We start from the raw sequence: 61,053 nt of genomic DNA, 5'->3' as shown, positions 1-61,053 counted from the left end.
CAAGTGGACTTAATATCAGGCTTTAAAGTTATGTTGCCACTTGCCCGTGCCATAGAGGATTAAGTTAAACATGGGACGAAAGCTTAAAATTCAAATTAAAACTGTGTTAGGTTAATTCAAGAATAATTCGTGACCCATGAACTATGGACTCAATTTTCTTCAATTCTTTAAAATGCTTCGAAATTCGAATTAGATCATCGACAGTGATTTGGTGGACGATTTACGATATTCTGTGAATTCGAAAGTAGGCCCGTACCCAATTCAAACCCAAGTCTTTTCTTAAATTAAAAATTGATCAGAACAAATTGGCCTTCCCCACAGTTTCAAAAACAATGAATATTCGCCGAGCACAAAGATAACGAGGAATCTCACCGCTCGGAAAGTTGCAAGTCTTCGCAAACGTGTGTGGTTTGGTCGGCGGTCTTGACCGTTAACCACCACGTTATGGGTAACGCCGCTCCGTACATTGAAGACCCCATCATCAACTCCTTTCGCCGTTTATTGTCAAAATCAGAGACATCCGTCAAAACCCCTTCCGGCCTCTTATGTTCCTTCCCTCTCATTTCTCTCTATATAATGCAAATTCCTTCTGTCTAGAGTTTTATTTCCCAAACAACTTCCTCCGAGGCCCCCTGAACTTACATTCGCCCCATTCAAACGTAGAGAACAGAATCAAAGAAAAAGAAAAGTCAAGCAGAGCTTCCAGCTTTTCAACTTTTTGGGGTTGAACTTGGAATTACTTCTGAGGTAATCTATGTTGCTTCATTCTCTTTGATTGAAACCCCGTATGAATCCCTCTGGCTATGAGGGCACTTAATAGCTATGGTTGGTAGTTTCTTCCTGTCACTTTATCTTTCACGAGTCATGAAATCTTTCATGTAAAATACAAAACCGTGCGAGGGTCGATGGGGTGTGACAATGTTGCTCTGCTCTGTTCTTGTTTTGTGGGGGTGTCGTAGTTGTGAGTAATTTGTTTCCTATTTCAGTTCTGAACTATAACTGTTTGATTCTATTACGGCCAGGCGGCATGCATTTTCTGCTTCTCTTATATGGCCTCTTTCAGTAGTGCTTTCTATGTCTATAATATATATGTGTGTGTGTGTATGATTTCGCATGATTTGATGATTTAGGTGCTTTGAATCAAGACTTCTGCGTTTCGAACAATTTCTCATCTTTGGTAGTGAAAAAGTAGTTTATAAATTCATTCCTGTCATGCTTCCGATCGGTGCCTGCATTTTTTTTTTTTGGTATTGGAGCAAAATAATAATATTTGATAGCCAAACGAAATAATCACAGGAAAATATCTTCCCTTGTTACTTTTCAAATTACGTGGGGAAAGATGGGTGTGTGAATTGTTTCCATGAAAGTATCATGAACTTTATTGTATTCTTGAGAAGTTTTGTTTGGCTGCTAGGAGTCAGTCACAATCCAAATCACAATGTTCTAGTGTCTGCTCATTTTCTTTCTGTTGTGAATTTGTGTTTGCCTTTGTGTTTATAACTTTATATGACTCATTTCATTTTTACTCTTCGTTGATTATGTTGGACATTTACAGAGCATCTTCTTTATTGTTGTAGCTGGGCTTCACTTCTGTCATTCAAACGCATTTGGTTCATGTTTCGATTGGCAACATAAATTCCAGGCTGATGCATTTCTGATTTTGCTAGTTGCCCTATTTGGATATCTTCTTTCACAGAACGGCTAGTGCCATCCTTGTAGTATGGACTCACAGCGGCCTCTCAGTTATAGTGAGACTGATACTGGACTAAACTAATTTCCGTCACATCCTGCTTTTTCATCAGTACCCAGCAGGCTGCTTGAATCCTTGAAAATTGACTTAGAAGCTCACCTAATTCCTCATTTTCTAATCACTTTGATTCCGATTCTCTTTCAACATTGAGCGACAGCCAGGATAATAAATACAGTTATAGTGAGATCCTTTCTGGTGTGAGCCCTTCTTGTGAACTCTTTTCTGGAAACCAATCACAATTGGTACGATTCAAACCTCATCCATGGATTATCACCAAGATAGACCGCATCAATATTATGGGAGGAGCTCTCTTCTAAATGATGCAAATTGTAGCCAGAAAATCAGACACGTTCTGCTAGAAATGGAGTCAACTCTGGTGGCCCCTAACAATGGTAATAATGCCTCCACGTCAAATAGTCCTCTTACTGAGAATGTTAGTAGCAGGCCAATGACCTCTGGCCATAGAAACAATCCTGGAGTCATGACCAGAGTTTACAAAATTTTCAAAGTCAGCCATTTTTGCTTCTAGTAGTCAGCGCAGTTGGGTGAAGTTGCACATGTAGAGAAACGTCACAAAGCAATAGAGGAAGAATTGGTGCAAGGTTTCCCGCCAAGTAATTTGAGACAGTTGCTGATTGCATGTGCAAAAGCGCTTTCCGAAAACACAACCAGAAAAACTTTGGTCAGTTGATTGAAAGGGCTAGAATTGTGTGTCCATTACCGGGGACCCAATCCAAAGGCTGGTGCTTATTTGGTAGAAGGGCTTGTTGCAAGGAAGGAAGCATCCGGAGAAACATCTATCGTCCCTCAGGTGCAAAGAGCCGGAAGGCAGGACTTGCTCTCCTATATATATGCACATGTTGTACGAAATCTGCCCTTACTTGAAATTCGTTTACATGGCTGCCAATGGAGCCATTGCAGAAGCCTTGCAGAAAATGAGGATCATATTCACATCATAGACTTTCAGATTGCCCAGGGAACTCAATGGGTGACTCTTCTTCAAGCCCTTGCGGCAGACCCAGTGGGCCTCCCTGTGTTAGGATCACAGGGATTGGATATCTGTTTCTAATATGCTCGTGGTGATGGGCTTGAGGCAGTTGGTAAACGGTTGGCCATAATCTCTGAGAAAATTTGGCATCCAGTTGAGTTTCATGCATTGCCAGATTTTAGGTCCTAACGTGACAAGGGACATGCTTGACATCCAGCTGGAGAGGCTTTGGGCTGTGAACTTTCCATTGCAGCTCCATCACACAGCTGATGAAAGTGTTGATGTGAATAACCCAAGGATGGGCTTCTGAGAATGGTAAAATCACTGTCTCCCAAGGTGGTTACATTGGTAGAACAAGAGTCAAACACCAACACGACGCCTTTCTTCAACAGGTTCATGGAAACCCTAGATTACTCCTGGCAATGTTTGAGTCTATGATGTCACGCTCTTGAGAGACAGCAAGGAAAGGATTAACGTGGAGCAACATTGTTTGGCCAGGGATGTTGTGAATGTTATTGCCTGTGAGGGAAGGAAAGGGTAGAACGACATGAACTGTTTGGCAAGTGGAAGTCTAGGTTGACAATGGCAGGTTTTCGGCAATACCCGATGAGCACCTATGTGAATTCTGTTATTCGAACCTTGCTGAGATACTATTCAGAGAATTATACACTAGTGGAGAAGGATGGTGCTATGTTGTTGGGGTGGAAGAGTAGAAATCTGATATCAGCCTCAGCATGGCATTGATCAACTAAGGTTTATGTTGATTTATAGTTCCATGGATCTTTACACACGATTTATTTCTCTCTTTTTGTTAGATAGGTTCATAAAAAGTTTTTATGTTCTTATACTGAAATACTCCGATTTTTGTATACAAAGATTAGGTGCATGTGTTTGTATTTGGAGCTGATGTTTTCATACTGCATAAATAAGTGAAAATTAGAAATTCTTGGCCTATTGCATTCTTATATTCTTCATGACTATGGCAAGCCCAGCTTCCCAACTTTCCGTCTGCAAACCAAGTTCGGCTTTTGCGGTGGAAAAACTTTATTGCCTAAAAGAAAAGGAGAATTTTTAGGCCATAAGATAATCTGATATCAAATTAAATGGCCTTCTGCTCCAACGTCCAACCTAAGGAGTGCTAGACTGTTTTTTGGGGCAATGGACAGATCCTTTGTTGTGAAGTGCATAGGAATTTCGGATTGCATATTTCATTGGCCCATCTCAACATCTCTTCACAAGCACCGTAGTCTAGTACGTGGCTTCTTGTTCATCAGGCTTAAATTACAGGCTTGAGGCTGAAACTCAATTTTCTAACTAGTAATTCTTGGATAAATTAAAATTTGGGTTTGGGTATCTTCTCATAACACTACTGAATGCGAGAATGAAGGCAATAGATTGTAGATGGTATTGTAGACTTGGATTTTCGTTGAAGTGTGTGCCGTCCAGGGTTAGATGTGGACAAAAGAAGAGAGAGATGTCCATCGGATTGGGTTTGGACTTTGGAGCTGGTGGGCTTTTCGTCGGCCCCTTTCAATGTCTCCTCACTGAACACCTGTGAGGTTTTTGCAAATTTGCCATGTTTTAATTATTTGGAGTAAAATATACTGGCCTCTATTTTATAGTTTATTTAATTATAAAAATGTTTCTTATTTTTTAAAACCAACGCAATCTTTCACAAAATCAAGATTATTAATTTTTCTAGCCTTAAGCACATTTGGGCTAAAAATCTTTTTTTTTTTTTTAATACATGCTAGAAAAATCTTTTAAAACACGTAAACAGAAACTTTATAATGATTAGGATATCTCGTTCCACCTTGCCTTTGTCACTTAGGCTGGCCTCAGGTGACTGAATTAAGAATTTAATATATGAGAAATAAATTGTTCACTATAATTTATATTTTATTTACTTTAATTTTTTAATTTTAATATATTTTTAAAATATTTATTGAAATATTATTATGCTTAATTATTTATGATTTTTAAAATTGAAGAGAGAGGAAAGGAAGAAGGGAGTAGACAATTTGATTATTGGGGCGAGCTAATCGTTTGCAGCATTTTTAACATCAATTTCAATTAATCGAATAGTATTTTTCAAGTTTCATCGGAACATTTTTAACAACGTTAAACATTAGATTAAAATATAAGTTTCAAAATAAATGAAAATTTTATATAATTGTAAGTTTTAAGCAAACTATAAAAAGGCAGATGTATTAAAAGGATTGGTGGAGGGAACTAATCTCTCATAATGTGACAAATCAAAGTTCAAATCCTCATTTGGATGAATTCATTAAACATGATTGCAATGACCTCCTTGTATTAATGCATTTTAGACTAGTACTTGCTAACAGATTAAGGCTTATTCTCCCGGATTTGATTCTTCTACATCAAAGTGCATTTATCAAAGGGAGGCTCATCTCAGATAACATCCTCTTGACAGTCGAAATCATTCACTATTTGAAGAAAATAAGGAGAACTCAAACTTGCTGGGTTGCACTCAAAATTGATTTTTTCAAAGCATTTGATAGAGTTGATTGGAATTTCCTACAACAAATTATGCTTATCATGAACTTTCCTTGTGATTGGATTATGATGATTTCTCAATGCTTATCTATAGTCTCTTATTAGATCTTGGTGAATGGGAGTTTGACAGCAAGCTTCAAGCCTTTCAGAGGAATAAGGCAGGGTGATCCATTATCTCCCTACTTGTTCATATTATGTTCAAATGTTCTGTCTTGTATGATAGTGGAGAAGGAAAGAATTGGTTCTTGGAAGGGCATCAAGATTTCTAGAAAGGCAGATCCAGTGTCACATTTGGCATATGCAGATGACACAATACTCTTCTTTCAAGGAAATAAAAGTAACACTCAAGTTGTTAAGGAGGTTCTGAATATTTTCTATCATCATTCAGGCTAGGAAATAAATTTTTCAAAATTCGAGCTTATATTGAGTCCAAATACTCCCCCTACGCTAAAAGAGGAAATTATAGATGCTCTGGGAGTGAGATGTTCAGATAGTATTGAGAAATACTTGGGAATACTTGTTGATGCTGCCTCTGGGAAGAATTCTATATATCATTTTCCTATCAATGCTTTTGACCGAAAACTTAGTTTATGGAAGTCTCAGCTGTTATCCCAAGCTGGTAGAATGACCTTAATCAAATCAGTTGTGTCTTCTACATGCATTTATCAATTGTCTTGCTTTCTTCTAACAAAGAAAATTGCGGGTAAGCTTGATCCAAAATGTGCTGATTTTTTCTGGGGTGTTGCTGAAAATGATAAAAGAAAGCTACATTTGAAAGCCTGGAAAAAACTTTGCAAGAACAAGAAGGAGGGAGGCTTGAGATTTAGATCTTTTTATAATTTCAACTTGGCACTTCTTGCTAAACAATCATAGAGGATAATATCAGCAAATGATTCTTCTCTGATTGGTTTAACCCTCAGAAGGAAATATTTAGAAACTCTGATAAAAGGGGAAAAAGAACTTAAACCGACTTTCTCTTGGATGATGAAGGATGTGGTCAAAGCTTCTCCTGTCGTGTCTAGCAACCTGAAATGGCAGGTTGGCTTAGGGAAGTCCATTCCCTTTGATCATATTAAGTGGTTCCCGATTCATGAAGACAAAAAATGCTTAAACTTGAAGGTGTCAGACCTTAGGTTGCATGATAGTTGTAATCGGAATGTGCAGCTTATTAATTCTTGCCATAACCCACAGCATGCACGGGAGATCCTTTTTACTCCTTTTTCCATTTTTGATGAGGAAGATCGATTAATTTGGATAGGCAGTACCTCCGGAGAATACAAAGTCAAAAAAGGATTTCAAATGATCAATGATGCTTCTGGGGATATCAACCATAGCTATTTGGTTTGGAATTTTATATGGAAATTGCAGCTTCCTCAGAGAACTATTCTTCTGGGCTGGAAAATTCTAAACCATGCTTTGCCTACTTCAGATATCTTGATGGAACATCCTATCAACAGCTCTGGAATTTGTTCTTTCTGCAATGAAGAAGGGGAGTCTCTTAATCATGTTTTTCTCCATTGTCATTGTGCTCGGGCTATTTGGTTTGGTCTTGATCTTGCTCTTAGAACTGATGTGATTCATGACTGCACAGAGTTCATTTTATACTGGTGTCATAAAGCGATTTCTTGCAAAGACTGGATTCAGGTGGTCAAGATGATTTTTATAACTTTGCAGTTTTCTGGGATAGTAGAAATCTGATGAAACACCAGAACAAAAAGCTGTAATCCTACACAGATAATCCATAAAATTCGATGGCTGTTATCAACTTGTGAGTTGGCCTTTTCAATGCAGATATCTCATTCTAATGCAGTTCAAGAAACGAAGAAGGAATGAGAAATATCACATGCAAAAGCCAGAAAAGGATGGTTTTTGTTTGTAGGCATCCAGAGAATTAAGAGTAGAACCAGACAGATATCTTGCTATGCTCAAGTTATAATCTTTCATGATTTTCAATTGGTCATTAAGCGAAGAGATGACAACCTGCTGAAGTTGCAAATAATATGTCTTATGGAGACTATCAAGAACTACATTAAATGGATCACTGACTTGGGAGAATTTGGAGCTCCTGGATTCTCTAATATTACAATGGTTTTTATTAAGAAAAGACAAACTAAATTTTTCATACAATCTGCTGACAAGGATGCTGCTCTAAAAATTATGGCTCATGATATTAATAATCTTCTGTATTATTTTAGTAATGTTTTCTTTGAACTTTTACCTTCTTCAGCTTTAGATGCTTGGAATAGGTCTTTTCTAAGTGCTTAGTCTTCCAGATTTGTTGATCTTGTTTCTCTTAATTAGGTTTCTTTTCTTGTATCTTTGTTTCTTATAATAAAAAAAATTGCATTTTAGACTAAATGACGAGGAAAGTTAGACTAGCTGAAAGATAGTTATAAAGTATTTCACGTACCTACATGATAAATTCATATGGTAAATATCCTCCATCTTTTTTTGTTTATAAATGGTCTATCTTCTATCTTCAAGAAAGATACACGAAAATAATTCCAAATTGTTCGAAGATTCAATTATTTATGATTTAATTTCTTAGGTAAGAAAATTGAAAATTAGGTCAGAAATATTTTGCATGGTCAAGTCAACGCAGCAACGCCGAGGGATTAGCAAAGCTTGGCGGCGATGACAACGGCTCGTACCATGAAGTCATCCTTGTCTACTCAAAAATTTTGTCCACGAACCTCGTGCTTTTTTATAGAATTTCAATAATATTTAGTATTCACAGTTCTTAAATAAAATTATCTACTATGAGTTATTGAAAAAACAATCCCTGTATTTTGCTCGAATTTTAATATATATTTCTATTTTTTTTTTGATGTTATAAGTTTTTATATTTTTAATAAAGACATTAACATGGAACAAATGGTACTAATAATGCTGATACATGTCAATTAATGCCATTAATTTTGTACCTATGTGCCAAGTTGATGCTGACATAAATTTTTTAATAAGCAAAATTAAACAAAAAAAAGTTTACGCCAAATGAAATAAAAAGCTTATCTAAATTTTTAAACGATCAGCAAAATACACAAATTGAAAAAAAGACTTGGTTCTTCATTTTCTAAGGTACAAAAAAGTCTAGGTCAACTTTTTTATTTCATTTGATGTAATCTTTTTTTTTAAATGTTTACTTATTAAAAATCATGTTAACATCATTTTGACACATAAGCACAAATTTAATAGTTTTAATTGACATGTTAGTATTATTAACACTATTTCTACTATGTTAACATTTCTCTGAAAATGAAAGGATGAATACTGCAGATGAAAAAAAGTGTAGAGATTTGAAATACCAAAAAAAAGTATAAAGATTTATACCAAATCCTAACAAAATGCAAAGACATGTTTTCTTTGAATTATAAAATAAATATATATATATATATATATATTGAATGAAAATGATAAAATATTGATAGATATTACATGTGTTGATTGGCCCACTAAGAAAAACGTCTAATAATGCAACAACGTACAACTTGAACGGTCCAATTTTTCTTTCCTTTAGCCATGGGTTGATATAATGAGCTGCTTATGAAATTGAATCGTTAACCCGCACACGCGCGCGCGCGCGCGCAATGGAACATCAAATCATCTTTAGTTATTAAGTTAATACGCTTACATTTATCATTGCTTTCACATTATCTTGCGAAAATTTTTAATCTCTCTCTCTCTCTATATATTCGTTATTAAAATATATTAAAAACTACTCAAATATCTCATCCTATAAACAAATAAAAACAAAGTTTCAATGAAAAAATAGAAACGACTTCTTTTGTATGTACAGCGGTCTAATACTCACGCTTACCTAACCCCAAAGGAAAGTCCGAAAGTGGATTCAATGAATGAAATCCTCTATATAAATGAATTGAATACATATCAAGCTCTTAATTTCTATCAAAGCCACATTTCAAAATACGAAGCCATGTCTGTTGCGGCATCTCATCATGACAACACGAGAAGATGTGTCAACTATGCTCCTACCATCTGGGGAAACGAGTTTCTTCAATTTGCTTCAAAATCTGTGGTATTTAATATACACATACACACACCATTATATGCATATGCAACCTAATGATCGAATACCTGGCTAGTTTATTTATTTATTTTGTTTTTTTTTTTTGGAATTGAACATGTCTTAAAATTAATTAATTACTGTCTGTTCAGTGTTCATTGAATTAAACCAGATTGTGGCGTGTGAGGATTACATGTGTGTTTGTGATTTGATTTTTCAGGAAGTTGATGACAAGGTGGAACATAAAGTGAATAAAGAGAAAATAAAGATGTTCATATCTTCCAACCATCAGAGTCGTCTACAAATGCTAAACTTCATTGACTTGGTCCAACGTTTGGGAGTCTCTTACCATTTCGAACATGAAATTGAAGACGCATTGGCAAAGCTTCACAGCATTTATACCAGAAATAACAGCCTTATCACGCATCGGGATGGGGATGATAATCTTCACTCTCTTGCTTTACTCTTTCGATTGCTGAGGCAACATGGATATCCCATTTCATCATCTGGTATATGTTATTCAAATTTAATTCGCTCGTCAATATTATTTTGCCTTGTCTAATATCAGATCAAGAGCTTTTCTCTTCTCAAGAGCTTACACTAATTCGTGTGTATATGAAACAGATGTATTTGAGAGATTCAAAGACGACAAGGGCGAGTTTAACAACGAAAATGTTAGCAAGGATGTGAGAGGAATGTTAGCCTTGTATGAAGCTGCACAATTAGAGGTTCACGGAGAAAACATACTTGATGAAGCTCTTCATTTCACTTACACTCGCCTTAAATCCTTGACTGATGACACCCAACTGAGCCCTTGTCTCAATGCACAAGACAGCCACCGCTTAAGTCAGCCTCTTCACAAGAGATTGAGTAGGATAGAAGCAAGGCATTACATGTCTTTAGTCTACCAGCAGCAAGATCCTTCCCAAAATTACTTAATGCTGCTCAACTTTGCAAAGTTAGATTTCAATATGCTGCAGAAACTGCATCAGAAAGAACTTGGCAATATCACCAAGTGAGAAGCGCTATAATCTTAAATAGTATATTAATGTCGACCCACAGGATAAATATAATTAACAGTAAAAGCTCTTTTTTATTTGAATTACACAGGTGGTGGAAAGAATCAGAGTTGACAAGAAAGGTGCCTTATGCTAGAGATAGGTTGGTGGAGTCCTTCTTTTGGCCATTAGCCATGTCCTATGAGCCTCAATTCAGCACTGCAAGAATGATAACCGGCAAAATGGTTGCTATTATCTGTCTTCTTGATGATACCTATGACGCCTATGGCACCCTTGAAGAACTCGAGCTCTTCACCGAGGCCATTCACAGGTTTAATGTTTAATCACAGATTATACGTAGCTGGGGCCATTATATTACCAATCCTGTCACTGAAATCACGAATTTTACGACTTAAATTAATTCCTCGTTTTATCTGATTATCCAGATGGGACGTAAGTCCTATTAAATCTCTTCCAGAGTGCATGAAAGTGGTGTTTGAAGCAGTAGTGGAGGTGTGCAATGAAATGGAGACGGTGACTGCAAAACAAGGAACGTCAAATCTTGTGATGCCGCATGTGAAACAAGCTGTAAAGGCGATACTTTATAATATAACTTATAATTTCAAATGATACTTCATTCGAGTTTAACTTTGCTACTTACATATATTCTGTTTGTAGTTTTTCAACTTGGCTAAGGCGTACTTGATGGAAGCAAGATGGTGCTATGAAGGCTACATTCCAAGATATGAGGAGTACAAGGATAACGGAGTTGTGTCTTCTACTTACCCACTTCAGATAACTTCATTCCTGGTCCTTGGAAACCTTGCAACGAAAGAGGTTCTTGAATGGATTGCCACCGATCTGACAATTGTTAGGGCTAGCTCAATTATCGGCAGACTCATGGATGATATGGCCTCTCATAAGGTACAGCTTAAGACACCTTGCATGCACATGAATTCAACGTAACCTAAATATAATCAATTTTGATGTTTCTAATGAAACAAGAAAACGAAACTGTTGGTTCTATATATCCTTACATTTTAGAGTATTATTATATTAATTGGTAGAGACGATGCGAGAAGTTTTATGGTTTTGCATGGATATATAATGTGTGTGTGTGTGTAGTTTGAGCAGGAGAGAGAGCATGTTGCTTCAGGAGTGGAGTGTTGCATGAAGCAGTTTGGAGTTTCAGAAGAAGAGGCTTATAAAATTCTCAGCAATGACGTCAGAAATTGCTGGAAGGATATTAATGAAGAGTGTTTGAATAATCCACATGACGTCCCAAAATCTGTGCTTGATATTGCTGTCAATTTTGCTCGAGTGTCTGAAGTTGCCTATGAAAACCTGCGAGACAGATTCACTAATGGCGAGTCCCTCAAACATTATGTAGACCAACTCCTTCTGGATCCCATACCCATTGAACCGTGACGTAGCTTTATATATTTTTAAGTTAAGGTTTAAATTTGCTCTTGTATTTATTTTTTAAGAGTACTGGACATTTTATATTCTTATGTGGGATAATTTTACTCTTGAACTATTTTTCAGAGGAGCAAAAACTCTCTTTCATTAATCAGCCGTTAATTTTTCCGTTTTCAGCTGATTTGGCATGTACGTGGAGCCCATGCATAGTAATATGTAAGATGTAGCATGTCCTTTTATGTTAATTTACCTCTGAATTCTTTTTTTTAGGAGCGTTAAGCACTTTAAAATTTTTTTCTTGGAGAGTTGGACCTTTTAAAATAAAATTAAATAAATATTGTTAAAGTATTAAGTATTTTAATATTTAATAATTTAAATATTATTATTAAATCAGGTAGTGTAATGTTTCAAATAGTAATATTTAAAACATTAAATATTAAAATACTTAATATTTTAATAATATTTATTAAATTTTATTTTAACAAGACTTCAGGATGCATAGCGCTCCGAGAAAAATACTTTAAGGTGTTTAATGCTTACAAAAAAATAATTTAAGGATAAATTAATACCAAAAGATATAGTCATGTCACCAGTGACGGACCTACATATTGTTGAGGGGGGCAATTGTTGGGAAAATTACAAAGAGAGGTAGGGGTTTTAAAAATTTACCCCCATTGTTCCTATGATTTTAAACCCATTAAACCCAAACTAAAATGTATTTCAGTTCAAAAATATTTAGGTCTTTCATATTTCACTTAAGCCTAATAATTTTTAATTTTTAATTTATTATATTTAAATTTAGATTACTTTTATAGGAATATAATTTTTATTTTTATTTTTATTTTTAATATTTTACAAATCTAAAGTCAAACTAAATAATAAATAACCTTAATAAAAATAAAATCTGAAATTTTAAAACATACAAAAACTAAAATAAGACTAAAAGACAGGAAGATAGAGAGACTCTTTGCTAGAAAATAGAATTTGAGACAAGAAACAGAGTGAATGGTGTGAGAATGAGGTTAAGTGTGAGAAAATAATTAAAGGTAGCAATGATATTGCCTGTTGTCACAATAATTGTAAAAAGAGTTTTTTTTTGTTAAGCTTGTGAAAAATCGGTTGCATAATCGAATGAAAAACCTATAATTTAATAGTATTGATAATAAGCTGATCATTCAACAGTTTCAAAACATGAAGCCACATAGAGAAAACTTGTAAAGTATGTAAATATTTATTCTATATATTAAATTTTTTTTCTTAATTATTTTTACATTTTATATAATTTATGCCCCCATTCAGGATCTTGTGTTTGCCATTGAATGTCACTATACGTGAGTTTAAGGCACATGCCACATCAACAGAAAATGAAAAAATTAATAGTTAATTAACAAAAAAAAATTTCTTTTAAAAAATAATTTAAAAATAAAATTATTTCATTTAAAAATATATAGTGCTCAATGTTTTTAAAAAATAAATATATGAATAAATTTAAACCTTAACTTTATATTTTAATTTGTTGTTGTCAAGTTTGACGGCGATATGGATTGTGGAATATTTATAGCTACTTCATAGGTTATCGAATGATGCCGTTACTTTTATCGTTGTGTTTGTTTATCTGTTTTGAGGCATGGACAAAAGTGATTACGTTAGAGGATCTTATCTTATATGCTAGCTACAGCAGGCGTTGATTTCCATGGTTTCTTTTTTGGACCGACTCTGTTGTCCAATGCTAAACAATAAACATACCCGTCAACTTTGGCTAGGAGGCAATAGCATTAATAAGCACGTGTCATTAAAGGGAAAAAAAATGATTTTTGCATATATATAACATACTTCTTTCCTTAAAAAATATAAAATATTTTTAATCGAATCTTATCTCTCAATAATTAGTTATTTATTTTTTAATTAATCCTATCTTTTTATATTTACCCCTATTAAACATCCTACAGTAAATATAAAGTCATTATTAATAGAGATATTTTTAAAATAATAATGATTACACATCAAAAGATTAAAAATATTTTATATTTTTAAATAGAGGGAGTATGTTGTAAAATTTAGAGCACACAATAAATGAGTACGTATGAGAAGTTGCGTACATAGTTAAAAATATAGATTAAAAATGGAAGTATTTATCCTTTTACATGCCACAATAAATTGAACTTTAAAAAACACTGATCTGAGAATAAAAAAAAAGCACAATAAATAAATAAAAAAAGTATTTAGTCCTCGGCTTATAACTTGGCTTCAGGCCCTCTCCTGGGGACACACATTCATGTCTTACATATTATCCTATTATTTTATTTAAATATTTTCATAATAGTGGTTCATTACTGAAAAATATTTTAAAATATTTTATATTTTTTAAGAAATTAAGATTTTAAATTATATTTAATTTATTTTATTAGTATTTTTTTTAAGATCAAAAAAATTGGAGCGAATGGATTGGATTGAGTATGACTAAGTGTGTGTTTGGTTTTCAGTTTGTCAAAAGTCAGTTTGATGAAAGTTTATTTGACAAAAATCAGTTGAGTGAAAGTCAGTTGTTGTAATGAAATTTTTGTTTGGATATTTTTTTTCAAAAGTCAGTTTGACAAACTGAAAGTTGTTTGGATTAATAAAAATTTATTCTTTTAAAATGTACTTTTTAATATAAAATGACCAAAAAGGACATTAATTTATGATAATTTATAATTTTTATTATATAAATATAATATATTAGCAATGTTTAAAAATGTGAAACAAATTTAAAATAACATAAAATTTAAAATGTTAAACAATAAGAAAAAATATAAAATTTAATTTTGAAAAAAATTATGTTATGAAATTTAATATATTAGCAATAGTCACTCTTTGCTTGCTCTTGCCGTACATAAGCTCTATCAAAGGCAATAAAAAACCATACAAGGCCGCCGCCGCCGACGTTAACACGAACCCCAGCACGTATTGCTTGGTGGACTCGCCTCAGGGGCGATCTCCAGATGAATGAAGAGCCAGCATACCAGCTCCAGTAATGAGCAAGACGACAGCATTTATGGAGAAAAGGGTGAACTTTTTCCTGACGAGAAGGAAGGCAAAGGCGGCGGTGAAAGCTAGCTGGGTGGCGATGATTAGAGCAGACGTGGAGATGGGGAGGCGAGCTGAGCTACAAGCATAGAGGTAATCATCGAGGCTAGACAGAACACTGATGACGAAGGCTGAAAGGAACAAGCTCGTGTCGATGAAGATGAAGGGCTTGGCTTGTCGGGAGAGGCGGCTGCGAATGAAAGAGATGAATAGGGGAAGGAGGCAGACAAGGAATCCGCCGGTTTTGAGCCAGCTGGAGAGCCAGACGCGTTTGCCGCTGTGGAGGAAGTAGAGGCAACTTATGAGAGGGCCGCCGCTGGTGCCTAGACGCTGGAGATAAGGAGCTCGGGATCTGTGACTAGATGGCGGAGGAGAGACGGAGGAGAGAAGGAGGAGCAGCGACAGAGCGACGGACGAGAGACCAGTGAGAAAGGGACGAGCGAGCGAGAGAATATGCAGAATGAAAGTGAGGCCACTGTCGGTGCACGTGAAGAAGGAGAAGATGAGGGCATCATGGTCTTTTGCAATATTAGGTACCAATCATTAATGCTCAATATTTCTCATCTGCGTTTGAAAAGCTCCCAAAAGTTGCTTTTTATTTTTTCAGTTTCATACCCATTTAAAAGCCCTTTTAAAAAGCACATTTTATCTCAAAAATATATTCCAAACAACATCCCACATCTCAAAAGTTAAAATTCACATTTGGAATGTGAAAAGTAAGTTTACCAAACGCACCCTAAAGCGAAGAGAAATTTGGCGGAACCTGGGACTACGAATCTCAGCGTTACACATCGTGTCATGATAAATTGTGCAAATAGCATCCAAAATATTAAGCTTTTGAAATATATATAAAAACTCTTTGTAATTTTTAAATTTCAAACATCTAAAATTTTATTGTCAAGTTAAAGAAGATGGCTGTTATTTTTAAGAGTTAAAATGAGTATTATATTAACATTTGACTGGACTCCACAAATATAAGAGTAACTATCATTTTTTTTGATTTAACAGCAATGTTTTAGGCATTTAAAATTTAAAAATTGAGGAGAGTTTTTACATATTTAAAGAAATTTAAAATCTAAAATATTATTCGCGTAATAATTTAAAGTTTAAAATATTCATTAACCTTTATTTTCTTCATTTAAAAATGTTAAACTGTTAAACTTTATTGACTTGATCCAATGTTTTTTTTCGTAATTAATTTCCAACCAGCGACCGCCCTGGCAAAATATTTACTCAAGTTAAATATTAATCATTTTTCTAAAAATAATTCCAAATATTTATAAAATTATATTAGAGGAAAACATTTACTGAAATTAAATACTAAATAGCCAGGCATGTGAGTTTTATTTTTATTAATTTTAATTTATTTATTTCTGTTATAGAGTAGGGAAACAATTTAAAATTTTATTTTTGAAATGACTACTTTCTCTATTCTTAAACTATTAAAGTTTAATATTATAACAATATATATATATATATATATATAATATTTTAGTTAAACAAACTTTTGACGAGGATGAGTCAAACTTTTTAAGGGAATGAATGAATTTTTTGTTTTGAAAGATGGGGGCAATTGTAATTTTTTAAAAGAGGAAGAGAAAATATTTAGAGTCATTATGGGCTTATTTGGTAACATATTTGTGAACAATTTTTTTTTTCAAAATAAAAAATAAAAAAATTGTTTGGTAATATGTTTTTAGAAAGTGTTTTGGAGAACAAAAAATTAAATATTATTTTAGAGAATAGAAAAAATAAAAATATCTTTTAGGTGTTCTCTTATTTTTGTTCTGAAAAACAAAAGAGAATATAAAAAATTAGGAGCGTTCGACTTGAACCCATCTCAATTGACCTGATTTCGTCCTAATCATATCGAGACAGGTCTTGTCTTGACCCGAAAATAATTGGGACGAGGCTTTACGAGACAGGATAAAAAAAAATTTGAGACCGAACAGGACACAGGATTACCATCGGGATGTCCCGCCCCATCCCAAATATTATATATATTATTTTTATTTTAAATATATTAATTATATTAATATAATTTAAACTTATATTAATTATATCAATTATAATTTCAATATTTGCAATTCTTATTTAAAACTAAAGTTTTTTTATGTTGATAATTTTAATGACATGGAGTAAACATAACGATATCTTTCTTTATAATATATTAATTATATTAATGTAATTTCTTATATCTATCTGTTTAATAACTTTTATTTATAAAGTAAGAAATTATTTTATTTTCAGAAGAGTAATTAGCTTAATACATTTTCACTAAAGTAGAAAAATAATAATTTAATGTTGTACTTGACTTGCCTATTGTTGCTACTCTTATAGCATAAAGATCACCTGTATTTGCCATTATAATGTGTAGTTTTAATTAATATAATTCAATAATTGACTTTAAATTGTTGTGATTTATGTACTTATATTGTTTTGATTTTAAACTTAATAAACTATATAATTTAAAATTTTAATAAATGTTATTTTCTAGATTTGTCTTCGATATTATCTCATTTATTGGGACGGCGGGATATCCCTATCTTGTCCCGATCCCATCCTGACTCTTAACAGGACTGGACGACTTTTAGGATGGGATGGGACACGAGATTAAAATTCAATCTCGATTATTTTTTTGGGATAGAACACGAGATGAGGGTGTCTCGGTCCCGTCCCGTCCTGACTTCTAACGAGATTGGATGACTTTCGGGACGGGACGGGACAGGGACAAAATTCAATCCCGATTATTTTTTCGAGATGGGACACAAGACGGGGATGTTTCGGTCCCGTCCTGTCCTATGAACATCCTTAAAAAAAATAACTATTTTTATTATTTTTTTAGTTCTTAAAATATGTTCTACAAAACACTATTTTTTAGAATAATAAAAAAATAAGAAAAAATATAACTTCAGATTTTTACACTTTGCTTGAATTTTGCTATATATCTCTGCACTTTTTTTTTGATATTCTAGGTCTCTATACTTTTATTTTTTAGTATTTTAGATCCTTATAACACCACTTATGAAGGGACCTAGAGCTAATCAGATTAGTGGTATCAATGTTGCCTATTTCTTCACTTTGTAGGAGAGGTTGTAGGATCAAACCCTTCTTTTGTTTGAATGAATAAGAAAAAATAAAAAGAAAAGAAAATGAGCAAATTTATAATGACTATATATCCTTATATCAAAGCATATCATATTTCATATAATTGTTTTCCCAAAAATAAATTGAAGGAAAAATCACATTAAAATTAGCTTCATCAGAATATTTAAAATGAATTGATTTATTAAAAATAAATTTTTCGTATCATTATATTTTAAAACCAAAAAATTTAGTATAAATTTATTATTTGTATATCTAAAATATTAAATGGGGACAATTAATTTAAATTAAACACACTCCATCTGTACGGCAAGTGTAGCTCTGGTGAGATACTTGCGCTGTGTCGAAGAAGAAGAGGAAGGGCACGGGGTATGCATGGTTTTGTACAGGGAGAGAGAGGTGGACAATGGCCGCCGCAGTAACAACGTGAAATATTGAAAACGAAAAACTAGAAGAAAGAAAGAAGGGTACACACGTATAACAACAAATTTCTTCCTAAAATCTCTCCACACCGAGAGAAGATTTGAAAATAAAATGTGATGCATCCGCACGTTATTTTCTCTCATATTTTTCTTTCTCCTCACTTCTCCTTCCTTATTAAAATAGGATAAAATTTGTTTTCTTCTTTATTTTTCCCTCACATTTTTAGTAGCCCCAAGCAATTTCATAATACCAAATAAGTCTCTTAATTTTTAAGTGACATTTTGTTATTATTCCAAATGATATGGGGACATGCAACTCTGCATCTTAATTTTACAATTTTATTGTAGTAAATTTGTAATTTATTTTTTTAATTTGAAAAAAATATAATTTGCAAATTTGACACCCAATTTTACAACTTCAATCCATTAAATTTGTAATTTATTTTTTAAATTTTAAAAAAGAACATAGATGTTAATATTTAAAATTTAAAAGTAATAAAGTCATTATTTTAACAATCCTAAAAATTTGTAAATTTGACTCTTAATTTTACAACTTTAAACTAATAAATGGCAACTTTTTTTTAAATTTTAATTACATATTTAACTTAAGCATATTTTATTTAATTTTTGTCGGGGAAAAAAAACAGATGGGACTTTTCTTGAATTCTGAAATTGATTAAGATTTAAATTGAATTAATTGTTTCTTTGAAATTTAGCGCCCTTCTCCCCATCTAAAAACGAGTTATTAGTGTGCTGTACCTACTGAATTGAATTGATCATCACAGCAGCTTCACTATGCATATTCAGTAGGTTCATCACATAATGACACTTGTCCAGCTGGACACGTGTCGTTCTATAAAAAATGCAAATTGTTTGTTTCAGCTCCTCACCCTCATCAGATGTGAGTAGAATTTATTGGACCATACAATTTCCTGCATTGACAACCATGTATATTATTTAATTTCAATTATTAGATTTTAATCAGATTTCGAATTAATTTATATAATTATTGATCGTTATACCCGTGCGCGATGCACATGTATTAACTCTCATTGGTAATAGTACAAAAATAAGCTCAGGTTTGGATGACATTAGGATAAATATTTGTACATTATGATGTCAAAAAAGTCATTTAAAACCTTAATCTTTTGAAAAAATAATATATCTTTTCAATTATACTCTTATTAAATATTTTTTTATAAGTGCCTTATAATGACAATTAAAATTTTAATAATTATTTTTTTAAAAAATATAATAGATGAAGTAGGGATTTAATTAAAAAATAATTATAAAAATTATTAACATTTTATATTTTAAATTAAATAAACTTTTAAAAAATATTTTATATCGTGATTTGAAGGGAATATTTTTTAGTATTGGTTTAATATTGACCGCTCATTTTTCTATTGAGTCCCAAGCCAACCTTTTTCTATCATAAAATATTTATAATCTTTTGTATTTTATTTACTATATAATAATTAAAAAATTACTATAAAAAAATAGGTCGGTAGAGCTACAGCAACCATTCCACGCTATTTACAATAGAGAATAGATTTATATAATTATTAATCGTTTCTAGCAAATGCCACTGTTTTGTTTTGTTTTGTTTTTGTTTTCCGTTTAGATTCATGTGATTGTTGGGTTAGGGTCAGTTGCGTTGTTTCTCATTACCCTAAGCCCTTAAAGTTTTGCATGAAATACATTTTTGACAAAAATACAAAAAAAGTTGTTAAGCTATGTATCCTGGAAAAGTCCTCCGTACGATAGAAATAAAATAATCATTTTCCTGCCGCAACGTCATCTTTTATACAAAACTATGTTAACAAAGTTTATTAAATATATTTTATAATTTTATTTTTTAAAAATAAGAATGCAAATTTCATAAATACCTCTTCATTTAATGCTCCAGCCACTTGTAAGACAACATAATAAGAAGGGTAATTTTCAAAAAACATCTTCATTAAAACCTCATTTTTGTCAAAATACCCTATATTTTGAGATCTTGAATGTAAATTAGGATGGAGGGAGAATTAAGTAGGCCTTGAAGAATGAAGATAAATGGTAGATTCCTTCCAATTAAGTAGGGACATACTTCTTCTGTTTTTGAATGTAAGAGAAAATAATTAAGTCATATAGTTTAAAAAAATTAGTTAATTATAATAATTATATTGAAAAATTTAAAGAATGTTCAAAATTATCCTGTAAGTAATGAAGCAAATATGTCTGGAGAAAATAAACACTAACTTTATGCAAGACAATTTAAAAAAAAATTAATAAATGCTTCTTAAAATTTATAATTTTACTTATAAATAAAAAACATGATAATTTTTTTTATATTTGAAAATGGAGTAGTGCACAATAATTAAAATTTAAACTTCTAATCACTTGCTTAAATCGCAAAGCCCTTACCACAATGTTTTGATTGGAGCAGTGCATATTTTCAGTTGTAGAGTGTATGTAAGAACTTTGGATTGGGTTTGGAGCTGTTGGGTATTTCATCGGCCCATCCCAATGCGTGGTGGACATCTTGTTCATTGTAAAAGTATACGAGGTATACCCTATTTGAATCAAAATGTCATTTTTAAAACAAAATATGATAAAAAATTTCCTCTCTCTGTCTTGCATTCCTCACACACATACACGCACAAGTGCACTACCAAGTAAAGTATCAAATTTTAAAAACTTCATTTATGTTTGTTTTGAATTTTTTAGTATAGTTTTTAATTAGGATTATTAAGATAGTTTTTTTATTTTATTAAAATATTAGGTTTGTTTTGGTGTTGACTACTAGAAAAATGTAAATTAGTGAGGGATCGCCTATTCTGTTATAAAATACCAAATTAGTGAGAAATGTTAATTTCATAGTTTGACTTAAAATTAGCGAGAAAAATAATAAGGGACTGTGAATCTCTTTTTAAAATAAGAGAATTAATGAAAAAAATAGTGAAAAACTACCAATTTTTCTCTTAAATAAGACAATTAGCGAGAAAAATAGTGAGAAATTGTGAATCTCTCTCTAACAGAGAATTAGAGAGAAATTTTGCAATGAATTTTATCCCTAACTAATTACTGAAAAAAAAACTTTTGACAATGACTTTTAATTATATATTTAATTATTTTTATTTAAAAATAAAAATTAAATTTAAAAATTAACTAAAATATTCATAATAAAATTATTTAATATTTTATTTATTTTAAGTTGATTTTCATTAATAAAATAATATTTTATTAAAAATATAATATAAAGAATAATTTAAATAAAACATAAATATTTTTAACATATTAATAATTGAAAATAAAATTTAATATATATGTGTGTGTGTATTTTTATAATATATTATTTGATATATTTATGTAGTTAAATAATATATATTTAATTTCTCATATAATGACTGCAAGTGCCTTTCAGTTTAACTGGCAAAAAAAGAAAGCATGAGGCTTGAAAGATATGAGATCAAGGTTTAAGTCTTAAATTTGGCATAAACATAATGAATATATGACATGGTAAGGAGCAAGTGACATGGTGCAAGGTGGACAATGACATGTTATGAATTGTCACACATGTGGCAAGTAATAGGGCACGAGATGGTAGGTGATGTAGAGGTTGACAAGGCATGAGATTGTTGGTGGCATGTCATAATTTGACACACACATAGCGAGTAATATGGCATCATTGTTTTTAAATATATGCATATTTAGCGAGGGACTAATCCGTAGCTAAATGAATTTTGAATAGTTTTAGCGAGGGATTCAATCCCTTGCTAATCTAGAGAGGGACAAAATTCCTCGCTAAAATTCAATTTAGCTAGGGAAAATGACATTTAACTAGAGATTTATCCCTCACTAAATTTTATTTTTCTAGTAGTATTAGGTATATATGGCTTGCTATGCCAATCAATTTAAACAAAGAAAGAGGAAGGCTTTTTTTCACCAATATACTATAAATAATAAAAGAAACTACCTAAATGTTGCATCGTGAAAAATATTTATCAAAGTACTATACTGAACATCATTCAGACCAAGAACGAGTTTGTAATTGTGAATAAGTTGTTCAGCCTAAGAACAATTTTTTAGTCATAAATTATTTTTTTTATTCAATGAAAAGTGAAATTGTTCAAGGCAAGAATGATTTCAACTTTTTTCATTGCATGTCATAATATTCATTGTCAATTGCGATACTCTCTTACTTTTCTTTATTGATATCATCATCCCCTTTCACCTCTCTCAAACCTACTCAATTTAAATTTTATTACATGCCACTCTCATCAGTATTCCTTTTCAACCCACCCATTCCTACTTAGTTTGGATCTATCATGCCTTTATTTGATAATCTCGCACTATATTTGGCTGAATACAATACTTTTACTTTTGAATTACATCATTTATGACTTGTAATCATTGAAGATTATGAGAAATATTTTGGAAAAAAAGCCATGATTTAATAATAGCACCTTCACCTGCACATTAAAGCAATTTGGCTCCTTATGTAGTAGCAAATTCTAGTTTAGCATGTGTGATAGGAAGTGGGGTTTGATGACACGTATTGCAAAATGGGGAAATGGGAAAATTGATTGAAGTATATCACCGTGGCTATTGAGAAGTAGATTGTTGTACTTAAATTTAAAATTTATCATGGCTTAGATATGAGAATGGAGAAAGAGTTGAAATGGGTGAGGAAGATAGAAGTGCTACAAAAATCACTACAGAGGAGGAGCTGGAGGTGGAAGGTTGAAGATCGAAAGATCAAAGAAAAACAAAAGAAAATTAAAATTTGATTCAAGAACACCTACATGCATCCAAGGTCACCAACGATCGTTGCTAGAAGGGTAAGGTTCAACTGTCATCAATCCAGTTGCAGTAGCCATCGTCATCATCGTTACCAATTTAGTCCTTTATCATGCCGCCATTGATAGACATGGTAGGTGATAAAGCTGGGTCAAACACGAAAGAAGAGATATTGAGGGTAAAAATGAGACAATAAGCAAGGAATTGGGGGGGAAGTGAGTTCTTTAGGCCCAATGATGGAACTCCTTTCCACCATTTTTTATGGAACCTAGTTCAATGAGGAAGTAAGATCATGCTTACCAAACATTTTAATTTTTTGATTTCACTTCCACTTCCACTTCTCCAACTCTAGTTCCACTCTACCAAAAAGGTCATAATTTTCTTAGTGTGGTCAATCACAAGCCATGGCCCTTAGTTGTAATTATAGTTTTTGATATTCGGTAAAAATTTTAGGGATAATCAAACTTTTGGGCCCTCAAGTTTGTCTCAATTATTGATTTAATCTCTTAAGTTTAATTTTTATCAATTTGATCCCTTAGGTTTTCTTGAATTATCATGTGAGTCCTTTAAATTTTAAAACACAATTTGACTTTTAGAAAATCTAATGTGTAAAATAGATTGATTATTTGACACACATAAGTAGCTAAATAAGAACAAATTAACTCTCAAATAAGTTTAACTTTTACTAGTATAATTCTTTACAATGTATTTTGTTCCCTTATTTTTTAAAATTTTAGAGTCTATCTTTCTCTACCTAAATAATTATACTCATTTTCATTAATTTATATGGCTTCCATCAATATCCAATTATCCAAATCAACAAATTTTAACAATGCAACCTAATTTTTTAACAATAAAAATCAAATTAATAATCGAAGTAAATTTAAGAGACTCAATTAATAAAAATTAAACTTGAGAGACTAAATTGATAAATAAGACAAACTTCAAGGACTAAAAGTTATATTATCTCAAAATTTTGTTTAACTTTATTCTTTTTCTTTCTACCTTTAAATTTCATGCTTTAATTACTATTGTTAATTGAAGTAGCCTTACTCCATGATTTTTGAGTTATATGTTTTATCTAAGATTTTGCTTACTCTAATCAATTGATATAGTAACATACAAATAATTTGGCCTGACTTAAGTAATTATGCATGCTTTGTTTTTGGTGTGGGTTACATAGAAATAGTTGTGAGGTTGTGGGTTAAGTGAGATTTTAATTATTACTCTATAACTTAATTTTCTATTTAATCCTTGAATGATAATTTGGAAAAATATATAATAAAACTAGAATAATAAAGTTAAATAAATGTAATTTATGTTATAGATAAGAAAGATTAAGTCTAAGTGATTAGATTGTGATTAATTGCGCTGCTTGTGCTTGTTAATTTTTTAAGTTGAACTTGCTTTAATGATTTAATTTTAAATTAGTTTTTAATTAATTTTGTCATAAAAAAATTCCCCATCCATTTAGCTTTTTATAATCTTAATTCGAATAGTTAATCTCTTAACTCTTAAAGAGATGACCTCGATTGTGCTTTGCTGTAACATATAGTTTTTATTAATTTTAGTGAGATTTGACAGTAGCATCAATATTGACATTTGCCTATAAACTTGTTTTTTTTTAATTTGTTCACGAAATCTAGTTTAAGTATATATCATCAATTATATATACTCTTTCTGTTCAAAAATATAAATTTTTTTTTGAGGAGTTGAATGTTTAAAAATGTAAGACATTTTTAGTTTTTCAAGGTGTAATCATCATTTTTTTTCAAAAGTGCCTCTATTGATAATGATTTTATATTTATTGTGGGGTATTTAATAGCGGTAAATATAAAAAGATAGGGTTAATTTAAAAGTAAATAATTATTTTATTGAGAGGTAAGATTCGATTAAAAATAACTTATATTTTTTAATAGAAGGAGTAACCTTTAAATCTTATATCTTATACGATGACCCTTTTTTTTTTTGAAAAATTTTCATTGACATAGAGGATCATTTCGAACAGCTAAACTTTTTTTCATGTATTGTTTATAATTTATTAGAACATTTTAAACAACTTATTGCCCAATTACAGTTTCTAACTATGAGTAAAAGTTCAAAAATATAATTACTTTCATTAAAAAAAATTGAGTCCACACTGCCTTTATTTTTTTAACCCCTACAAAATTAAAATACATTTTAATTTTTAAATTGAATTTAAATTTTAAAATATATGTTTATATTTTAATATAAAGATTTTTATTATTTATTTTTAATTTTTGAACATTATAAATCATATTTTAAAAAACTATGAACTATTATAATTGAAAATTTTAATATTCACAAATTTTTAAAAAATAAAAAAATAAAAATGGGTTTATGCGCCTAGCCTTAAACCATTTGAGCAAGGATTGAATTTTAAAAAATGATAGATTTCAAAATAATTAAACTTATAAACTCTAACCCTTAAGGATTGAGCTTATATGGGCTCCATCTATTCTGTCCATTTTACATCTCTACTAGTGTCAGATAAATTTGTCGTTTTTTTTTTTCCTTGTAAGCACACGAACCTATTAATATCTATGTGGGGATCGGGGATCGTCCATTGGTTGGATTTTGAGTGCGAGATAACGTGCAGGGTCGTACGGACTGGCTGATGACCATGGAAACCTTTTTGTTTTTTGAAAGATAACAACAAATCATGAAATCTACGTAGGTTTAAGGTTTAACCGGGTCCATCCTCGTAGCTCCACACACATTAAAGGGAAAACAACTGACACCTGTTTATTTAAAAATAAAAATACTGACACTGAGCTAATCATTAAAATTGTACATAAATCTCACATAATATATTTAAATATTATAAGATAAAATATTAAAGAAAAATGATAATTAAAATTGCCAATCAACCTCTATGTTATTTAAGTCGGTCATGTGGGGCCTCAAAAGAATTCTCAATTTTTTGCCTGGATATTTGGCACAAAATTGTGATTCTTAGCCTGTCAGTGCTGCACATCGCCACGTGTCATAACATGAATCGCTAAACTAAACAAAAGGTCAGATTGTTGGTCAAAAAACAACAAAAGGGTCAGGTTTTTGCAAAAAAAAAAAAAAGGTCAGATTTTATTGAGTATACTAATAAATTCGTAGCCGCAAAAATTTAGAAACACCCTTAGCCTGAGCCTATTTTAAGAACGTGATGAACATGCGGGAAAGGCAGGGGCCCAGCCCATGGTGTTATATATATATATATATATATATATATTTTTTTTTTTTTTTCTTGTATAGGTTGTAGGAAGAAGGCTTGAGATTTAAAACAAAATTATTTATGAGATATAATATAGTGTTATTTATTTATTTTCACATAATTTTTTTAAGCGTTTTGGACCACAAAATCAAATATTAAAATTTTGCGATCAAATAATTTTAATATTTTACTTTCATCAATAGATGATATAGCTATTTTATTTAATTTATTTTATAACATGATTGATTATAAATAAAATTTAAGTAATTTTAGTTTTAAAATTTTTTTTCAAAATAATGCTAAAAAAGAAAATAATTATTGATTATGAAAGGCTATAAGCAAACATTTTACAAGCATAAGGCGATAGCTTAATAGCCAACATTATAGGCAGCCATGCCTTTATTGTTAAAATGGAAGTTAATTTTAATTAACTCACATAATTTTTTTAAAAATAGTTAAATTAATAATTTTATTTGAAATTACAAATTTTGATTAAATATAATAGAATCATTTCGAACAGCTAGACTTTTTTTATATTCTGTTTATAATTTATTAGAACATTATATAGAATTTGTTGCCCAATTAAATTTTCTGACTATGAGATTATTTAAAAATTTATTGACAATAAATATTAAAATTTAAAAAATATAATTAATTTCATAAAAAATATAATTTCTGACCATGGGTTATTTTAATAAAATCCACAAATGTGGCGAGTTTGGTTCTAATTGAAATGAAGAGATCATCGAACCCAACAGGAGGGAGGGGGCGCGCGCAAGGGTTGTTGAATGGTTTGAACAATTATGGAGACAAGATTCTTGTTTCCAATTTTGTGGATGAAAAATAATCACGTGATGATGAGTGCTTCTTCGGTAATTTTTTATGCCAAATTTAACTACTTATATTAAGAAAGGGTCCCTTATCATTAAACTTTCTAACAACTAACTTGGAATTTCAATTAGTATTTTTTAGTGATTAACGTTGAAAATTGGATGACAAGAGACAAAAATATTCTTTTATCATTTCTCACTCATCATTAATTGTAACTAAGGCTAAAAGAATAAAAATAATATATATTTCTTATGAGAATAATGATTTTATTAAAATATAAATTATTGTTAAAAGATGTTTAAATTTTGGAATGGAGGGAGTATGGTTGTTAAAATATATATATATATATATATATGAGATAAGAATAAAGTTAAAAACTTATTTAATTTTTAAATAGAGTTAATGAGTTTTGAAATTTATCTTATTTTTGGTGAAATATATTAAAAATGACTTATAATTATACTATATGAATATATATAACTAATATAATATAAATATTTTAACACATTCTTATTCAATTTTTAAAATGTATAATTAATATAAATGTGTGTTTTCATTTTTTTTAAGTTGTGATGCCGTTCAATATTTCATGGCATACAAATTATCCATTATCATTTTGTAATAAACATTTTTAGTATTATAAACCGTCAATGCGATAAACTTTTGTGAGAAAAAGCATTTTTCATCTTCTTGTGCAAACTTGGCCCTAATTTTTAGAGAAAGGGGAGGGGGGTTGGGGGGGGGGACAGGTGTCCTTAACATTGAAAGAGGTAAATTTTTATGAAAGAGCACAACTTTGCAATAATATGAGCTTAGTGAGCTTAGTGCAGGCGTGCATTTATATATGTAGAAACCTTTTTAAAAATTTTGAGAATAGGGAGATATTACATACTTAATAGATATAAAATGGAAGTGGAACTTCTCAGGTCGAATTCAAGCTCTCTCACACTTAGACAATTTAACATAAGAATGAAAACCCATATATTCAACAATGAAGAGATGAGAACCATGAAAACGACGGCAACATGGCTAACGAACATCAACCCATGGCATTTCAACAATGGAGAACAGAGGGGAAAGTCTGAAAATAATAAGTCATGGTGATCAGGAGAGTTTCGAGTGAAAGGGGAGTGATTTTCTTGGAGGAAGGGAAAGTTTATAAAAATTCAAGACGTTATAGATTTCGATTCTAGAAGTAGCTGAAAAAATTTAAAAAATATCTATATAGTGATTATTTTAAAATAAATGTTATATAGTCTTTATAATATACAACGATTATTCTTAAATAGCCAAGTCCAGTATATAGTCATAGAGTTAAAAAAAATAGAAAATAATTAGTCTATATAAAGATTATTTAAAATAATTTCTATAAAGTTGTAAAAACTATTTAGCAGTTTTTTTTCAAACAATTGCTGTATATATTTTAGGAAAAAAATTTAAAGAAATTGAAGATTATATAATAATTTTTTTTTGGTAACTGCTATGTAGATATAGAGATCATATAAGGTTATTTAATGCAATCGTTATATAGTTTCTCAACTCTAATTTTGCCTCAATTGTATAACGGTATTTTAAATAATCTTTGTATACAAAGTGTATATGCTATTTTTTAAATAGTGTCCCTAAGCATGCATGTTAAAAAAAGCAATATGCCTCAATTATTGGGTTGAACGATAATGGACACGAGAATCAATATTCTTGATTCCGTGGACGAAAACAAGACAAAGTTTAAAAGTTTTTTTTTTTATTCTTAACATAACGTCAAGTTGTTAGAGTAATTGATTTTATTTTTCAAATTTACCATTTTTATTTATTAATTGTTCTTAATTTGTTTCTTTTGTTTTTCGTGAGTTTTAGTTTATTTTCATCTCCTAAAAAAAATTCCAAGACAAACTTTTCGATTTTTGAAAATATAAAAATTTGGATAAATATTTTTAAAGAGACCGACAAGGGAGGGAGCTCATAATGAAAACTTACGCCTGGTTAGATTTTGTTTTGAAAAAATGTTTTTTATTTTTAAAAATAAAAAATTTTGGATAAATATTTTTAAAGTTGTTCTTTTTTTTAAATGAAATTATTTTAGAGTTGTTGTTATTTTTTTAAAAGTACACTATATTTTATTATTAAAAATTATTCTTTATTATGACCCATCACTATCATAAGCCACCATCAATGATCATTATCAGCTACTTTTTTGGTGATGAAATTATTTTTAAATTAATATTAATAAATAGATTTTTTTGGTTTTGTCACGAAAAATGATGATGAAAATTGTATTAAAACATAGAATTTTAAAATAGAAGAAGCCAAACACAAGATCGAACAAGCCTTTAATTACACAACTTTTTAATAGTGAGAATTGGACCTGAGGTTCCTATATCACAGAAATTCGCACCTAATATTTAATATATTCTACATTGATTCTATGGACCCAAAGGCCCTATATGCAGATATTTTTTTAGTGAAAAGATTCATTTATCCCTCATTTAAAATGTATAAATTTCTTAATTACATGTACAACAGAATGCTTGTATATAACATAATAAACTCTATATATTAATAACAAAATGTTCGCTTGTTATATATGCAATTCACGTAGTTTAATTGAACAATAATGTATAATTTTTTTAAGTGTATGAAAAGTAAAAAAAAAAAAGAATTTCCTATATGTGTATGTGAAAAGTTTATTAAAAATGATAAGAATGAAAAAGACTTAAAATAAGAGTCGGTGGCTGAAAATGTATTTCCTAGATGTGTATGAAAGAAGAAGAAGAAAAAAAGGGGTCCTCATCATCACGTGTGAGCTATCAGCTATATTTCATAGATCTCATATAACTTTAATTCTCTCCATTGAGTTATCAGCGACAAGCCAAGTTTCGTCCCTCACAGCCACAGATTCATCATTGAGGATTAATCACTGTAAGCTTATCATGATTGTTTTAATTATTAGAACAATGAAGACCACAAATGTTCCTAACCTCTCATCACTTCATGTCGAACTTAACAATTTTTTTAATTTTAAGTTTTAAATCTAACTGTGTGCATTTATTTTTTATGCAGTTTGAGAATAGGTCATATAATACATGCATCGATCGATTGGCAAGATTTTTTATCACTATTATCAAAATCGAATCGAACCAGCCGATCCAACTGATTGAACCTGTTATAGGTCCGATTCGATTACACCTGAAAACAACTTTTCCTGAAAATCGCTCATGAATTGGTAGAACTGACTGCAAACAGACCAAAACCAGTAAAACTGACAAAAAATCGATTGAACCGACCATGTTACTTTTATATTTTTATTTTTAATTCATATTTTTAAAATATAATTTATATATATCTATACCCAATAAGCATGATAAAATGAAAAAATATGTACGAATTATGTATATTTTAAAGTTATAGATTATAAATTATGAAATAATTATATATATTTTGGATGAAAATGATGTCATAAATTATAAATTATCTTGTTTAAAATTTACATATTCATTTTTCTTACCATATATGATTTTTTTTTCTATTTTAAATATATAATTTTTAAAATATATCAATTTATTTATAACCAATTGAACCCCAATTTAGACCACGGTTCGACCATTGAACTGTGAACCTATAACTCAATCGGTTCAATGACTGATTCGGTTTTCATAAAATTGGTTTTTATAATATACATACATCACGTGTGGTTACACTCTTGCACCTGTGCCCACACACTTATATTTATCTAATTACATTTATAAGTCACTTTTAATATGTTTAATTGAAGGTAAGAAAAACTTTAAAATTTAAAAATAAACATTCACTTTGTCTAAAATATAAATAAATTTTCAACCTTGCCACTGTTAATATATATGCTTTAATATTGTATTTTTTTATCAATATTTAATGGATGGTAAAAATTTGTGATAAAAATTTAACGATGTAGCTTATAAATAAGATAAAGAATATTGTATATATAAATATATTTCTCACACGCATGCACTTCCTCTGAATCATAATATAAATAATTGCTAACTAACTTACGTTTCTAAAAAAAATTAGTTAATATTTTAGTTTCCTAAAAATATTCACATATTTTCATTTATAGCATTGAGTGGAATATTTAAACTACCTTTATTAATTACATTAATTTCATTAAAATAAGGGTATAAATGTCAAACAAATATAAAATTTATCTAATATTTATATTTTGGATCAATGGGTGCTTTTAAAAAACGACTCATATTATGATTTGAAGAGAGCATCTCTTAACCACACTCAATAGTCCCTCCTACGTACATATACATTAACTTAAGACGATGCGCACACAACAACCATGTCAAGTGGTAACACGGTTATTATGATAGTAATACGAATAAATTTGAACAAAAGAATACTTAATATGTGTAGGAGATTTTTGTTGTTGTTGTTTTTTATAAACACACGTAGCTATTAATACGCATGACTGCAGGGGATCATACTACTACCTTCTTATATATGAAAGAAACTACGATATTTTTTTTATTTATTAGCACAATTACAAGTTTTGATAAACATTTATCATATTTTTCTTAAATTGTTCCTCATGAAGTTAATGTTTATTTTCATCAGACAAATTTATTTAATTAATTATAGGAATAATTTAGTCTAGTTTTTAAATTTTTAAACATAATTATTACACTTAATTAACTTTTCAAAACTATATGAGTTAGTTATTTTCTCTTACTTCCTCCGGATCACAACATAATATATCTTCTAAAAGATTTATTTAGTTCAAAATATAGGATATTGATTAACTTTTATAATTTTTTAATTATACTTCTATTTTATTTATTACTCTTTTTTTTAAATGATGCATTAAAATTTTAATTAATGGTACATTTTGGGCAAGATTTACATACTTATCCTTATATATTTAATATATTTTTATTCAATTAAATCAAGACTTGTAAATTTTAATATGTGAAGAATATTAATAATAAAAATTTATTATAGAATAAATAATCTATAATATACACATATGTATTAATTTAATTGAAAATAAACATATTAAATATATAAAGGTAAGTATATAAATTTTTTTAATTTTAATTATTATTATTAAAGTATTTACATAAGATATTTAATGAGGATAAAATTGGATAGATATAATTTTTTTAAAAGAATTAAAATTTCAACCAATATTTTTTTCAAAATTATAAATCAGTTATTAATATTTTATATCTTAATATGGAGGGAGCATATTTTAAGATCTGGAGGGAGAGACAACGACCGGGTTGTACGGACTGGTTGATGGTCGTGGAATTCTTTCTCTTCAAAAAGACAACAAATCTAGGAATCTAGGAAGATTTAACCGTAATGCCGTTGAGATGGAGCGAGTTTTTTAAAAAATACTGAAAATTAGACTCGTTATTAATTAGTTAAGTCATCGATTCAAAGGTTAATGCTTAAAATTATAATTGAATTATAATCAAATTGATAATAAATAAAGCATGCATTTTATTAAATTGATTAAAATACTAGTTCAATAATTCAAGTGTTTTTCCCCCTCTCAAACACCACGCGTGTTTAAAAAGCACTATTTCTTTGACACACACATTTGTGTGCCGTTGATGTTTCATTGCTTTGTAACAAAATATTTATTTTTAATTAGTAAATCATACTATCAAATACCATGTTTGAAATGGATTAAAATTCATATAATTTATTCTGAAATAATACTCTTTTCCTTCCATTTTATAAGATATTATTCAAAATGATATGGTATCACAAAATGTTTTAAAAAAAAGATTTCATCAATAATAATTATTTTAATATTGCCTCTCATTATTTTATTACTTAAATAAATTTTATTTCCTCTCCCTCTCATTAATGGGAAGTATTTTTAAAAATTTACAAAAAATTATAAATATTTATAAATTTAATTGATATATATAATTTATAAAAAGTACTCCCTCCATTCAAGAATGTAAACCATTTTTTGAGAAGTTAAATGGTAAAAAATATAAGGCATTTTTAATCTTTTGAGTATTTTATAAATTGAGAAGGAGAGAGCAGTGTTTTTAAAACTGGATCGGATCATATGGTCGGACCGTTGATCGATTCGAATTCTAGTGTAATTCATATGAGAAAATCATTTTAGGGTTGAGTCGGGTTGGGCTGTTTCAAACCGGTGGTGGGATTGGGAATTGAAATCAAGTTGGGAACCGGATCCAGTTTTTAAAAATTGGACTGTTCAAAAAAATTTTTTTATCAATTTTTTTAAAAAATGACTAATTTTTTAATTATTTGATATTATGTTGTATCATATGGCTTGTTTAGTCATGATAAACTTAAAATATTTAATTTTTTAAAGTTAAGTAGCAATTTCATATTTATTTCTTATATTTAAATTATTATATACATATATAATTTTTTAATTTAATTATTACATTACCGGTTTAGCCATTGACCTAACTTGGTTAAACCATACAAACTATGAACTACTGACTGTTTCGGTTCAATATCCAGTCCAGTTCTAAAATATTAAGAAAGAGTGATGCTTTTTATTGACGTGTGGTAAGATTATAGAACAAGTGCAAAAGGCAATAATATTGTTGTTATACTCCCTCCGTCCGCACTTTTAAAGAAGTTTTTTTGCCTCAAAATATAAAATATTTGAGTATATTAAAGTTTTATTAAATACATTAATTTTAATATTACCCTTTCTTTTTTTATAATTAATTTTCATCCTTTTTCTTTTCAATATATTAAATAATAAATATTTTTGAAAGATTATATTTTTATTTTAAAAAGATAAGATTGTTATGTGTATTTAATGAAGTTTATTGATATGTGAGATTTTGTCTAAAAGTTTTTTATAATTTGAGATAGAGAGAGTAATACTTATTGATATTGGTACAGCTTATTGTAGGAGAATTATATATGAATCTTGCGTAATATATTTAAATATCATAAGATGATAACTTAACAAAAAATAATTAAAATTGTTAATGAAAGCATGTTATGTTGGCCTCAAAGTAATTCTTAATTTTTTGGCTGGATATCTGGCACAAATTGTGATTGTTACTTGTCGTCCACTCAGTGCTGCACATCACACGTGTCATGACATGAATCGATAAACTAAACAACAGGTTAGATTTTTGAGTTTTCTGATAAATTCGCAGCCGCAAAAAATTATAAAATATCCTTAGCCTCCGCCAATTTTAAGAACGTGATGAACATGCGGAAAAGGCGGGGGCCCTGCCCATGGCGTCACACACGCACACATATACAGGCCTGTTTAAAACGTATTTTAAGAACAGTTTTTTATTTTTTAATAAAAAAATAAAAAAATTTATTTAATAATGTATTTTTAAAAATATTTTTTTAAAAAATAAAATATTATTTTAAAGAATAAAAAATAAAAATAATTTTTAAATGTTTTGTGATTATTGTTTTGAAGAATAAGGGAGAATGATAAAAATATTTATTTTTATTATTTTTTATTCTCATAACATGTTTTATAGAATATCAGTTTTCAGAACAATAAAATAAAAATAGTTTTAAAACAGCTCCATACATTTCTTTGGAAGGGTTGTCTGAAGAACTCTTGAAATCTAAGATAAAATTATTTAAAAAGTTTAATATAATATTATTTATCTATCTTCATACCACTTTTTTTTTCCCATTATAGAAGTAGATATTAAAATTTTGTAATCAAGTAATTTTAATATTTTACTTTTATCAATAGATAATCTAGTTAATTCATTTAATTTATTTTATAATATGATTGATTTTAAATAAAATCTAAGAAATTTTAATTTTGATTTTTTTAAAAAAATAAAGTTAAACAAGAAAATAATGATTGGTCATATAGGCTATAAGCAAACATGTTTTAGGCCTAAGACACTATCCTTAATGGCCTAACATTATACCGAGCCATGCCTTTATTGTTAAAATGTAAGTAAATTTTAATCAACTCACATAATTTTTAAAAAATTAATTAAATATAATAATTATGTTTGACATTAAAAAATTTAGATTAAGTTACTTCATAACTTATAAAACAAGTTTGTTTCTTGAAAATAAATTTTCATTTTAAAAAGGGCATTTTGAAAAAAATATAATATATAGTATTTCATGAATTTTATAATTTTATTATAACAAAAAATAAATTATATGATACTTCCTCCGTTAAAAAATATATTTTTTGAGAAGCTAGATGTTAAAAAATATAAAATATTTTTAATTTTTTGAAATGTAATCATTGACTTTTTTTCAAAAGTGCCCCATTGATGATGGCTTTATATTTATTGTATGATATTTAATAGAGCTAAACATGAAAAGATAGGATTAGTTTAAAAATAGGTAATAATTTTATTAAAGAGTAAAATTAATTAAAAATATTTTATATTTTTAAATGGAAAGAGTAGTTTTTTTCTATGTTAAAAGACAGAGAGAGTATGTATATATATATATATGTGTGTGTGTGAATACTGTATAGAGTAAGGTAATGGATAGGCTTCGAACTAGGCAATGGTTTCGCATGTAAAGTCTCAATAATTCAGTGTACATCTCAGCATATACTGTGTTATATATCTATATGTTACTTTATTGAGGTAGTTTAAAAAAGAAAGAGGCTTATGTTTTTTTTGTATAATAAACCTTAATTATTTTCATTTGTATGGGCTCCTCATTAAGAAGGAGAAAGTATTACGTAATACCTATTTTTATATATTTGGCCGTTTGTTTTACTAAATTGTTATAATAATATTTATATTAGGAAGTTTGTAAATGTGATTATAAAATTAATAGTCGCATGCATATGAATTTTTTTTTATTTGTATATGAAATCCAGTTTAGGTATATATAATCAATTATATATAATTTTTAGATCTTATATCTTATACAGTGACTTTTTTTTTGAAAAATTTGCGTTGACATGTATAGGATCAGTTCGAACAGCTAAATTTTTTTATATGTTGTTTATAATTTATTAGAACATCTTAAACGATTTGTTGCGCAATTACAGTTTCTGACTATGAGTAAAAGTTAAAAAATATAATTACTTTCATGAAAAAATTGCCCCCCTCTTTTCTTTTTATTTTCTGCTGGGTGGCCCCATGTCTCTTTCGGGCCCATGAAAAGATCAGTGTGGTTCTAATAAAACCCATAAATGTGGCTTTTCTGGTTCTAATTGAAACGCAGAGATCATCGAACCGTTGTGTAGTCTGTAGGTTAAAAAATTTAAAAATAATAAGTCTATATAACGATTATTCAAAGTAATTGCTATAACATTGTAGAAATTATTTAGCAGTTTTTTTTAAACAAATGCTATATAGATTCTAGGAAAAGAATTAAAAAAATTAAAGATTATATAACAGCTTTTCTTGATAACCGCTCTATAGATAAAGAGACCATATAACAGTTATTTAATATAGGATAAATGTGGAAATTTAATTATCAACCATTGTTTGAGGACTATTAAGTAACCCATGCTTTCAAGATAACAGACGTTTTGTCAATGTGCGACCCACTCGGAAGGTGTAGGTGGCTGTACCACAGACCCCTCGCGTGGACCACTTGAACAGTTGACTGTTCAACCTCGTCTTGCATGGCATGTGGTCTGCGGCGTTGGGAGGAGAAGCCTCAATGGTTTGAAAAATGTTGGGCTTATATTAAAGACCAGAGGGAGTAGCTGAGTCTTGAGAATATACATACTAGTTAAAATAATTGGTTTGAAAGTCAAAATAAATTATCATTTCGAATTAGTCATTTTCTAAATTTAATTTAGTAATGATGTCATGTTTTTTATATAGTTATTTGATTGGGTTAGTTTTGAGCATAATCAGGCTCAATTGGGGATAACTATCTCAAAAATATGAACCAAAATCTCATGCTTAAATGATAATATCCCTCCTTGACTAATACCAAACGCTTGTTGGTGTAATGATGTCATGTTAATTATTGCAATTCTCACAGTAGTGTTCAACTAGTCCGATATAGCGATAAAAGATTTCTATAAATACCAACACAATCCAACGTTGTTCTCCCATGAAAAAGAAGAGGGATACAGAATGGCTTCTGTTGCTGCTTCGACATTAGTAATTGCTGTTCCTTCTTCAAAAAAACATGCCAATGAGTCCCACATTAAAAGGAACCGCGCAGATTTTCACCCTTCTATTTGGACCGATCATTTCCTTCAATTAGCCTCTCACTCTTCTTTACTCTTCTATCATCATATATCTTCCTGCTTTAATTATTCTTCCTTCTTCTGCTTTCTTCCTTTTTTAGCATACTGTCATTACCTATATCTCAGAAGTTATATACTTAAAGCCAAGTTATTTGAATTCGATCATTATTATTATATCACAGTTTCTAGCTTCACCCAATGTATTATATGCTCAGTATAGTGAACCTTTGAGCTTTTCCGATTTTAGCTCAGTTTTTTCCTGAAGTATTCTTATAAGTTCTTATCCGTTAATTTTTTTTTTACATCATATTTGATTTTTTTTTTTTTTGACCTTAACATACTGATCCGTGTATATAGGAAGCTGATGTTGAAACGGTGCAGCACATTGAAGCACTGAAAGAGGAAGTGAGGAAGATGCTTGTTCCTACCAATGAAAAGCCCTCCATTTCTAAAGTTGAATTGATTGATTCAATTCAACGCTTGGGCTTGGGACACCATTTTGAAAGTGAGATTGAACAAGTGTTGCAACAAACTCACCGCCACTACGTTCAAAACGGTCAACTCAATCTTGATGCAGACCTACGCCTCCTTGCTTTGCTTTTCAGATTATTGAGACAAGATGGGTATTTCATTTCACCTGGTATATACATATATTCTGCCATAACCTTATAATCAGTAAAAGTACATTAAATTCTTACCCATTTGTGAATATATGTCTGTAAACCAGATGTGTTTAACAAGTTTAAAGATGAACAAGGAAACTTTAGTGGGAGAATTAGGAACGATGTGGAAGGAATGCTGAATTTGTACGAAGCTGCTCATCTGAGTATTCACGGAGAAGACACCTTAGACGAAGCAATCACTTTCACTTCCACTCAGCTTCAGGCTATCAGTAACACTGTTGAATCCAACACTTTTGTTGGTGAACAAGTCCATAATAGCTTAAGGCAATCTCTCCACAGGGGATTGCCACGGTTAGAGGCTCGAAAGTATATTTCTATCTATCACTTACATCCTTCTTACAATGAAGTCTTGCTAACCTTAGCAAAATTGGATTTCAATGCCCTTCAAAAGTTACACCAAAAAGAAGTTGAAGATATTTGTAAGTAAGTACCCTCAATCCTTAAATTTTCTAAATGAATTACATTTTGTAGTTGATTGTAATTTGAAGGTTTTCTACTTGTTATAACTCGATTGATCAAGTGCTCTACTATACATAGAGAAGAAGAAGCATTATGGGGTGTGGTAGGCCGAATCAAGACTCTCTCTTAGTGTTCCCCCTCCTGCCCTCACATGGTGGAGGCGGGGCCCACTTTTTCTTAAAAAAAAAAATGTAAAAAAACTGGGCACCCCCTCCGTGTGAGGGCAGAAGGGGGAGCATTAGGAGAGAGCCTCCCTTGTGAAGGGCTCATGTTTCTTTGACCTCTGTTCCACATGTTTCTTTATTGTTGAATGTATAGAGCCCAGACATGTTATATATAGAGTTGGTGTATCTGGAAATTCATTGATATTAGTCAAAATGTAAATTAATCTAAAAGTAGCCTTGTCTCCACCGTTACTCTTCGCTTGTTTGTTATCCCATCATTTTTAGGTGATCGCTTTCTCTTTCTAACAATAATAACTGTTTCAAATATAGAAGGCCATTGAGGTTAACTTACCTTGTTGTTGTAACTATAATGACTCTTGGTGGATAGGTGGTGGAACAGCTTGGATGTGCCAAGGAATCTATCATATGCAAGAGACAGGGTTGTGGAATGTTACTTTTGGATTCTTTCGGTTTATTTTGAGCCTCAATACTCTCTAGGCAGATTGATACTCACCAAAGTGATGGCTGTTTTTTCCCTTATTGATGATACTTACGATGCTTATGGAACCATCGATGAGCTAACCATTTTCACTGACGCACTTGAGAGGTATATATACGTACATATCACACTCAAAACTTACGCTTTTTTCTTCTCTTGTAATAGTTTTGATGTTTTCTGATTCAAAGTATATATGAACTAATCAATAATCGCTTTATAAGATGGGATATTTGCTGCTTGGATGATCTCCCAGAATACATGAAGTTACCTTATGAGGCACTATGGAATGTTTATGATGAAATGGATCAATACATGAAGAAGGAAGGCAGAGAATACAGTCTTAACTACGCAGTATCTGAAGTACGTGACTATATAAAGATTTGCCTTTTATTTATGTTCTTTTATGCTTTTGGACTTACACATACTGGTTTCATATTCTGAATTTTCCATTTGTGGTTCATGTTGCTATCATTTCTATTTTTCATTTATTTCCTATCCAACACTTACTTTTTTTTAGACAAATTAATTCCCAACATTTACTTATTTTTTGCTTTCGTGGATTCTATATAAGATTTTGTTTTCAGCACACCCATTTAAAAAAAAAGAAGCTCTAACATATACCTTGCGAAAAAAAGATTAAGAGGTTTGGCAAGCTTGTAGTTTTACATCAAAAGGTGAAATGTTATAGAGTAATATGCACAGAATTTAATTAACAGACTCGGGTATTATTGATCGCAATCTGTACGTAGTCATTATGTATGAAAAACTCAAAGGTGCAAATTTGCATTAGTAATTGTGATGACCAAATTTCTATTAAGATGGAAAACAAACAATCAATATTTTCAGAATTGGATCAGATATTGAATCAAAAAGGTTAACGTTTCACGGTTTGCATGGTTCAATCAAGTTGGACTAATGGTTGAACCGATGACGTAATAATTACTCCCTCCGTCCCTATATATAAGTTATCTTTTAAAAACTTATTTTTGTCCCCAAATATAAGGAGTGTCAATGATATTTTTAAATAATTAGATAATTTTATCCTTGTCTTGAAAAATGAAATAGATCATTAATTGTATGTTTTTCCTACCACCATCATAATATTAATAATGATATTATTAGGGGTAAAACTGAAAAATCATTGTGTTTTCATGTGAGTTTAACTAAATAACAAACTGTTATCGGCATGTGAGATTTGATTAAAAACTCCTTATATATAGGGACAGAGGGAGTAAATTTAAAAATTTATATATGTATATACTAATCTAAATATGAGAAATAAATATGAGATTGCTGCTTAATTTAAAAATAAAATTAAATATTTTAAGTTTATCATGACTTAACAAGTCGTATGATACAACATAACATTAAATAATTAAAAAAATTAGTCATTTTCTAAAAAACTTGATAAAAAAAAAAGAAAAGGCTATTTTTTTAAATAGTCTGATTTTTAAAAATCGGATCCAGTTCCCGATCTGACTACTGGTTTAAACTTGCCCAATTCGACCCAACTCTCCAGACGATTTTTTTAGCTTGACCGGTTGACTGCTGGCCATCCAGTTTGCTCTAAGTTTTTAATCATTTCAAACAATGTTAAAAATTTTTCCAGAAAGTAATAAAGAAAAGCTCTTACACACACATAAAAAAGAAGCAAAAGCGGTTATTCATGAAGGCACATGTTGATGGCAGATAAAGAACGTGGTGCGAGCTTTCATGAGAGAGGCCGAATGGTTCAATGAAAACTACATACCAACAACAGAACAGTACCTCAGCACAGCAATGATAACTTGTGCATTTTCAATGCTCTCAACAATTTCTTACTTCGGCTTGGGACATCTTGCCACGGAGGACACGTTCAAATGGGTCACAAGTGAGCCTAAACTCGTAAAAGCTTCTTCACTCATTTGCAGGGCTATGGACGACATTGTCTCTAGCGAGGTATACTTACATATATCAACATATGTTTCACTTTTGTTTTCTTTCTTTCTTAGGCACATATATAATTAAAAGGCTTAATGAGCAATTTCATCTTTAAATTATAAGTTCAGTGGTATTTGAAATTCTAAATTCATTTTCAATACAATGTTCTCTTCAACTTTTAAAAATGATGCAATGTGGCTCCTACCATTAACAAAAGTTAACTTTGATTATTAGTTTACTAAAAATTATATTTCAAAAAATAATATCAAAAATTGCAGATAATGATCCAAAATTAAAGAAAAAGACCAAGTAAATTTTTTTGGTTATTTTCTGTAATTTTTTGATCAAATAATGATTAAAATTAATATTTGTTAATAATAGAGGTAACAATATTACATCGTTTTCAAAAGTTAAAAAATATTTTATCAAAAACAAGTTTAGAGTTTTATCACTTTTGGACTTTAGGGGTAAATTTACTATTTAATAACCCTCATTAAAATTAAGATCATCCTTTAGTAATTTTTAAGCGTTTTGTATGTATACGTTCACAGTTTGAGCAGAAACGAGGGCACGTTGCTTCGGCCCTGGATTGCTACATGAAAGAACATGGGGTGTCAAGAGAAGAAGCCATTGATGAGTTCCGAAAGGTTATAAATAACACGTGGAAGGATATGAATGAAGAATTCCTGAGACCTTTCAAAGTGGCGAGGCCTTGTTTGTTGCCAGTTCTAAACCTTGCTCGTGTCATGGACGCCCTTTACAAAGAAGATAATTACACTCATGCTCAAGGAATCATGAAGGATTCCATTACAGCTTTACTCGTTGATCCTGTGCCAATATTATGAGCAATGTAATATATATATATATATATATATAAAACCTCGTTTCCTTGAAGTTTGTTCTGATATATTTAGTATCCTTTGTCCTTACACATGAGTCCAAGCAGAAGGATAATGAATAATAAAATTAAAAGTTTAAGAACAATTTCACATTTAAACTATATGCTTAAGAGATTCTAACTCATTTTTAATATAATGTTTTCCTTTAACTTTTGACAAATGCAATGTCACCTCATCGTTAACAAAAGTTAATTTTAACTTATAGTTGAAAAAAAATACAAAAACAACATGAAAAGCTATAAAAAAAAGGACCAAGAAAATAACATAAAAAGATCAAAATTACAGACAAGGAATTAAAAAGTTATAAAAAATGACCAAATTATGAAAAATGATCATTTCTGGATCATTTTCTATAATTTTTTAATAAGCTAAAAGTTAAAATTAATATTTATTAATGGTAGAGACAATATTATATCATTTTGAAATGATAAACTTATAGTTTAGGGATAAATTTATTATTTAACACTAATTATAATTTTTCTAAGAGTGGAAGGAATTAGATCCGTAAATTATGTTCACTTGTATGTTTCTCATTGTCCAATTTTTTTTAATTAATTAGCCTAAACGTTTTTCTTAACTCCAACATTTTTTTTTTCCAAGTGCAAGTCCATCGCTTTTCCCTCCTAACAAAGTGGTCGAAAAGGTGACACATTGCTAATCTATAAAGCACCTATATACTTCAAAAACAGAGATGTATCTGCATATGATATAGGACCCCACTAATTTAATTACATACTTTTAATTATTGAAATTTTCTTGAGAGACCAATTTGGAGACAACTCCATCCATTTTCAAGTGGGCTGGTTACCTAATTTTCCCAAATGGTTTGCCCAGAATTTAAAACTTATTATATGTTATTTCAGCAGTCACATTCTCAATTTGTGAAATTATATTTTTACACTTTTATTTTTTCATAACTAAAGTACTAAATTCACACGTAATTAATTATGAACTCTAGATGAACTACCAATGAATATCAAGTTACCCCCTTGGAAATGGGTTGAATGACACTAGGAAACAAATATCCTTCCTAAGTGAGTTATCTAGTTTTCTAAGCAGTTTATTTAGAATTGATTGTACACGATTGTAGTAATCTCATTCAAAACTTGTAGAATTAATTTGAACATTCTGTGTTCTCACAATTGAAAAAGTACTAAAATCACATAGAATCAACTATGAGTTTCAAGTACTTGTGAATATTGATGTTGTTTCTTCTTGTGTCTTCAATAATCGGAGATTTGTAACTGTAATTAATGACTTAATAGGGTCTATTAATTGTCATTTTTTTCGTATTCTTAACTTCAATTAGTTTAGTTTTATTAACTTAACCCTTGTTTTGGTTAACTTAATCATGCATCGATTATTCTTAATAGTTGTGCCATTTGATTTAAAAGGATGAAAACGACAGTCAATTGAGATTTGAGTGGGTATTGTTTTGGGTGCTTCTTATAAGTACCATATCATAGTATTCCAGATTGTTTAAATCTATTTTGCATGATCTAGATTTTAAATTTATAGTTCTCAACTTATTAAAATAAAATGTTATTTTTTGACAAGGTGATATATAATTTTTAAGTGTTTTTGCCCTTGTTATTTACCTATATAATATGAAAAGAGATAGATCTTCTGATCAAGTGATTGACACAATGAAATAAAAAATTTAAAAACTCATTGAGTGATTTTAATGAAAAAAATAAATTTAGTTTTTTGTGTATGTAAACAAAACTTTGTATTTATGAACTCATTGATAATCATAATAGATTTGTACCGGTCTACTGATTCGTTTTAAATTCAAAGTATTGTTTTTTCTCATTAATATTTCCAAAAGAAAAATAGTTTGCAAGGCAATACAAAAAATTATATTTGTTGGGCTAGAAATGACAATAAGGTGTGTTCCAAATTTTCAGCATGGCCCCAAATTCGTAGACTGTGTTTGACGGATGCACACAATATCATATGTGGGCCCACTTCGTTGACAAGTGAAAAATGTAATGGCCCCACTTCAGCCTTTTATCCTGGTGTATGCTAACTCCAGTAGAAATGCAATACCAAAAAAAGAAAAAAAAGAAAAGAAAAATGACGAAAGTAGGACGCCTAATGACGGGGCCGAGAATGGGAGAGTCTGCCCCAAATGAGCTCAGACTAAATCTCATTTATTATTTTTTTAAAAAAATTAAATTTGAAATTATAGTATCACATATTCATTATCTAAAATATAAATTAGTGTTCTAAAATTCAAAATAAATAATATAAATATCAACTTTAAAGTATGGATAAAAATTTGAAAATTTATATTTAATTTAAGACTTTAAAATATCTCAGTTTTTTAGAATTAAAATAAATATGAGCTTAAACCATTAGTTCAAATTTGAGCATGTTTTTTCAAGAGCTAAACAAGTCAGCTTTACAAGTCATTTCATACAAAATGCATCAGTTTTCAAAACCCGAGCCCAAAAAAAAAAAAAAGTTTAAATGGGAAGTTTGAAAGGCTCAACTTATATTCTCCATTCTACCCAATGGCATTTGTTGTTAAAAAGAAAAAAAGAAAAAAAAGAAGGATAATGCAAGTGTGATTTATTTATATATTTTTTTGCTTTCAGCTAAAGTTGGCCTCCCCACCACTATCAAGTATGATTTTATATATATATATATATATATATATATAGTTTTCCTCCGTGAATCAGTATAAAATAAAATGAGAAAAATATCATGATGTGTTGTCATCTCTTTTATTTTGTTTACACGCGCTAGCGACCCACCATTTGTAATCGAAATTATGATAAACGAGTGTAGATTGAAAATGGCTTATAATATTAAACAGACATATTCTTTTAGGTCTCTATTATTACAAGGCCCTTATAACAACTTTATTGAAATCAAAAAATAATAGTTAAATTATTAAATATATTTTAAAATATTTTTTTAATTTTATCCTTATTAAAAATAAGAAAATAAATATATGAGCCATAAAATTAAATTTATAATATGAATAAAATTGAAAACTGATTATAAATAATCCTCAATGACTCCATGTGCCTGGTATTAAGGATAAAAAAATCATTCTAAAAAATATCCTATAATAAATACAGGAGAGAGTATATAATATTTATATACATAACAGTCAGATATTATTGAGTGTAGAATGAATTTATAGCCATATAAACGTGAAAAATCCTTAGCCTTAGACTAATTTATGAACGTTAAAAAAATGGAGGTAGAATATTCAAAAAATAAAAAACCAGACACGTAATTAGATGATTCCAATCAAACTTGTGTATAATAAGCTGCATGAATTTGAATTATTAACCTATATATATATATATATATAATGCAAGTGGAATATCAAATCATCTTGTTCACATGGCCATTGCTTTAACATATAGCACCAAAAAAAAGTGGACAAACTTGGTATAAATATTTTTTTTATTAAATGGTAAATTTATTCTAAAAGTTTCACCAAATATAACTGATATCTTTAACTTTTAACTAGCACAATGTTGTTATAAAAATTAAAAAATGTTTGCACTGTCGTTCTATATTAAGGCTTGACCATTAAAGAAATAATTTTGACTAGAATTAAAGAAAAATTTTGCCTCAAAATTTTTTCTGCAAGAACAATTAGTATATTAAATTTTAATGAATTTTCCCTCCTTTCTCCTCTCCTTCCCCAACCAAACATAAACTAAAATATACAAGAAATGCCGACTAATACTACTACTATAATTTGAGTGCTCCAATCTCTCTTTCATTAAGTGATCAAACCATGTGTGGATAAATTGAATCATTAACCTATATATATATATTATATATATATATATATATATAATATGCAAGTGGAACATCAAATCATCTTAAATTATTCAGTTAATACGTTCACATATATCATTGCTTTCACATGTATCCCCAAAGGATGGGGGCCTGCAACTAAAAAATTTCATCTCAAAGACAATAATACACATTTTGTGAAATGTTTTAATATATATTAGTTATTTTTAAATATATTAAAAATACTCTCAAACCAAACATAATAAATTATATAAATATTGTTTGGATTTTATTAAAATTGCATATTTTAAAATCAAAATTAAGAGAATCTCACTGTATTAATTCTTAATAGTTTGGATGCATTATAAAACTCAAAATTCTCATCCTATAAACAAATAAAAACAAAGTTTCAGTTAAAAAAAAAAAATAGAATCGTGACTTCTTTGCAGGTACGATGGTCTACCTAATTCCGCAGAAAAGCGTTAAAATATAATAATAGGAAGAAAACATCCCACTTGTAGGCTACCTTTCCGTTAAGGAAGCTTACAAAAATATTTAAATAACAAAAAAGCCTATTTCTTTTTAAAATAATATTTTGCAAATTTCTTATTAATTCCCCTCACTTCAAAGAACTCTCCTTTAGAGAGGTAAAGTATTGATAGGCTTCCAACAAGATAGGATCAAGTTGTTAGAATTCGTCTTTTAAAATCCAAGTGGCATATTTATCTGAACGACCCTTCCAATGAATCAAGTAGCAGCGAAGGGGTCCCTCAGGGGTAAGGACAAGTTAATCATCCATAATGGTCTCGATTTCTTCAATTAATGGTGAGACAGATAATGACAGTGGGATTGACACATGAGAAGTTCGAGTACTTGCAGAATCATCAAAAAGCAAAGGGAGAGGCTCAAAAGTTTCTCAATAAGGCATAAGATTCTTCACATTAAAAACTAGACTTATGATCATATCAAGAGTTAATTCTAAAAGATAAGTATTGAGTATTAATTTCTTATATATGAGAAAAGGTCTGGAAGCTCAAGTATGCAACTTTTCAAAAATCAGTTTAGGATAACATTATGGACAAATTCAAGCCATAGCATAATCACTTACATTAAAGCTTTGAGATCAGCAATGAGTATTAGTAGATAACTTATACTTATCATTACTCATTGCTAATTTGCACTTAATTTTAGCATGAAATTTATGAAGGTAATTGGCAAAAATTCTACAAATTCAGAAGTGCAAAATGTTAAAGTGAATGGTATTCGATCAATAGGCTATTTAAGATTAAAACCTTAAACAATATGGAAAAAAATATGCTTGTGGAACTATTCATCGAATTATTATATGCAAGCTAGATAGTGGTTAAACCTAAATTCCAATTCTTTAGCTTGTTTTTGACTAAACTTCTAAGCAAATTACCAATACTATGGCTAGTAACTTTAGTTTGCCTATCTATGTGGAGGTGAAAAGTAGCTAACAAACTTAACATCCCTATCAGATACGATAATAGTAGGTAACCCATACAGACACACACTCTTCTTAAAGAACAACTTTGCTAAATGAGAAGTGTCTGTAGTCTTGCTACAAAGAATAAAATGAGCCATCTTGGAGAATTTGTTTGCAACAACCAATACAAAATCATAACCTTTATCTGTTCGAGGCAATCCTAAGACAAAGTCCATACTCAAGTATTTCCAAGGTGCTTTAAGGATTGGCAAAGAAGTGTACCATTTGGTATTTTATCTCCTTGCTTTAGATGTTTGACAAGTTTGACACTGAGATACTATTCAAGCCACATCACGCTTAAGTGATGCCAATAGAATCTATCATCAACTAATGCCACAATCTTATTAACCTTGAAATAACCAGCTAAACCTCTAGCATGTAATTCATGTATAAGAAAATCTCGCATAGAAGCAAATGGGATGCACAGCTTGCTTTCAAGAAAGAGATGATCGTCTTTAAAGATGAAATCAACACAATCGTGATGATTACCACTATTAACTTCATGGTATATTACCCTAAAATTAGGACATGCCGCATATTCATCCTTTAAGTTGTTAAAGCCAATGCACGAACACTCATAGTATGTAGCAAGTTAATCCAGCGACTTAGAGCATCAACTACTTTGTTTTCAATTCCCAAGTGATGCTTGACAACAAAAGCAAACCCTTAAATATAATCAACCTACTTATCATGTTTAGAACTTAGGTGTTGTTAAGAGTTGATAAATCTAAGTGCCTGATCATTGAAATAAAGAACAAAATGCTATAAAAAACGTTAATATTTTCAATACTCTGGGGATCTCACAATTGCATAAAACTCCTTATCATAAGTGGAGTAGTTTTGCTTAGCAGCATTGAGATTTTCATTATAGAAAGCCATAGGGTGACTTTCTTAGTTCAAAACATCACCAATTTTTGTCCTAGATGCTTCACAAGCAACCTCAAAACAATTTGTAAAATCTAAAAAAGACAAGACTAGAGCTTCAAAAAGCTTTTTCTTAATATCTTGAAAAGCTAATGATATTGCAAAGGTTCACTTGAACTTCTGTTGTTTCAAATAATCATTCATAGAAGCCATAATGGTACTAAAATTTCTAATGAATCATTTGTAGAAAGAAGCAAGACTATAGAAACTTTGTATTTCATGAAGAAATTGTTTCTTAGGCTATTCTTGAATGGCACGGACTTTGTCGGGGTCAGTTGCTAAACCCCTTTCAGAAACCATGAAGCTCAGGAAGATGGCTTGATTTTGAAGAAATGAGCACTCAGGCAAATTAACATAAACCTTTTCCTAATGCAAGGTGAGAAAAATTAACTTAAGGTGGTCCAAGTATTTAGCTTTAGATTTTTTTAAGACTAATATATCATCAAAATATATCACCGAGAATTTTCCCAACTATGCATAAAGAAGGTGAGTCATTGCTCTCATGAACGTGCTTAGTGTATTTGACAATCCAAATGGCATGACAAGCCATTCAAATAACCTATCTTTCATCTTAAAAGTAGTCTTTTACTCATCTCTTAGTCTAATCCTGATATAATGATAATTACTTTGAAGATCAATCTTTGATAATTTGGATGCCAAGTCAAGTATGTTATCAAGTTTAGGAATGTGACACCTATACTTGATGGTAATCTTATTGATGGCTCTGGTGTCTATACACATTCTTCAAGAACTATCTTTTTTAGGAGTCAAAAAAGTAGGTACTACATAAGGACTCATACTATGTTGGATATAACCCCTTTTCAACAATCTATTAACATCTTCATTAAGCTCTTTCCTATTTTTAAGGTTCATTCTATAGTGTGGTAGATTAGAAAGTTGTGAACCTAGAATGAAATCAATTACATGTTGGATATCTCTTATTTGTGGTAATTCAGATGGAAACTCATTCGAGTGACATCTTGAAATTGCTTTAAGAGTTATTGTACTTCTTTAGGCATTTTTTGAAATAGTAGTAATTTAATTTATTGTGATATCTTAGACACTAGAATAAGCACAATTTTACTTTCTCTAATTTCTCATACAAATTGTTTTTCTATCAAAAGACACAATCTTTAGGTTTTAGGTTTTGTGCCTTTTGATTTGCTTTAGTATCTACCATTATTGTTAGGCTTAGTAGGACGTAATAAGATTGTCTTATGATCATTCTTAAAGGTATAGGTATTCTCACGATCATTATTGATGACATTATAGTCATAAAGCCACGATTGACTAAGCAAAATGTGAGCAACATCCATTAGGAGAACATTACAAAGATTCTTTACTTTATAGTCACCTAATTGAAGAGGAACGCGGCATTATTGGGTAACTCATGCAACATGAAAAGGTTCTAGGTGATATTCTTTCTTGAGGTTGAGTCAAGCAACTCCTCGACTAGAAATGACATTTCTAAAAGTCCTACCATCAATCACTAATTTGCGAGCTTCCTCCCCCCATTTCACAAAAGTACGAAAAATACTTGTCTGTTTTCATGAATCTCTAAGTAGAGGAATTGATAGAATGCATCGCATAACTCTAACTAGACATGTCTCATATCCATGTTTATTAATAATGATATCCTCATTAATATCTGAAGGACACTCATCTAGATTCGCAACTACATCGACATTAGCAACGTTCTTTTCGTGCTCACAATGTGAGTGAATAACTAGAGCACTCAGTGGGCATTTTGAGGCAATACCCTTCGAGTGACAGTGGAAATACTCAATAAGAGAGTTACTAGGGTAGGAAGCCTCGCTAGGCTTATAGATATTACTCTTGACCTAGTTGCTTGACTTAGCGTAGAGAACGGGTTAGGCTTATATGTAGGTGCTTTAGAAGGTCACCTTGTCACATTAGAACTTTATGTTTGTCAAAAATGATTGCTCTGCGTGTCGGTAAGCTTGACAAAAGAGTATTGCAACAAAGACTCTACTTCCAATGTCTTATGGTAAACTTCCTTAAGAGACTCTAGGGAGTTTAGTTTGAGTTCCTTTTGTATATAGGGTTTGAGTCCATTGATAAACATGGTAATTATATGCCATTCTTCATCATGCATGTCACTTCTAATCATAAGATCATCCAAATGAGACATATACTTAGAAGTAGTGGAGGGTCAAGGAGGCAAACAAAGAGGGAGTAAGAGAGAGCTTTCAGGGAATCATAATATTCAAGTGTTTATTTATCCAAGTCTGCTTCAAAATACAAAAGGGCAACCTATTTATAAGCTTAATTAAGGTTTTCTCCTTATGAAAAAAAACCATCTTATCCACTTGTTTATATACTAATAGGAATGAAGAAAACATCCCACTTGTGGGTTACCTTCCCATATAGGAAGCTAACAAAAATATTTAAATAACAAAAGCCTATTTCTTTCTAAAATAATATTTTCTAAATTTCTTATCAATATGAAACAGATGTATTTGAGAGATTTAAGGATGACAAGGGAGAGTTTAATAATGAAAATGTGAGCAAGGACGTGAGAGGAATGTTAGCCTTGAATGAAGCTGCACAATTAGAGGTTCATGGAGAAAACATACTTGATGAAGCTCTTCATTTTACTTACACTTGCCTTAAATCCTTCACTAATGACACCCAATTGAGACCTTGTCTCACTGCATAAGACAACCACCAGTTAAGTCAGCCTCTTCACAAGAGATTGAGTAGGATATAAGGCGAGTGTACTTTTAACACAATTTATGAAGGGGCAAAATTGTACTTTTAACACAGTTTTACATGACATGAGGGACATTGTTCTCATTATTCATAGGTAAAAGAATTTAAGAGAAAAATTATAATTTTATTATTCTTTTTTATACAAATAATTTTATTATTCTTTATCAATTAAAATATTATTTTATATTAAACAGATGAAAAAATATCTAAAAGTTATCATTCATAACAATCATATAAATAAAAAATTATCTTTTAACACAAGAATACTACACACCATTGATAACAAAAAAAGCAAGTATAAAACTAATACAAAAATATTTAAAATTTTATATAATAATAATAATATTTTTTTAGCTATCAATACCTTAACTATCCAAAAAAGTATAAAAAAATTGATTATAAATAATTTTACAATATAATATTTTGTTTAATTAAAAATATTCATGGACACTCAACACGTGATTCCATCCTTCATCCTAGCAAGGATGAGCAAGAGCCTTGAGTATTAGGAGGTAGTCTATCTTGCATAAATATCAAAGAAATTATTATTACTTTACTCAATCCAAATATAAAATAAATTAAATTTTGTAAGTAATAAAAGAACACACTACAAGTGTGTTCTGTTTGGTTTGGTCCCTCTGTGGCAATGTTCTTTAGTTTCTTCTTATATATTTGAATTGTGTTAAATTTTGCCCCTCCTTAAATTGTGTCAAAGAATAATAAAAATATTGTTTCATATCTTGTATCATGTGCATTGCATTAATTTAACATGGCAATAACTATAATAATAATATAACAATTAATTAATAGTGGGGGCTTTAAAAAATAAAATTAAAAGTTAGGAGGTTAATTTTAAATTATTAAAGGTGAAAAAAGTCATATGTAACTGTTTCAAAATTTATAAAAGTTTTATATATTTTAACTTTTTAAAAAACGCCAATGAAGCAATAGTATTCGATGATAAATTTAAGGAGCTTATATATATATATATATATGCACATATATATTGGATTACATCAAATTTATTAATTAATGGGAAAAAGCATGTCAAGCAAATTCATTTTTTTTTTATTTTGGATTACGTCAAGTTTCACCGTGCATATATAAAAAAGTTAATGATAACTAAGTCTCAAGAAGACTAATTTGCTTAACCTTACTTTTCATTTGCATGGGAAGAAAAGTTGAGAGAAAAGAAAAAGAGGAGAAAAAATGAAGAGAGGAAAAAATTGAAAAAAAAATATTATCCCTTCTTTTGTTTGAATGAATAGAAGAAAATAGAAAGAAAAGAAAATGAGCAAATATATAATGGCTATAATTTCCTTATGTCAAAACATATCATATTTCATACAATTATTTTCCCAAAAATAAATCGAAGGAAAAATCATATTAAAATTAACTTCATCAGAATATTTAAAATCAATTTATTTATTAAAAATACATTTTTCTAATTATTATATTTTAAAGCCAAAAATTTTAGTATAAATTTATTATTTTTATATCTAAAATATTAAATGGGGACAATTAATTTAAATTAAACACACTCCATCTGTACGGGTAAGTGTAGCTCTGGTGAGATACTTGCTATGAGTCGAAGAAGAGGAACTGCACGGAGTATGCATGGTTTTGTACAGGGAGAGAGAGGTGGACGATGACTGCTGCAGTCACAATGTGAAATATTGAAAACGAAAAACTAGAAGAAAGAAAGAAGGGTACATACGTAACAACAAATTTCTTCCTAAAATCTCTCCACACCGAGAGAAGATTTGAAAATAAAATGTGATGCATCCACACGTTATTTCCTCTCATATTTTTCTTTCTTCTCACTTTTCCTTCTTTATTAAAACAGGGTAAAATTTGTTTTCTTCTTTATTTTTCTCCCACATTTTTTCTTCATCTAAATAAAGTATTAGTCTCAAACAATTTCAATCCAAAAGCTACGTCTCCTTTCGTTGAGAAAAGCACACTTGCATAAAATTCCACTATCTCATCGCTTCTCTAATATTGTGCGAGCTTTCTTTTCACATATAATACGTCGGAGTATTCTTAATTTTTTAATTATAAAAATTTTTCTTCTATTTTTAAAATCTATATAAAATTTTATTAAAATAAAAATTGCATAACAAAGACATTCCCTGTATTCTTCGAGATTTAATTTTCATTCATTCAACTATTAATTAGGCATTAAATTACATATTTGAGACCAAAATGACCCCTTTTAACGCAAGTATTTTTTAAAAATCATTCGGGTTATCAAAAATAATTTTTAGGTGCCTAATTTTTAAAAATTTTTAAAATCATATTTAACATTTTTTTGGTTATGTAAACTTATTTATATAATTTTTTAAAATTTGAATAAGTAAGTTGGCTAAAATATCATTTGAAATATGTATGCATAAAAAATTTAATGTGTTAGGAATTTAATATCACGTTGAATAAATTAATCCATATAATTTGTGTTTATTTTTTAAAAACTCATTAACTATAATATATATATATATATATATTTTAAAATTTCACCTCACTTTATTAGATGATAATAGTGGGGATGGTTGATATTTTCAACAGCCACGTGTATATTCAGCTAATACTTGCGCTCTGACTAAATTGCCTCCTGGTAAGCGTCCGATTGGGTGTAAGTGGGTGTACCAAAAGAAATAAAAAGCAAATGGTGATCTTGAGCGTTGCAAAGTTCGTTTAGTTGCAAAGGATTATACCCAAACTGAGGGAATTGATTATTTTGATGCATGTTCTCCTGTGGCCAAACTTACTATTGTTCGTTTGATTCTTGCCCTTGCTGCTGCTAAAAATTGGCATTTACAACCATTAGATGTTAACAATGATTTTCTACATGGTGATCTTCATGTGGAAGTTTATATGGTTTTACCTCAAGGTTTTACTTCTAATCCAAGAACTGTTTGCAAGCTTCAGAAATCACTTCTATGGCTTGAAACAAGCTAGTCGACAATGGTTTGCAAAATTGTCCATTTCTTTGGTTGATTCTGGTTATACTCAGTCTTTGGCTGGCTGATTATTCTAGGTTTGTTCGTTGCAAGGATGCTTCTTTCACTCTGCTTTTAGTCTATGTCGATGATGTCATTCTGGCAGGAAATGATACGGCTGAGATCCATCGAATCAAAGTCTTTTTAGATGCTAAGTTCAAAATCAAGGATCTGGGTCCTCTCAAATATTTTCTCGGGCTTGAGATTGCTCGTTCCAATGCTGGTTTATCTGTTTGTCAGCGCAAGTTTGCTCTGGACATTTTGTCTGATTGTCGTGTTCTTGCTGCCCGACTAGTTTCTACTCCCATGGATCGTTCAACCAAGTTGTCTCAAGATTCTGGTTCTTCTCTTGAAGATCCCTCTGTTTACCGGCGTCTCGTGGGGCGTCTACTTTATCTCACAACCACACGTCCTGATCTTTCTTATGCTGTTTCACAGCTCAGCCAGTTCATTTCTGCTCCTCGTACTACACATTTACAGGCTGCATATCGTGTTCTTGGGTATCTCAAGAGTTGTCCTGGTCGTGGTTTATTCTTTCATGCTCATTCTGATTTTAAGCTTAAAGCCTTTTGTGACTCTGATTGGGCTGGTTATCCAGATGCACGTCGTTCTATAACAGGTTTTTGTGTTTACCTCGATCAAGCTTTGATTGCTTGGCGTTCCAAGAAGCAACACATAGTCTCTCGTTCATCCTCTGAAGCTGAGTACCGTGCTCTTGCAGCTGTCACTTGTGAAGTTCAGTGGCTCTTTTACTTACTCATTGATCTTTAAATCCCACATCCTTCCCCTGCTAGTGTTTTTCGTGACAGCCAATCCGCCATTCATATTGCGTCCAATCCCACGAACGAGCTGGACTGTCACTTAGTTCGAGAGAAAATTCCATCTGGTTTGGTTCATCTACTTCCCATTCATATACATCCAATCAGGTTGCTGATATTCATACCAAACCCCTTGGTGCTGGACCTTTCAACTCGTGTTTGACCAAGCTGATGGGCATGATAGATATACATGCTCCAGCTTGCGGGGGGTATTAGATGATAATAGTGAGGATGGTTGATATTTTCAACAGCCACGTGTATATTCAGCTAGGCCAGTTTTCTAATTTATCAATATTTTATTGTACTAAACTGTTTACTTTTCCTGTATATATATTGACTCATTCAATGAATAAAGCAGGTCATTTTTCTGCCATATTACCCACTGTGATACACTTCAGTATTTACAAATAAATTAAAGGTCACTTTTACTCTCGAAATGCTTAGGGACACTTAATATCAATCTTGAACTCACTTTGGGCCATTTCTCCTTTAAACGTTACAAAATCTAACTACGGGTGTCGTCCTGCCATTAAGGCATTGACGCACCATTAGATGGATTTTAATTTAAGTTGGTGAGTCACCACGTATGTGTACATGTGTCATCTCTCGATGTCTTGTTATTAGAAAAGGGATCTCATAATTATAAAAAATTACCACTAAAATTATAAAAAAGTTATTCTTTTTTCTTATAAGATCATTTTTTATAATTTTTGATCAACTAATAATTAAAGTTAATATTTATTAATGTAAGGGCCATAATGCACCGTTTTGAAAACTAATCATTAACCTTGACTCAAAATTTATTAAGTTTTAAATTTTGCCCCTCTTAAATACACATTTTTAATATACATGTTTTAATAATATATTTTTTCTCACTAATATTTAATAAAGGCAAAAAAGGAAAAAGATAAAAATCTCACTCTGTCTCATAAATAGGATAGATTATATAAATATATTCCTCACACATGCGGGGGAGCTTAACCACACACAGTGTTGCTCCTACATTAATTTAATTTAAGATGACACTCCTTTGATTCTATTTATAAAGGCAAAGAAAGAAGATTAATTTTAATTTATTTATAGGATGTTTCACTATTTTTTATCTTCCTCTTTACCTTTATGTCTTATTAAATGTTAAAAAAAATTATTAAAAATAGTTCTTTTTGTATTTTATTAGGGGTAAAGGTGAAAGATTATTAAATTTTAAAACAGAATTAATGAGGTTTAAGTTTTTCTTAATTTTAATGAAACATAATAAAAGTGATTTATAAATAAAATCAAAAGAAATACACACAACCATGTAATGATGTAAAGAGGTAATGTGATTAGTATGTTAATAATATGAAAAAATTTGTCCAAAAGAATAATTAATATTACCCCATTGATAGAGATGGAAGAAGAACACTTGTATCCCATCAAGATCGGGCCTGGAGCTTTAAAAGTTTCCATAACAGTATGAAGTTTTTGTGTCCATAACAACTCAGCCTCAGACAACTTCGAGAAACTTCTAACAGTATGAAGTTGCGGTACATAATCAACACTGTTGGAGAACAACATGTGATAGAAGTGTTTTGCTATCATTTTCAAGCAAGTCTGATCATTAACCCATTGGCCTTCATCATTCTTTAGAGCTGCAATTCTATTCTTCTTGTGTGTAAGGGTATGAAGCATGGAAAAATATACTTTTTTTATCTCCATCACATCTAGACTTCTAAAACCAAATCAACTCCTCTGGGCACAGGTTTTATTATAATCATTCCATAATTCCTTCTCAATTCGAACCAGGTATTGACTATCCCTAGAAGATCTTGCTTTATATTAGCCCCTTCAATGCGTTTTAGGATTTTTTTTCCTTCTTCTGAACAATATTACCCGCTCCCTCCTTGTTCCAAACATCAGCTGTCCTAGTAACCTTCTCCAGACCAGCACACCAATCTCCTTCATCCTAAGCATCCCTGACCACAACAGTAAATTTGTGTTCTAAAGACCATGCTGCTTGACATTTAAATTGTGGCTGATAACGCTGGCCATGGGAATCATTCTTCAATTTCATCAAAACAGGTTTGTGATTTGAACCAAATCTACAAAGATGATAAACTTTAGCATATGGATAAGTAAGGCTCCAATCAATTGTTAAATTTAGTATCTCAATTCATATGAACAAATAATATTAAGCAAAGTAATATGTGCATACTTGAAGAATCCCTGACTGATTGTGATATTTTAATTACCTCGAGTATAGATAGATGCACAACTCACAAGACCATGGTAGTTTTGTAGAGAGTTTAGAGATAATAGAGAAAGTGAAAATTGTCATGTGTTTGTGGGAGACTAATCAGCTTATACATACCAGATCAGTAACCGCTATAATTAATTAATTATATTTTATTATCTTTGACTTAGTCAGTCAAGAGATAGAGAATAATTGACGGCTACAGGGTTGTAAGTTAGGCCTTTGCCCATTGGGCTCACTTGTATGGTCCACTTATCACAGTCCACACAAGATTTTAAAAACCAATCAGTTTGGATTTATTAATTAATATAAATTCATAAATAAATATTCCAACAATCTCTCACTTAGATTGCATTAATTAAGCAAGTTGTATAAACAAGTCACAAATAAAATTAAAAAAAAAAAAGAAATTTTACAAAATCACTGGATCCTATGAGAAAATAAGTGATATGTCTCATAATCTGAATTGAACAAAATATGAAATTTTTTGTTCCAAACACAGTTCAGTAAGATAACAACATAAGATCACTGATTTTCATGGAAAAACAAGTGACATGTATAGCGTACCACAACAAAATCATTGAATCCTATAGAGATACAAATGATGTAGATGCATCTAACTAAACTGAACATAGAATGGGTCTTCTGACCATAACTCAATAAAGATATGACATAAAGTCACTTAATCATATAAGTAAACAAGTGACACAAGGTGCTCTAACACAAATCATTGAATCCCATAGGGAGACAAATGATATAAAGCACCGCAACATCTCTAAATTTAGATTGAAACTCAGTAGAGAAACAATACAAGATCAATGAATCCTAAGAGAAAACAAGTGATACAAGATGCATAAACTTGAATCATTGAATCTTATGGAAAAACAAATGATATAAAGCATCTTATTGTTTCTGAAACAAGAACTCAGCATAATAGAAAAATAGCCTTAAACCATCAAATCCCCTTAAAAGAATACAACTCAAACTCCCACTAAACTAAGGCTATCTAGAGATCAATAAAACCCACAAAGATAAGCCTTTAGTCATATAAATGCATAAGCATATATTCACCACAAAAGTGAACTAGATAAGTCCTAGTGTCTATAATCTTCTCCAACAAAATCTTCGAGAGAAGTTTAAGGTAGACAAAATATCACATTAATAATTTGAGGAATAACAAAATGCATGTCTAATAATACTATCCTCAACTATATAACCTAATAAAAGGATTTACAACAAGTGATATATATATATATATATATATTCCACATTCTAAATTAAGGTAGCTATGAGAGTATATAATACACTTATTTTTACAAGACAGCTCCTCTCTGTATTTTGGAATATATAGGATGCACATTCTAAATTCTCATAGTCACAAATTTAAAAGAAGATTAAATTTTTTTTAACAACCAACATTATGTGTCATATACTTTTCAGCATACAAGAATTTTTTAAAATAATCTTAGTATTTTCTTGCTAGGATTTTGCAAATATTTACTAAGGGGTATACGAAGCAAAATCTAGATCAAAGACTAATGCATATTTTAGCATCCTCAAATTCATTCATAGTGGAAGCGTACAAAATATTTATATGCAAATTTTAAATCCTCCTCAACATTAGTTTTGAGGATGTGAAAACTTAAACAATCTTACACCCCTTAAACTAGTATCAAACTAGGAATGTGCATTAGATCTTTAAACACTTGATTAAAATAGGTTGCTTGAGACAAATCAAGGTTACAATTAGACATATTAAAATAAATATTAATTCTTGAATAAAATATGTCAGACAGAAAATTTTATATCAAGGTGGTACAACCACAAGTATGTTGTCTCATTTACTTGATCACTGGCTGTTAGCATGGAGCATAAAGAGCAAAAGACTGCTTTTCCCAAATATTCACAAATTTGAAGTACTCTAAGTAAAATTAAAGGGAGCTAATAGCCTCATCAAAACTTTAGATATCACTACCTAAAGACTTACTAATTCCCAGAGGTGATTTTAGATAGTTGCACATTAAATGTTCCTAACTAAATTCTACAAAGCCATCTTATTAAGGCATTTCAATCCCTTCCTTCAAGTCTCTATTCATTTGAGATAAGTTAGTGGCAAATTATTATGACATCTATGAGTAATGTGATAATGTCCTCAATGTATACAACAAGAAAGGTTTATTTTAACAAATGGATTTCTTAACAACCTGATCATCATCAAATAAAGTTGATAAACAAACATGCTTAGGTAAAGGTGGTGCTCTTAACAAGTAGGCCAGTGGTCTAGGCTTATAATTCTTACTATTTATTTGAAAGTAAGATTCAAATTTGATTAACTTGATAGTGAGTAATAAAATTGACACATTTCTTGATCTTATACAATAATAAATAATGAATCCCTTAATAAATTTTGAGATCAAGCTTCTTCAACTGAAGATCTCACTTATGATTTTTTAGCTTAATACAAATAATTTATCTTATATTATTTTGGATGCTAAATTATTAAGCATCTAGTTCAAATATGAATTAAGGACTTTATTAAAAGGGTTCTAACAAAATATATTTAATGTCACCATACATATAGGGTACAAGAAATATCAAAACATTAAAACCCTTATTTGCAAACTTGCCAAAATAAATACCTAACTACCAATAATGGTAATCTTTGTTTTACCGACAGCGTCCTTTACTAATACAGTATTGTGAAATAATTTTAAAGTTTTAAACACAAAATAGATTGACAATGACATACTTATGGGGTAAAATTCATTGCCAACACAATATCTTGAAATATAATTTCAAATAATACACTATCATGATTTGACTCACTAGAGGTAAGCACACAATCACTAAGTGTAAATAACACTTGGCATGTCGATGGAAATGAAAATTCCAAATATTTATAATTTATCCATATATCTAATGAAGTTAGATTATTAATGGTAGAACATTATATACAGGCCTTACAATAAAATGGATTTTTCATGCCCAAAGTGCCAAGAGTTCGTCATAAGTTTAGAATTGTATAAACTCATAGAAGGACAATAGTCTAGTAACTCCCACTTAAATAAGCCTTATCTTCCAAAGTTATTCCAAACTTGAAACACTTCAACCCTCATATTAAAAGTTCTTATGGACTGCTATTAATATTGTATGATCCTTCAATTTTTCCCTTTTCTTATGTGAAGTACAAAGATGTCAATAATTCATAATTAGGTTGTAATAATTCCATAAAATAAGAAATACTCCAAAGTCAACCCTATACAAGTTCAAGACATACCCCTTTTAATACTAAATGTCCCATTATAACTAAGTGTTATCAAGTATCACATAATATATCTCACCACAAAAAATGTTGTCCTTAATTCCTTTTCTTAATGGTGAATTCAATCACTGCCAAAGAGATCTAGTTAAACTTATACTAATATTTATTATAGGCCTTGTCAGAAGTATTGGACTGTAAAGAGAGTTCCTCTAGTTTGGGTTCTCTTAAAGCCAACTAATTCTCAAAGTGGTAAGGTGCATGCTTAAGGACTCTCACAAATGATCATAACGAGTCCTATAAAAAGCCTTTACAAAAAAAAATAGTTGCTCAAAATAGACATTGAAATCACAAAACATAATATGGAAAATAATAATTATGCATGCATAACATACTTATAGTACAGAATTCTCAACAAGCGCATTTCAGTTATGCAACTATTATCATGCACCAAGTACCATAAAAGGCCTTAATAAAAGATAGTTGCTCAAAACATAAAAATTAAAATCACAAAATAGAATATGAAAAATAATAATTATGCATACATAACATAATTATAGTACAGAATTTCTAACAAGCAAATTTCAATGATGCAACTATCATCATGCACTAAAAAGGCTCTTATACCACAAATTTTGGCTCACATAAAAAAATTGTACCTAAAATTATGTATTAAATATTATACCTATAGGGTATAACGAATATCTAATACATCAAAAAATGCTATTTGCTTATCCTTAAAGCCAACTATATAAATCATATTAATAATGTCACACTTATGGGGTATGTCCATTACCAATGTTACAAAATCTTAAGCGTCATCAATAATTCACAAAATAACAAGCTTTATAACTTTAGGACAAAATAAAATAATTTCAAAAGTCCTTAGGGTCTT

General features: G+C 30.2%; 4 protein-coding genes and 1 pseudogene across 5 annotated transcripts; 4 read left to right on the top strand and 1 right to left on the bottom strand.

Annotated features, from left to right (window-relative positions):
- The first annotated feature begins 446 nt into the window (after positions 1-446).
- On the top strand, positions 447-3,559 carry LOC129312391 (chitin-inducible gibberellin-responsive protein 1-like; annotated as a pseudogene).
- A 5,625-nt stretch (positions 3,560-9,184) lies between these two features.
- LOC129312473 (probable terpene synthase 2) lies at positions 9,185-11,945 on the top strand. 2 transcript variants are annotated; one of them, XM_054955112.1, is made up of 8 exons: positions 9,185-9,294; positions 9,503-9,791; positions 9,907-10,297; positions 10,393-10,611; positions 10,727-10,868; positions 10,959-11,204; positions 11,406-11,729; positions 11,877-11,895. In XM_054955112.1, exons 1-7 carry the CDS (start codon positions 9,193-9,195, stop codon positions 11,706-11,708), a joined length of 1,692 nt encoding a protein of 563 aa, XP_054811087.1. In that variant the 5' UTR covers positions 9,185-9,192; the 3' UTR covers positions 11,709-11,729; positions 11,877-11,895. The 2 variants fall into 2 exon arrangements, with proteins under 2 accessions (XP_054811087.1, XP_054811086.1); XM_054955111.1 differs by having other exon boundaries at positions 11,406-11,945.
- A 2,718-nt stretch (positions 11,946-14,663) lies between these two features.
- LOC129313275 (purine permease 1-like) lies at positions 14,664-15,384 on the bottom strand. The gene is made up of 2 exons (XM_054956231.1): positions 15,381-15,384; positions 14,664-15,283 (listed from the first exon to the last, which is right to left on the bottom strand). Exons 1-2 carry the CDS (start codon positions 15,382-15,384, stop codon positions 14,664-14,666), a joined length of 624 nt encoding a protein of 207 aa, XP_054812206.1.
- A 21,779-nt stretch (positions 15,385-37,163) lies between these two features.
- LOC129314676 ((-)-germacrene D synthase-like) lies at positions 37,164-41,889 on the top strand. Its single transcript, XM_054958182.1, has 7 exons — positions 37,164-37,327; positions 37,654-37,936; positions 38,024-38,402; positions 38,991-39,209; positions 39,323-39,461; positions 40,791-41,039; positions 41,573-41,889. The coding sequence occupies exons 1-7, from the start codon at positions 37,181-37,183 to the stop codon at positions 41,864-41,866; spliced, it is 1,710 nt and encodes a 569-aa protein (XP_054814157.1). The 5' UTR covers positions 37,164-37,180; the 3' UTR covers positions 41,867-41,889.
- An 11,796-nt stretch (positions 41,890-53,685) lies between these two features.
- On the top strand, positions 53,686-54,619 carry LOC129313274 (uncharacterized mitochondrial protein AtMg00810-like). Its single transcript, XM_054956230.1, has 2 exons — positions 53,686-53,816; positions 53,887-54,619. The coding sequence occupies exons 1-2, from the start codon at positions 53,686-53,688 to the stop codon at positions 54,617-54,619; spliced, it is 864 nt and encodes a 287-aa protein (XP_054812205.1).
- The last annotated feature ends 6,434 nt before the right edge of the window (positions 54,620-61,053 follow it).

Source organism: Prosopis cineraria, unplaced genomic scaffold (assembly GCF_029017545.1).
Source record: "Prosopis cineraria cultivar Desert tree isolate PC_DT_omini unplaced genomic scaffold, ASM2901754v1 PC6, whole genome shotgun sequence".
In the NCBI taxonomy this organism is placed as follows: Eukaryota; Viridiplantae; Streptophyta; class Magnoliopsida; order Fabales; family Fabaceae; genus Prosopis; species Prosopis cineraria.
The sequence above is the reverse complement of the archived record's forward strand: the minus strand, read 5'-3'. Positions and strand labels throughout refer to the sequence as shown.

Coding starts and splice junctions, on each gene's coding strand:
- LOC129313274 (XM_054956230.1), top strand. CDS start 53,686: ATGATTTTCTACATGGTGATCTTCATGTGGAAGTTTATATGGTTTTAC. Junction 53,817..53,886: donor AAACAAGCTAGTCGACAATG/GTTTGCAAAATT, acceptor TGATTATTCTAG/GTTTGTTCGTTGCAAGGATG.
- LOC129314676 (XM_054958182.1), top strand. CDS start 37,181: ATGGCTTCTGTTGCTGCTTCGACATTAGTAATTGCTGTTCCTTCTTCA. Junction 39,210..39,322: donor TTCACTGACGCACTTGAGAG/GTATATATACGT, acceptor TCGCTTTATAAG/ATGGGATATTTGCTGCTTGG. Junction 41,040..41,572: donor ACGACATTGTCTCTAGCGAG/GTATACTTACAT, acceptor ATACGTTCACAG/TTTGAGCAGAAACGAGGGCA.
- LOC129312473 (XM_054955111.1), top strand. CDS start 9,193: ATGTCTGTTGCGGCATCTCATCATGACAACACGAGAAGATGTGTCAAC. Junction 9,295..9,502: donor AATTTGCTTCAAAATCTGTG/GTATTTAATATA, acceptor TTGATTTTTCAG/GAAGTTGATGACAAGGTGGA. Junction 10,298..10,392: donor GAACTTGGCAATATCACCAA/GTGAGAAGCGCT, acceptor TGAATTACACAG/GTGGTGGAAAGAATCAGAGT.